The 72,089-nt window shown below is 41.1% G+C and overlaps 1 long non-coding RNA gene and 1 other non-coding gene across 2 annotated transcripts; one reads left to right on the plus strand and one right to left on the minus strand.

The window, feature by feature from the left end:
• Positions 1 to 18,769: 18,769 nt before the first annotated feature.
• LOC115357064 (uncharacterized) lies at positions 18,770 to 40,235 on the plus strand. The gene is made up of 4 exons (XR_003928068.1): positions 18,770 to 18,914; positions 21,779 to 21,786; positions 23,470 to 23,473; positions 40,225 to 40,235. It is a non-coding gene; the product is annotated as an uncharacterized LOC115357064 (long non-coding RNA).
• On the minus strand, positions 35,981 to 36,052 carry trnag-gcc (transfer RNA glycine (anticodon GCC)). Its single transcript has one exon. It is a non-coding gene; the product is annotated as a tRNA-Gly (tRNA).
• Positions 40,236 to 72,089: the final 31,854 nt, after the last annotated feature.

The raw sequence follows: 72,089 nt of genomic DNA on the forward strand, positions 1-72,089 counted from the left end.
AAAAAAAAAAAAAAAAGTGCATAAAATAGACAAGAAGGAGCTGTTAGTTCTTTTCCTACATGAGTGATCATCTGAAAAATACTGAACATGAGTGTTGAGTTTAAGTTTTTGTTTCGCCTCAGAGATGTTTGGTTTGTGCTCTCGGCAAAACATTTCTTTTTCCAAACATTATTCATTCATAAACTGCCGTTTTTGTCATTTGACATTTTAACACGGGGAACAGAAGATCCCAAACTGAAATTCGATGTAGCTCATAGATAATTAATGTGTAAGACTATTCGCTAAGCGGCAAGAACCGGGAAGCCGTTCACCTCAAGTTTCCTCTCTCAAGTTCCTGCCTGGTGCATCACAGACGGACGGTTAAAATTTGATAGATGCTGCTTTTGGACTTCCTGTTCATATTTCCCAAAAACACTGATTGATTGTTAAGGGGATGGTAAATAAAGTTTTTCATTGTAATCACTGGGTGCAGAAAACATCATCAAACTCCTAAATTAAAAGATTACAAGATCCTTTCACGCGTAAGAGTGGGGTTAGGGTTAGGATTAGGATTAGGGTTAGCCTTAACAACCCGTAGTGACAGTAACACTACATGGACAAAAGTATTGGCCCACCTCCACACTCCACCTCCAGGAGCTTTTCTGACCTCCCATTCTAAATCCAGAGGCGTTAATCTGGAGTTGGTCCCTTTGCAGCAGAACAGCTTCCACTCTTCTGGGAGGCTTTCTGCCAGATGTTGGAGTGTCTGTGGGAGTTTCAACCAGATGTTGGAGTGTCTGTGGGAGTTTCTGCCCGTTCATCCAGAAGAGCATTTGTGAGCTCAGACTCTGATGTTGGACCAGAGGGCCCGGCTCCCAGTCTCCGTTCTAGTTGATCCCAAAGGTGTTGGATGGGGTTGAGGTCGGGGCTCTGTGCGGGCCGCTCAAGTTCTTCCACACCAAACTCAGCCGGCCACGCCTTTATGGAGCTGCTCTGTGCACTGGGGCTCAGTCATGCTGGGACAGGAAAGGGCCTTCCTTCCCCAAACTGGTCCCACAAAGCTGGAAGCAGAGAATTGTCCAAAATGTCTCAGTGAGCTGAAGCGTTCAGATTTCCCTTCACTGGAGCTGAGGGGCCGAGGCCGAGCCCAGAAACACCAGCCCACAGTGTGACCCCTCCTCCAGCAAACTGCACAGTCGGCACAATGCAGTCAGGCAGGGAACGTTCTGCTGGCGTTCCCCAAACCCAGACTCGTCCATCAGACCACTACATGGAGAAGCCTGATTGGTCGTAGTGCTGGGCGGTATACCGGTTCATACCGGTGTTATTTATTTTTTTTTTATGATATGAATTTTTCAGATACCCCAATACCGGTGTGTGTGTGTTTGTGTGTGTAGCGCACATAACATTGGGAACAGCACGCGGAATGTAGTGCCGCGGGACATCGTTGGAGGGGGGACTGTTTTTGCAGTTGCACTCACTAAGCAGTGGGGACTCAGAAAATGAAGCTGAAGAACTTTTACCAAAAAGAGGAGCTGTGTCGGCTGTTTGGAAGTTCTTCGGCTTCAAAAAATCCGTCTGGCAAAGGCAAAGAAACTTTCCAGGCTACAGCAGCGCATTGACATAGATTGTGTTACAAAGCGAAGAGTTGCCACTCCGGTCTATTGTCACTGGCTAACAGCAGCACACTGGCTTAGCTTGTCTATTCAAAGAAGAGGTATCACTTCTATGTTATCTATGTTATCACATGCATACTACTGCTCAATCATTGGTAGCTGAATTGTTAGGTCTATTTGATAAGTAATTCACATTTTTAAAATAATAATGATATTTTAACATATTGTTAAATCAGTCAAATCAGTCTGCATATTAATGCAAGTGGCCTTAAATTTGCATAATAAAAAGGTTCTGTATTTTGACTGCAACTGTCATGCATTCTGATTCCTTCACTTCATTAGAATCATGAGTGCCACCTCTTTGCATCATTTTGTGTTGCCATGTAAACCTGTATTAATACTAGGGTGGACAACTTGGACATTAATGCCCAGTTGTCTGGACATTAATGTCCAGTATTCATTCCTCATGACAGTAAAATAGGTCATTCTAAGTTAATTCACTGCAGTGATTCTTCTAAATCTTCTAAATCATTAGAAAATGTGGTTAACACCCAGTCGTGCATGAAAAAAGAAAATACCGTCATATACCGTGAAACCATTATAATTTTGAAAAATACCGTGATATACATTTTTGGTCATATTGCCCAGCACTAATTGGTCGCTCCACAGAACACGTTCCCACCATTCCAGAGTCCCATCACCAGAGTTGCCAACTTTTCAAAAATCCTTGGAGTGAGATTTCATGGAGCGGTTTGTGGGAGGGGGGGGGGGGCGCAGCGGGCGAACGTGGATACAACGTAAATCATGAAACTTTCCTCCTGCCTCCGCAAAATCGATTAATGCGCAGCGCGATTACCGGCGAATGGCCGCGTCGCGCAATCAATAATCAACCATGTTGTCTGTGTCGCTGTCCATGGTGCTGCTGCAACTGCGTATGAACAAAAGTTGATTTATGATGAAAGGTATATATGGCAGTCTGTGTGCGTCAGGTATGCACTTGATACCGGCCGGTGCCGACCGAGGCACCGGCCGGTATCAGGTGGGCCGGCCGGTGTGCGCCGCCACCTGGTTGAATGTGGCAGCCAGCTGACATGCCGCTCCGGCTGTCAGTTGGACGCTCTCTGAAGTTACCTCCGAAACTGTCAAGGTAAATAAACATCCCTTAACCCTGGCCATGAGTGCAATGTGAGACGGTGGCGGTCTCAGACAGAAGAGCTAAAAAATGCCCACAGCCAGAGAAGAGCTTTTCGTGGTCCACAAACTGGTCAATTCAACGAGACTGACAGGAGGGTGTGCGATTTTGTGAATGAGAAACGTAGTGAAGGACTGCCTGTTACGAGGGCTGTGATGCAGCAGAAAGCACTTGAAGCTGCCACAGAGCTCAAAATACCCCGCACTGAGTTCAAAGCTAGCATGGGCTGGTGTTGCAGAATGCAGTGGCAGATTTAAGAAATTTGGGGCCCAAGGCAAAGGCAGGCATGGGGCCCTCTGAGATGAGAGGACAACACACAAAACAGGGGCCCCGAGACACACATAATACGATAAGCATTCTGCTGACATTTTAGCAAAAGTATTTTAATCAAAAACATAATTAATGTGTGCAAATAAGTAATAACTGTATTAACCATAAGTGTATGAGGAGTTTTATGGGGCCCTCAGGAACTTGGGGCCCTAGGCAACCGCCTAGTTTTGCCTAATGGTAAGTCCGCTCCTGGCAGAATGTCCATATAAAAAGTATTTTTCCAAAAAAGGGTCTTGAAAAAGAGGGGTCGTCTTAAAATCAGGGTCGTCTTTTATTCGGGTCAATACGGTAATCTATGGACCACCAAAGTAACGTTTGACTGTTTAATTAAATCAACTTAACCACGGTTGGGGGGGTGTGCTCCAGTACAGTACGGGCGCTCATGGTACGGGCGCTCATGCACGAGCACATGCACAGTCATGCACGCAGCGTGCGAACGTGGATACAACGTAAATCATGCCGTCCTCCTGCTTCCGCAAAATAGTTTAATGCGCGCAGCGCGATTAACTGTGAGTCGCGGCATTGCACAATCAATAATCAACTAATAATAATAATCAACCAGATCCAGCACACCTGACCGGATGGAGTGGAAAAATTTACAATAGAAAACAAGTCAGATTTGGCGTGAGATTTCTCTCTCGAGCGTGAGAGCGTGAGATTGAGGCTGAATGCGTGACTGTCACGGCCAATGCGTGAGAGTTGGCAACCCTGCATCACATTACATCCTATTACATTACTATTACAGCAGCACGCTGGAACTCAGTGAGCTCTTTAGAACGAGACGTTCTTTCACTGATGATGATAAAGGCAGACTGCATGGCTAGCTGCTGGAGGTTACACACCTGTGGCAAAGGGACTGAATGAAAAACCTGAACTCACTGATTAAGAGCCAAATAATTTTGTCCATATAGTGCATCTCCAGAAGGGAACATCATAGCAACAGGAGACCAAGACCGGCATGTACAGCATCCTCAAATACCCCCACAGGCATAGCCTCCTCTTTCTGCATGAAAATAGTTTTAGCTACTTGAAAAGTTGTTATTTTATGTTTGCAACATATTCTACAGATACAGATATTAGTGAAAGGTATCAGTTATGTAATTATGCTCATATGCTGTCAATACGTCTATCAGCTGGTCACTTTTCCTGTCTGTTTTTGCTGTTTTTGACGAGTGCCCGTCTCCCTCTGAGAAAATAGGCTCTACGCCGAACCTCCAGCTGACGTGCCACTTCAGCACACTGCTCACACACAGGCTGTGTGTCTGCTCTGATCTGTTAATACGGAAGGCAAAATGAAAATCAGTCAGGTAGACAGTGTGGCCCGGGCGTAACATCATATCAGAAGAGGTGAGGGCGAGCAAAGCACTTCAATCTGATGTGGAGCTAATGGCATCTGTTGTGGACTTCCTCACATCAACTCTAATAGCAACTACAAACCTCCAAAGTGGAAGTTTTTACGGGAGTGAGCTCTACAGCAGTGTGAGCTATGAATAAATTGCTAAAATGTCATTTCAGGACGAGTAGCTAAGACCTGCAGTTATCTCAATTCCGCTTTTTTCCTCATTGCTGGACAGATGAGCTGCAACAATATGGTGACCCTACAAGGGGAACTAACGCCCACCCCGCTGTGCTCTTATTACTGATAGTGACTTTTAGGAACTCTCAAATCTTGTTGGCCGGGGGGCGCTCACCTGACAGAGCACTTACCGCATATCAAGTCCATACCGCAGCGGCTCCGGTTTGATTCAAGCCAAGCCATTTGCTGCATGTCATCCACTCCCTCTCCCCTGCCTCTCCTGGGAAAGGCAAATCACTGACATCCAAAAAGCCCCTTTACAGTCCATGCAATTACCCTGACCCACTCTCAGCCAATCTTCGTCTTTTAACATCCCAGATTTAGCACTCCGTTCGGGTAGCGTGAGGTATTTTCAATTATCGGCCATTTCTCAAATCATGATTCCTGAAGTTCAGCTGTGTGCCTTTTTGGAGAGGCAGAAGTAGCTGTTTCTTACTTCGCTGAATGTTGCTGTTAAGTGTTTTCAGTCAAGGTTTAGCTTTGGTGTTGGGTAAGATATTTAATTATGTTGCATTCAGCGGTTTAATAATGCTTTGCCTTGAGAAGAATCAAAGAGAAAAGCCATTAGTTGGTGAGGGAAAACGGAGCGATCAGGCTCGGAGGCACCTTTATTTCACGGGTAAAGGTCACGCCTGAGGAGAGTTATTGATTTGTCAACATAAGCAGTGTCCTAATCTGACATTTAGACGCTTTATAAAGGCTGGCGTGGGACTGCTGATGCTGAAGGATGCCTTTAAAATTGAGAGTCGCCTTACACCTTAATAGACAGAATGTGAATCGAGACTAGTCAGTCGTGTTATGGTTTTTCTTTGCTGGATTCATCACATATTTCACTCAAATATCTGTCCAGACTCGGTCGTGGAATTTCATGTCTTACGCGGTTCACTGCCCGGCTCAATACCCCCCCACCGCTCCCCCTTCAGCTCAGTTTTATGTGTTAAAAATATTGCTCAGATTATTTTATTAAAACTATTAAACTCCTCTATGATTCACTCAGTATAGCAGGCCTATCCTAAATCTTAACCACAAAAGTATAATCAAACGCTTGTCTAGTTCGCCCTGTCTTTCACACACACACAGTGGCAGCCGGTCAGATGTTGTTATGTACACAGAAAGGTGCTCGTCTGTTTACTACATTGTTTTATGACGATGGCAACCTTCATCAAATGTGAGGATAACGAGCAAGTTGTAATATGACGCAGATTACAACAAGAAAAGTGCACACAAAGTGTTTGGGTGGGTTTGACCCTGAATAATTGCTGGAGAAACTATTGGCCGCGACAGGGCTCCTATCAGAGAGCAGTGAGTCATCAGAAGTTTGACTGCTTTAATGTAGTCAATGTGGAATATTACAGGCGGTTACAATGATGAATGAGCTAGAAGTTTCTGAAATAAAACACAAAGGGGTATAACATAAATATAACAGCGCTTAAAATACCACATAATCAATAAATTAACTGTTAATCACAAATAATTCAATAAATGAATTACTGAAATGAAATGCAATCTGAATGTGCGTTAAAAATGTCCCACACTGTGTAAACATAAGCACTCTCCAGCTTAATTAGCAGAGGTTCCCACAATATAATCTCAATCTCAATCTCAATCACAATATAATTCTCACATCTCACTTCCTTAGGTTAGCCCTTATTGTATATTTTTAGTTTTAGCCTTTATAGTTTTTATTGTATATTTTTAGCCTTTATTCTGACTGACTGACCTTAATTTCTTAAAGTAATGATGGCCACTCGTTTTTTCTTTAGTTAGCTGATTGGTTCTTGCCATAATATGAATTTTAACAGTTGTCCAATAGGGCTGTCGGCTGTGTAGTAACCTGACTTCTGCACAACACAACTGATGGTCCCAACCCCATTGATAAAGCAAGAAATTCCACTAATTAACCCTGATAAGGCACACCTGTGAAGTGAAAACCATTTCAGGTGACTACCTCTTGAAGCTCATGGAGAGAATGCCAAGAGTGTGCAAAGCAGTAATCAGAGCAAAGGGTGGCTATTTTGAAGAAACTAGAATATAAAACATGTTTTCAGTTATTTCACCTTTTTTTGTTAAGTACATAACTCCACGTGTTCATTCATAGTTTTGATTCCTTCAGTGAGAATCTACAATGTAAATAGTCATGAAAATAAAGAAAACGCATTGAATGAGAAGGTGTGTCCAAACTTTTGGCCTGTACTGTATCTAATAACACTCTACACACACCAGCCATCAACAGCAGTCACCACAAACAGCATGATAGCAGCTTAGCAGCTAACGTTAGCCTGGCTGGCTGTACAGAACTGGATTAGCATCCAACAACAGCAGCATCCCTCTGAGCCAAATTAACAGGTAATACAGTAAAACACACAGCTCGTATCTTTACAGACACACAACAGCTGAAGACATGCATAACAGGCTTCAATAACAACTTAAAACACAGAGTCCAAACTTGGTGTGTCTCAAATCGCGCACTTCCGTTAGTGCACTGTCTGTAAGTACACTTAGCTGACAGTACACTTACCGGCACAGTGCGAGAATTTCGACAGTGAAGGGTGTCTCAATTATGCACTTACCGGAAATGACGATCGCCAGAGTCAGCATCAGGCGAGCCAGGGTTGCCAAGTCCGCATTTTTTCCGCCAAATTGGGCTACTTTTTAAGTGTAGCCGCAGGTAACAAATTTTGTCCGCGGGTTGGGCTTGGGCAGACATGAATAAAGATTCATATTTTGAATGACCAATGTTTATACCCAAATCCTGTCAAACTGACTCCGGGCCAGATCAGCATATAAACTATCCACATATGTCACCTGCTCTACAGACAAACAATATGCCAATGCTGTGTGAAGCCACTCAGCACATGACCAATCACATCATCAGCACCACTCAGCTGAAGTAAGGTATCCCATATTATATTTTAAGTTCTGATATACTGTAAATTAAATAGGTGAAAGAACTGTTTCGGGAGAGAGTTCAGCTCATTAAATTCAGGTAACCAGCTGCTCGTGATCGATTAGCGTTACGGGATAAAATGGAGACGGATGCCTAAATTTAATGTGCAAATTGGCCCACTGCCACAGGCTGTACTGGGACTCGTTTTTAATAAAAAAAAAAAAAAAAATTGCCTTTAATGTTTATGGTGTTATTTTATAGATATTATAGTGCATTTTGCAATTATAGCAATGCTGTTGGACTTTAAAAGCAACATATATGGATTTTTATGGGCATATTTTGAGTTCTGGTATTGGGCTGATTTTTGGGCCTTTTTTATACCAGGTTGGGCGGGTTTTGGGCTGCTTTTGAGTTGCTGTTTGGCTGCTTTTGTCTCACAGACCTGGCAACCCTGAGACGAGCCGACCGCGGCACCAGCCGCTCACCTGTCAGATCCGGCAGACCTGACCGGGTGGTGGTACCGGCCGGAGCCGCGGCTGGTCCGCCTGATGTCGACCGGAGCCGCGGCCGGCTTTGGTTTTCGTGGTAAAGTTATCCAGAAGTAGACGTGTACACATCCTATCTTCAAAATAAAAGCATCACCACTGCTTCTAAGGTATTAGAGTTTTATTTTTGTAAACAACCGGAAGTGACTGTACATTGCACAATCGCTAGCTTGAGAGTTATCCGAAAATGTCGAAGCAATTTTCAAAACAGACATTATTTGGACAACCTGACCACATATTTGGAATCTACGTAGTTACTTTCTCGCCTGAAAAATAATTATAACTTAATAAAGTGACACATTAACAGTCGTAAAACGAAAAGTAAACTCAGCTTTTTCAGGTAGCTCCCTCCGGTCAGCGGTGCCGTGAGGGTGAGAAGTGTCCATTGTTCCACACTCAACTTTTTGACCGTTTTGAGTGTACATCCGGGTATTTGCACTGCACTGCATTTTGTTAGTATTTTCAGTGTGAACGCACTTATGCACTCAAAATACTAAGTGTAATTGCAGAAGTGCACGATTTGAGACACTTCTGCACAGGCAACCGCCGTAATAAACCAACTTAACTCACCGTGCCGCCTCCCGGAGGTCTTATGTAACTGGCGTACGTTATCTACATAGCTTTAACCATAGTTAGTTAGTTAGTTAATTTTATTGACAACAATATAAAATATTTGCGTCCATTAAAATATCAATTTTTGATCACAATTTTTGATCATACACAGGGCAAACTGTTCAGTCTCTGCATAAATGTGAGGAATTCACAACACAAAGTGAAGATCTCCACCTGGCGTATCTCCCCTTCTCCAGTCCACAGACTTTGACTGGAAAAGGTGAAAATACAGAGTTATTGCCTGAATAACTCCCATTCTCAGGTGCTCAGACTTCGGTGAAAATCCAGCAGAGGAATTAGCGCTCAGTTGCAGTATAAAACAAGTTTTTCAAATGTTTAGGATCACCGCAACCACGACGCGGTGTCTGCAGACTCAGACTTAGGTGAAAAAAAAAAAAAAAAACTCGCCTACCAGGAAAAGGGAAAACACGGAGGCACCGTCTGCACATCTCCCCTTCTCCACTGTTCGCTTTCTAAAGATGTCGAATCAATGTCAATGTCAATGTCAATGTCAGCTTTATTTGTATAGCACATTTAAAACAGCCAGTGGCCTACCAAAGTGCTTTACAGTAGAGAAACAGAAGCAACAAAAGGCAATAGCAAGCAATAATAGAAAAAAAACAAAACAAAAGACATGTAACATATGAAAGACATAAAAACAACATAAAAAGTATGAGGAATACAAGCCCCAAAAAGTCCTTATACTCTGCCAAAAGCTAAGGTGAACAAGTGCGTCTTCAGTTGGGCTCACCATAACCATGACTGTGTTTATCCCGGTTTTGATCGGGTTTTTTAAGTATCCCGTTTTTGTGTTTGTGCATGTAAACTCCATATCCCTGATAAAAGGGAAAAGCTGGGATAAGCCTCAAAACCAGGATACTAAAGACCATGTAAACACAGTCCATGAGAGGCACAGCCATAACTGTATGCAAATATTATAGGCCGATGGGCCCGGTAGTATGCAAGATTAGTTGTGGACAGATACACACACACACACACACACAACCCCACACACTGAAGGACACACACGACTAAACAACCATTTTGGTCGAGAAGAAATAATGTCTAATTTTAATCATATACAAGTCTGGCATGACAACAGCACCTTGAGGAATTGAGAAATGTCCCTTAATATATCTTTTACTATGAGTTTGACCTTGATTCAGCCTCATATTTGACATTTATCGCCCCATTTATGTCGGAAGTGGCAAGTAATTCTGTAACTAACAGCTATGAATCCCTCCAGAGAATGTCAAGTTGGTGCTTCTTGATGTGATATCTGACTTTAAGCACTCTAAACGCTGATATTTATTTGTGCATTGTACTGTTGTTCTCAGTAACTACACTCTTGTTTGTTGGTTGTTAGGTTACTAAGTTAATAACATTCATACAACTGGCCAAAAGGGTTTGAAATGTGTTTTTGGCATATTGCTGTGTTTTAATTTAATGCATGATGTGCCTGGCTCCACTCGTGGCTGTGCCTGCACTCTTCATTCTTGGTTTTGAAGGGGCGTTAATTAAAGGGTAATTTTTATCACTAGTAACTAAGGAATTACAACAAAAAAAATTAGGTCTCTGGCAGAGCTTGCAGTGCGGTGGCCAGGCGGCAAACTCCAGCGCTGAAAAGTTCAACCAGTGCAGAAACTTCAGGCACTCGATGCTGTAAAAAGAAGCTTCACAGATTAATTAATCCAGGGTTAAAATGCCAAACCTTAGAGCCAAAATACACATATTGACAGTGTATTGATGTGTGGTTTGACTGTGTGGCCGTTATCACTGGCTATAACCTGTGTGCTGATTATTATATTATCTGACACATCCCTGATTGCATGCCTAGCTAATTTACCCTTTACCTGACTGAAGTCTGCGCAAAATCAATAGTAAAATATCAGCAGCTTATATTTGCCAGGGCACTCTTTGTATTTAAATTTTTTTTTCTGTCTCTGCTCCGCCCTTCTGTCCTTGTTCATCTTGGAAAAACGGAACATGGTGTGTTATTAAACCCTGTTGCAGAGTTTGTGAGAAACCGGTGTTCAGTTGGGATTTACGTTTAAAGTGACCTCGGGCGGCGTCTTTCCGACTTCCTCTCTCCCCCGGGAGAAAATAGCAGTATCTCCAAAATAAAAGTCTGATTGTATTATTGGAACTGGTTCTCCCGGTGGGCCTGGACTGGACTGGCCAAGCAGGCAATCTGGATTAATCCCCCTTGAGAACAGGAAATGGGAAAAATCATCAATTTTTTTTTTTTAGGTTATAGTTGAGGCAGAGAGGAGGCTCCATGCCAAGAGTCGCACACTGTTTATCCCACGATTAAGTCCTCGAAGAGCTCTGCTGTTGTGTAGATCTATAGTGAAATATATACTGTGTTTGCAAAGTGTAAAGACGTATTTCTTTTTTTTTTTCTTTTTTTTTTTCTTTTTGCCACCACAAAGCAATCGATTCTGCTTAGGGCACCCACATGGTCAGCAGCGGCCCTGAAACCGCAGCATCACACATTCACACAGCGAGAGAGTTCAGCTCATTAAATTCAGGTAACCAGCTGCTCGTGATTGATTAGCGTTACGGGATAAAATGGAGACGGATGCCTAAATTTACTGTGCAAATTGGCCCACTGCCACAGGCTGTACTGGGACTCGTTTTTAATTAAAAAAAAAAGAAAAAAAAAACTATAACAATAAAATATTACAATTAAAAACTTATCCAAGTAAATGAATTTTCCAGTAACGTCACCAAGACTTAGACTACGCACCACAAATCTACAATAATGATAATAACAGACCTTATTTTTAAGCATTTTATTGTTAACTTATATGAAAATTGTGATAAAGTTAAGTAACTGTAGTGCACAAATAAAGTAATTAAAACAACACTGGAGCAACTGTTTTTTCCACACCAATTTTTCTACAAATATATCTTGGTAATAACCTGTTTGACATTAAGCAGCTTGTTTTATTACTTGCATTAAAAGAAATAAGCCGTAGGTACCCTAACAGTTATATTTGTTCACTTATTTATTTGTGTGTTTACAGGAGCAGGTGGTGCCCGAAAAGACACAGACTCCCAACAAATTGTCTCATCTTCCCTCTGTGATGTGCATCTCTGCAGATAACAAAAAGTATATTTGAAAGTACCACAGATCATTAAAAGTTTGACCACAATGTTTAGACAGTGTGATAAATGATGGCACCAAGTTATATCACTATCAGTCAGAGATAAAAGTGACACATCTTGTTGTATATTTCGAGCGCATGGATATTTTTGAAGTTGTGCAAAGCAGCAGCATTTAGTGGAAATTGTATTAACAAAGTTAAATCCTCACTCTGAAGGACTTGTTAGTCTGTAACCTCAGAACAGAAAAAACACCCTGCACATCTATTTGATGAGACAGGTGCGTGGGAGAAGGGAGATCAAAAGTTTACGCAAAAAAAAAAAAAAAAAAAAAAACTCCCTCATGCCGTCTAACTTGCAGTAATACATTTATTGTGAAGTTCACCAAACCATTCATCAGGCAAAAACTGTTTTTGTCATTTTTTGCCTGATGAGGGTCTGGTAGCAAAAAAAGAAAAAAAAAATGAATCACTGCAAGTTAGACTGTGTGCAGGAGTTTTTTTTTTGTTTGTTTTTTTTTTTGCAACTTGTATGTGTGTATCCCTGGAATCTGTTAACTGTTTTCTGTGCAATGTTAAAATAAAATGGATCAGAGTAAATATCCACTCAGTGTCCACTTTATCAGCTCCACCTGTCCAGTCTAATGCAGATCAGGTCAGCAGCTCTGCCATAAATTCTACCTTTTAACAAAGTTTATAATGTTTGCACAATGTCAGTTTGTGTTGACATTGTGCATTACTGAGGTTGTGGTTTGCAGAGGTCTTGTACTGGACTACATTATACTGAGAGGTGTTTCTGATTTTTTGTCCTCCCCATTTAATATACATAAGGGGGACAGAATAGTGGAAACAGCTCTCAATTAAATGCAGTTGGATTGGATTGTACAGGTGGACCTAATAAAGTGGCCACTGGGTGTGTATCTTTTAAAAACTTGTCATCCATCATTGTGAACATGCTGAGAATGTTCATATGTGGAGGGATGGTAATCTGGCACAGATATAAATTTAAATACAAATGTTATCTATGTACTGGTTTTGTCTGAGTGTTTTTTTTTTTTTTTCCAAGGGGAAATGCAACACCTTCCATTGCAACCTGACTTTCTAGTAAAAAACGATGATTCATACTTTTTAGCTGATATCGTAGAAATGACTCACTCTTTCCGCTGATGTTCAGGTTAAAATATGTAATAGTGATATTTGTCAGTGGTAAACGCTTCTGTGAGTCAGGACGGGGGACATGATCGTCATGCCGAGACGCTGCAGGTGATGCAGGTGTTGCTCATCACTGTGAAGATCTGCTGCAGTGAATGAGGAAGACCTCCAGCGCTGCTCTTCCTCACAGGGAGTGAGAGGAAGAGGAGAAAACCAGCACACCGGCGCGGGTCTCTCTGGGTGTCACGCCATGCTTACGTGAGAGAGAAATTATACATGTTACATGACAGAGGTTATAGAAAATGTCAGATTAATAATTAAGAGTGTGCCGTTGTTTTATGTTTACAATAATCTTATGCTGCAGATGTGATAAAACAAGGTAATAAAAGGGGCAACAACACATTCAGATGATAATCCTGAATTATACTTTAATGAATTCCTTTGAGCAGAGGCGCTGTAATATCCTTTGCGAAGACTGGGACTCTCTTGGTGCAAATGTGATTAAATTAAATGTGATTAAGCACAGCAAGATGGAAACAACAATATCACATAACCTCAGTCAACGTTTATTAGTAAAAGTAGCTGACGGCCAAACTAAGCCCTTGGAAATATTATTGCCGTGGCTCCTTGGCTCCACCTCTTTGACCATATTTGGAGCCAGGCACTGCCAAGATGGTGACCAGGATGTGCGAACAAACGTCACAGAGGCCACGCCCACTTCTTTTATACAGCCCGTGATGGTGGCCTGTTAATTAACGGATATTAATTCATAATGTCACAGTACAGTCAAGTAATTTAGCCAATTAGAGTAGAGAGGTATGAAAGGAAATGCTATAATCACATCACTGCTGATACTGTATATTCTGATGATTTTGTGCGATTTGCACCTTTAATCCAACTACTCATGTTAACCATGTGGACTGAAGTCAAAAAACCACCAAACCTCAAAGCTATCATCTGTGGATGAAGCAAGTATTGTTCTTATAATTAAAATAACAATAATAATATAATAATATGAAATAAAATTAACACACAAGGGGTTTTTTCAGTTTTTTTCTTTTCTTTTTTTGGTAGTGTTTCTGTGTTGTTGTTTTTTCCATTTAATTCCCTCATGAACCCTGCTCTCACCTCTTGATCAAAATGGGGCCACACTCATTTATAACCACAGATTGTCTTTTATACAGTCTATAACTGGCTGCGACTCGTGTTCCTCATATTTACATACATTACCCAGCTCTGGGCACCCAGAGGCCCAGGGCCCCCGATTAGCGGGGCCAACCTGATTCTCCACTTCTTGCCAGTTTTTACAGAAAGAAGCTGTTTTACATAACTTCAGTCCTCTGGATATTATTCCCACTAAATTCCTCAAAGACATAGGAACTGCAGGCTTTACCTCACCACTTATTGTGAATAGCTCTCTATCTCTCTCTCCACTAATTAGCTTCCTGACTATTTCGAGATGGCAAACATTTAGAAAAAAAAAAAAAAACAACTCTCACAAAAAAAGAGGAAAAAAACAAAAACACTGATCCGTCAAGCTTTAATAACCGTAGGCCTATTTTTGTGTCAGTCTCGGTATTTTGGGAGCCCGAGGTGAGAACAGGAGACACCCGCCGCAAAATGTCCTTCAGGACGATTTAGAAGTGCATCGGAGTTTTTACTCCCAGATGTCATTATTTCAGGAATACCTGCTAGCAACAACAGAAATCTACAGCAGATAGACCTAATTAACAGCAAAACTAATTAAGCAATAATACACAAGAGGGAGCGGTGTAGAGCGCGGCACTGACGCCGCGGCCCGAGCCAGAAACACAACCAGGCGGCTGGGTCGCCTGATAATACGCTCCTTATACTGTCCTGCCCACCTGATGCTGTGCATGGTAACACCTGAAATATTGAAATGACTCATAGGCCGTCATCAGTGCTTTAATAAATAAAATCAAGCCTTTCTACACTGGGCTACAGCTGTTTATATAGCAGTGTTTTTTTGTCAAGTGGACAGATAGACGGATGAATGTTTACGGTCATATAGACTCTAAAATAACAGGTACATTAAAATCCTCCATAATGTATTTAGATTTATATGTGATGATGTGTAGTAACCTGACTTCTGCACAACACAACTGATGGTCCCAACCCCATTGATAAAGCAAGAAATTCCACTAATTAACCCTGATAAGGCACACCTGTGAAGTGAAAACCATTTCAGGTGACTACCTCTTGAAGCTCATCCAGAGAATGCCAAGAGTGTGCAAAGCAGTAATCAGAGCAAAGGGTGGCTATTTTGAAGAAACTAGAATATAAAACATGTTTTCAGTTATTTCACCTTTTTTTGTTAAGTACATAACTCCACATGTGTTCATTCATAGTTTTGATTCCTTCAGTTAGAATCTACAATGTAAATAGTCATGAAAATAAAGAAAACGCATTGAATGAGAAGGTGTGTCCAAACTTTTGGCCGGTACTGTATATTTAAACATACATGATCTATGACTTTCCAATTATATGGGAACATGTATTGGAAATATCTCTCTCTCTCTCTCTCTCTCTCTCTCTCTCTCTCCCTCCCTACACTCTTAGAAATAAAAGTGCTAACTAGAACCATATAAGGTTCTTTGGCTCGTCCCCATAGGAGAACCCTTTTTGGTGCCAGATAGAACCTTTTATAAAGGTTACATCTGGAACCCTTTTGGAGGGTTATACCTAGAACCGTCTGTGAAAGGTTCCACCCAGAACCCCCCCATGAGAGGTTCTACAAAGAACCCTTACTGGAGGTTCCATCCAGAACCATTCCACCTTCATAGGGTTTCATCTAGAACCCATCCAGGGAGTTTCACCAAGAACCCTTTCATATTTCAAGGGTTTCACCAATAACCATTTTCTGAGGGTTCTATGAAGAACCATACTGTATTCTACAGATCAGGCAAAACAATTATTTCATTACTTATACTATATTGTGGTTGTTTATAATGTTGAGATTGAGGACACATTCAAACAATTTTAATGAGAATTTTTCTTTTATTTAAAAAACTTGGAACAATGTTGGATAAGGAGGGGAGACTCTCTGAGGACAGTCCAACAGAAGAAGAGAGGCTTTGTAGGTCCGAGGGGAAAACAAGTCAAAAGTGAGCATAGGTCCTGTGGAATCAGCAACATGATGATAGGACTCAGGCCAGACACATCATATTGTGATTATGCATCATAATCACATCATGTAATCTCCAGCAATGGTGACATGGCAGAGAGAGAAGATAAAAGCATCAATCCAAGGTAGACTTACACTGCACCAGATGAAGCAGTTAACTATCTACAAACTATAAAATAATGCATGGTCCAATGAGAGCAATCAGCATATGGGCACATACAGCACTAATGGTGAGAGTGGAATAGAATCAGATGAAAGTGAGGGAACACCACAAAGTTTCCACATTAACCCTCCTGTTATGTTCAAATTTACTAACATCTTTTAGGGGTCAGTTTGACCCCAAACATAAACTAAAATTGTTACCAAAGTGTACTTTAAGCATCTCTGTAGACATATTTTGGATATGAGCTTGAATGGTCCTTTCATCCTCTCCAAAGTCTCCATCTTCCTGAGCCTATGATGCATGAAAAATGACACAACAATATGGTAAGAGGTAACCACTAAGATAAGGTGTACATGATCATTTTTTAAAAAGTATGCTTAAGTTATATGTTGTTTCCAAAGACTTACAGCGGGCCTGGTTATGTAGAAAAGCTGGCTTGGTTGACCCGGAGTATGGCGCTTCTTTCCAGATCCTGCCACAGAAAAGTTTGGACACATTTGTTGCACCATTGAGTCACCAATAAGGGGTCGCCTTTCCTTTTTGAACTTGTTAGAGACTCACGTAAATCATCCTACAACCAAGAGAGGAATTGTTTACTTAAGGGGATAGTGCAGTCGAAAATGAGATGATTGTTGACCTCAGTATTGTCCAGATTTGTCAACATCAAGCCATTTTGTAAAATACACCTATACAGGAAAAGATAGACACACTCATTTTTGGCAAATGTGAACATCAGGTGAATGCATTTTCTGTTTATTATATATTGAGATACAGTATGTACAGTAGCTATATCTATATAATTAAGATATGCAAACATACATTAACAGACTCATTTTGTGCTTACTCACATGTCCTGAACCAATTTTCTCCCGCATGAAGGGACATCTGCGTATGAACAGGCTTAAAATCTCTGTATATTGTTTGGCTGAGGGATACCTTGGTTGGGGAGAGAAATAATAGAATAAGTTGAACATGTTGTCTTAAAGTGCCATTATATGGAGTATAATCTCAATTTAAAGCTACAATGTGCAGTAGTTTTCCATAATAATGATAAAAGTAACCTACATTGTTTGGCTGCTGAGGATGTCATACAGTGACAGATCATTTCTCCGAGGGGACAAAAGTTCTGGGTCCTTTGCCTCAAGTGTATCTTTTAATGCTTTGAGGAAAGCAAACTGACCCAGTGAAGCAGGTCCAGCTGTTTGCTCATCATGAGGTCTTTGTAATATGGAAAAATGCAAGAATATGTTAGACCGAGCTGTGTGAAATAGTAATGAACAGACTGTAACTAGTAGAGAAATAAAGTTTCCCCCACAAATGACCAGAATTACAGTATCTTGACAGCATTTTACCTGTTCCAATTCAGAGGTCGCGCCAGACTTTTTTGTTGTCTGTCATTTTGACTGACAGGGTCATAAAAATCCTGTCATAATCTATTTTTACCTGTCACTTTAATTTTTTAAATGATAAGAAGGACATATTCAATAGCATTTCTTTTTCATTCATTTTTAATTAATATTCAGTCCAGAGTTAGCTGAACAGAAAATCCAAACCGTATCCATTCAAAGAAACTTCAGACACTCAACTGCCGTGACATTTTGTATGCGGCAAATATCATCATATAACATATATACATTATTTGAAATATTAACTATCTTGTAACTATCTATTGCTACATTGCCCATTCTGCTCTATCCAAGCTCATCGCCATTTATTCTTAAAAAGTCTGCAATTAAACTAAAACCGCCTTGATTTATTTTGCTTTTTATGGTTGTAGAATTGTCAGAATTGTGTAATGACTGAGTGCTTTTGCACACCATCGGAAAGCTCCGGTTCTCTGCTCTCAGAAACTGGCGGATTTTTCTTTGATTGCACCATTGGTTCAGGAGTTACGGTATGAGAAGCTCATATTACAAACAAGTGACACACTGGGGACTCTTCTGTGATTGGACGGTCGAAGTGTCAGTAGTCCTACGGAGTTACCGTAATGGTACTGTATATAGGTGCAAAGCTCCGTTTCTCCAGTTCCCGACATTTTTTTTTAAAGTTTCTGTATGTCATAAACGGTCTAGGAGATATCGATATGTAAAGTACGCATGCTGAATACTGTCGGCGCCGACATCATCGGTGTAAGAGACGTCTTTGCTGTCTTCCCCGGGCTTCATGAACCTGCGGTCCATCCTGTGGGTTGCAGTGCGTCACATAGACATACCGGTATATCTCTATGTGCGTCACTGAAGGCTAACGAGGCTCACTTTCGACGGCACATGGAGCGCCTGATTGTAAACAACCAAGTCCCGCCCCAGCCCTACTTCTGATTGGCTAGTAGGCCTATTGTTAGTGTGGCTGAGAACGAAAGCTGTGCTTCTATTGGATCCAGAGAAATGTCTGTTAGATAAAGCTGGCTGAACCCTCTTTTTTTTTTCCGCACTCACACCGGTACGCCAGAGATCTGGCACGGCGCCGGACTGCTATCAGCCCTGTCATTGCCACCAAGTGGTCAGGGGTGTGAATTGCAATCTGTCAAAATGACAGATGGCCTTCAGATTTTTCCGTCACCGTTTAAAAAAACCCGTCAATGACGGAAAATATTCGGTTAACGCGACCTCTGTTCCAATTGCTTGTTGTTGTTGACAATGATGATGATGGCGATGATGATGATGACTTCAACTGCTCGAGATACTTGAGGAATTGTGCTTGTTTTTTTATTGATGGGATTAATCTCTCTGACATCCTCTCAGAGAGAATTTCGAGGGTTGCTCCATCAATATCATTCTCTTCAAAACAAAAAGGAATACAAGTTCTTAAGTTATAACCCTCTTGCTCAAGCCAGTGGCACACTTCAGTTGTTGTTCAAGCTGTGTAACTCATTCTACAAAAAAAAAAAAAAAAAAAAAATCAAAACAAGAAACAAATGCATGCATTAAAATAGTCCACCTTTCACCATAAAAAGTCCTTAGCTAGAGTCAAGCTTGCTGAAATAAGAAATCATATTTAGCTTACCTTAATCCTCTGAAGTTTTTGATCTTCTGTCACTTCAGTCTGGCCTCTAACCACAGTAATCACTATTTTTGTGTCACACCTGTTTTGCTGAGAAGGGCAGACCATGTGACGCAATCCACATTAAAACCAGCTATTAGCTCCCACATGGCCATTGGCAGGGTAGCCAGCTCCCTGGCCTGACACACTGAACCTCAGCCTTTCCTCTGGGAGATCGGGGTTCAAGTCCCGACATTATCATCCCACCAGCGCCTGCACTATCCATACTCAAGGAAAAATAGATGATAGAGGATGGTTAACTACCCACAGTCCAAAAAGAAAATACCATTTTCTTTTTTCTTATTTTTGTTTTGATGGCTCATGAGCTCCTCCCTCCAGAGGTTGTAGTTGCATAACATAACAATATAGCATGCTGGCTCAGTAGGTAACAGCATAGCAGTGCTATTTTGAAGATTGAGGGTTCAAGACAGGATAGAGGTCTATTCAACATGTATTGTTTAATTACATAGCAGTGGTGGATGAGTGGTATCACATTTATCTTTTACATGGGAGAGCAGGGTTCAAGACTCAGTGCTGGTTCCCTGTTTAAGTGTCTTTTCAACAGCAAAATTCTCCCTGGGATGATTATATTTGTTTATTTGCCTCTTTATTGAGCAAGTTTAATTACATTAATGTAGGATGTAGGGTGAGGATCTTATACCCATGCTTTCAACAATACTTGAAGAACTCTTTCCTCCACAAAGGGTTCTCTGGATCAAAACGGTTCTTACCAGAACCTTTAGTATTACAAAGAACCCTTGAAAAACCCTTTCTTCAAAAAAGGGTTCTTCAGAAGCAAATGGTTCTGGGTAGAACCTGAGCCCCTCATGAAGAACCCTTTTGGAACCCTTATTTCTAAGAGTGTATACATATATATATATATATATATATATATATATATATATATATATATATGCCATGCATGGTCCATGCATATGTCATGGTTGTTTATTGGAAAATATGCAATGTTAAAAAAACATCCCAATATATTTTTATATATGTTGCGATATCTATATCTATATCTATCTATCTATCTATCTATCTATCTATATCTATATATATAGATATAGATAGATAGATAGATAGATAGATATACATATATGGAATATGCATATATTGCAGTATATTGGAAAATATAAAGACAAACTACTACATGTAAAAATATAGTGCTGTTTTTGGCCTTGATTGCAATATATTTTTTTATATGTATCAATATATTGACATGTATGGTCTATGAATATATTTCAGTATACTGGAAAAAAGACTAGTTTCCATATATGGAAATGTGTTATCCAGTAGATCACATGATATTTTCCAGTATACTGCAATATATTTTTGTTTCGTAAGGGAGAGTGACTTGCATATGCCCTAATCATAGAAATTGATCAGGTAGAACAGGTGTGGGCCTTCAGTTCACGGCAAATCAGAGTATATCCTGGTGGTTCCTGTTGCCAAGGCGACAGCTGTGGCGTTCACGGATGTCATCGTGTCGGCAGAGGAGTTTGTTTGAGTAACTTTATTGGAGCTTCCATGGTGACAAAACAAGTGCCACGTTGTTGGGTGGATCTCTGTCTCGGTGTCGCAGCTCGCAGCAGCAACGAGAGAGGAAGTTAAAGTTAACACATGAAATTAATTAATTAAAATCCTCAGTGTGGTGTTGAAGTTATTTCAAAATTACAGGGAGCTAATTCAAAGCCTAGTAATAATATCAGCTCATTAGATGTGAGCTAATTAGTTGTTAATAAAGTTATTGAGTAGCCACCAACAGCCTACTGGGCAGGACTCAACTCCTCCCAAAACATTTTTTACTTCTACTTTTCATTAAATTATTATTTTTTTAATCAAAATGATGAGCCACAAGGTTATTTTCCCAACTCCTTTAATCATTTTCTTGTGAAAACAGAACTAATGTCTCCATTAGCTGTGCATCAGCTCTCCCAAACCAAACGACAAACTCCTCTGCCGACGCCGTGACAACAGCTCAACGTTTACAGCTGTTGCCGTGACAACATGAACCACCGCGAGCCAAAGGTCCACGCTGGCTCTGCCCATTCAGTTTCTATGTCTGTAATATATGAAAGAGCATATGAGAAAGAGCACCCTGCTGTTTAATCTGAGGCCAGGTGCCACCTTGAGTGTGTTGTTCTTTCTATACAGCAAATATAAATTATGTAGCAAGAAAACACAATAAATCACATGTTTTTATTATTTTTTCTACATGGCCAGCAAAATGTTTGATGCTGTTCAACATCACAAGAGTGGACACCATCCCTGTGTCGCTTCAGCTCGATGATAAACAACTATGAAAATGATAAAAACGTACAGAAAGCTGTGTGAAGACGTGCAGTGTGTGAGTGTGTGTGTGTGTGTTCTTCAGGAAGCGAGCGGCTCGTTGGCGGCGGCACATGCGGCCCGGCGGCTCCTCGGGGCTCCAGGTTTTGAAGTGGGAGTCCGTTGCCGAGCTGGAAGTGTTATTAGTGTCAGAGCCGGACGGAGGGACTCCACTTTCTGCCGGTGCTCTGACGGCGTCCAGGAGCTCTTCAAAGAGATGTGCGGCCCGCGCCCACTCACCGCCATGACTGCTGCCTAATTTGCCTCTGGTCCAGCAGCAGGACGGCTGAGGATTGTGCATCGGTTTGGCGGGAGTAAGCTTTTTTTTCTTTCTTTCTTTCTTTTTTTTTTTTTTTGAAGTTTTCTCTAATCCTTCTCAAACAGCAAACAACAAACAACTTGCTGACCTCTCCGACATGGACCGTCCCCTGTCTGCTGGGTCACCTTCTCAAGGATTTGCTGTGGTGTTTTTGTTTGCTTGTTTGTTTGTGATTAGATCGTTTTCTCTGCTCAGTCTGGTCTCCTTCCCTCCCTGGTGAAAAAAAACAAGCCCTCCAACTCGTACGACCACAAAGGTCATTAGTTCCTACCCGCTAATAAAGAGAGAGCACATCTCATCTGACCCCCAAGATGTTTTGGAGGAAAAAAACACAGACATATTTTTAAATCAAAATATTTTTTTCATTGAAATATCTGCATCCAGTTATTATCAGCTATGTGTAATAAGCAAAATAATCTATGATAAATTGATACAGTAATGGTTAAAAGGGGTGATTAAAGGAAAAACCACAAGGCTAGTTTCAGCATTCTGTTAATATTAGCAAACCTGCTGTGAAAAAAGCGAAAGACTGCCATGGAAGGTAGATTTTTTTCAAAAAAGATGTAAATAGCAGGTATTTTCTTCTGGGAGGTAGGGGAGACTGGGGTAAGTTGAGGCAAAGGGTAAGTTGAGCCACCCCTGTTGCTAGGAAACGGTAAAAAACATTGATCATTTGACCAAATATTTAAGAGGAAGGCATCATTTCATGGAGTCTGTGAAGGTAAGAACCACATGGGTGAAGTGATTAGACATTTATTTCCCAAAAAACATTTTTTACTCTTGAAAGTGAATTCAGTCTATCATCAGTTTCATGAGAATTGTGTTAAGACCAAAACAGATAATTTTAAATTTGTTTTATACATCAGTTGTGGTATCTATGAGCTACAACATGAGGTCATAAACCTAGCATAAGAGTGCACCATTTTAGCTGTGGGGACTAAAAAAGTCAAAATGGTAGCTCTGGGGTAAGTTGAGCCATTTGGCCAGGGGTAAGTTGAGCCGCCCCAGGAACAGCTGGAGAAGAAGTGTAGAGGCAGAAATGTTGGAGAGTGGGCTCAGCTGGGGGGAGCTTGAGCAAAAAGCTACGAACAGAGTGAAATGGAGGATATTTGTCAGTGGCCTATGCACCCAAGAGGAGCAAAGGGCTTAAGTCAAGTAAGTCAAGTTGAGCCAGAGCCCCATACACTTAATAAGTGTATTTTGGCTGTAGCCTAAATGTCTTAAATATTAAAAAAATATTGATTGAATGAATGAATGAATGAATGAATAAAGGAATAAATAAATAAATAAAATAATAAATATTAATTACTTATTAAGTGTATGGGGTAAGTGTATTTTGGTTCAGTGTTCAAATGTGTTACATTCATATGTTCATAACTGACCTTACTGTCAGCAAGGACACCAAGAAACTAGTGTTTTAGTGTTTTCTTTCCAAAAACACAGCTGTTAATGTTCTCTTCCCAAGTGCACTTTAAGGCATGTTAGAACAGCTGTTTATTGTACCTGTTGAATTGTGTTTAATAAATTAAAATACACATGAATGTGAAGAAGTGACTGTTATTTAGGGAGGGAGAAGGTGAGGGAGGGGTGGGATGGAGGTGGGGAGGAAGGTGTGGGGGGGGGCTAGGGATATGGCTCAACTTACCCCGCTCCTATGCTCAACTTACCCCATACACGGGGTAAGTTGTGCCACGAGACCACTTTTTTTGGACATGCTATATTATGGAAACAGTTATGTTTACACTCATTCTGTTTGTTTGAAGAGATGCACAACATTCTGAAATATATGCAGATATATTAGTTAGTGACAAAACTATGATTGCCTTGATGTAGTGATCCTAAATATGAAAAATGGCTCATCTTACCCCAGTCTCCCCTAAATGGTAAAATAGTCTGCTGCATATTTGTTGCATTGATGTTAATAAAAAATACTGCAGAACCTACGAGGGTCTCATTTGAATGAATAGAGCTAACAAACTGAGGCTGACAGCCCTGCTCTAATGTGACCCACAGGAGCGTTTCCTAAATGAGCGCCCCCTACTGACGGCAGGAGATGTGCCACAAGCCGTGGAGCAGATGCCTCAGAGCGGTCGCAGTTTGGTGAAGTTTAGGCAACAAAAACACTTGGTTAAGGTTAAGGTAAGGGTGTTGTTAAGGTTAGAGGACCTTTGTTGTCATGGTGACTGTCAGGTCTCCATGGAGACAGTTGCCCCGGGGCACTTGACATCCTCCTCATCACATTCTTTATGTAACTTATAAATCCATGCTAATTTAGTTTCCCTGGTTCAGTGTTTTCTGTCACTTGTGTTCTGTATAAACAACATCCTCCGCACGTCTGTCCGTCCTGAGGGAGGGAGCCCTCCTCTGCTGCTCTCCCTGAGCTTTCCTCCTATTTTGTCTCACCATTAAAGTTCTTTTTTTTTTTTTTTTCTTTTAGGGAGTTGTCCCTTGTCTGGTTCCTTGTCTGTGAGGGTCTGAGGAGAGGGGACATGTTGGGGATGTGTTGCTGTACCAAACCCTCAATACAATCATACAATAAACTTCCAATTTGTATGAGAAAATAAAGCTCATCACTGTACCTTTACGAGTCCAGCAGCCTGTCACTGCGGCCTCTCAGGTGCGGCTTTTGAAGCCTTGACACTGGGTTTTGATTTGTGGCTTATAGAGAGCAGCCTTATTGTTCTTATATTGTAATACTGACTGGGTAATTATATAACCAGTACTCGAGTTGAGGGGGGATGAGGGTGAAATAAAAACAGTCAAAATCATCCCCTCTGTAAAACTGTCATCCTCAGTGAAAAAAAAATGACCATCCCCCCTGAATTTTTTTTTTACAACTCGACTACTGTATATAACCTATTTTTGATATCCACAAATCTACAAAACTTGTTTCATTTCAAGACTGCTCGACCACGGCCTACACTGCAAAAACGCAAAATCTTACCAAGATTATTTGTCTTATTTCAAGTAAAAAATGTCTTATTACTAGTCAAAATATCTCATTACACTTAAAATAAGACATGATCACCTCAGAAGTAACTTGTTTTTAGACAACTGTCTCTTGTTTCAAGTGAAAATTTGCTTGAAACAAGTGAAAATTTGCTTGTTTCATTGGCAAAATTTGTTTCTTGTTTGTAGCTAATTTTCACTTATTTCAAGTGAATTTTCACTTTTTCCACTGGCAAATTTTGCCAATGAAACAAGCAAATTTTCACTTGTTTCAAGTGAATTTTCACTTGAAACAAGTGAAAATTGTCTAAAAACAAGTTACTTCTGAGGTGATCATGTCTTATTTTAAGTGTAATGAGATATTTTGACTAGAAATAAGACATTTTTGACTTGAAATAAGACAAATAATCTTGGTAAGACTTTGCGTTTTTGCAGTGTACAAGTTGAAATCAACCTTAAAATAATATTTTACTTCATTTATTTATTTAATCACTCATTACTTCATTAATTCATATATTTCACCCAACAAACACTGTCTTCAGATATTTTACCTTAACATTTAGAGGAAACAGCACACACATATATATATATATATATATATATACATATATATATATATATATATATATATATATATACCTTTCGCTGCTTGGAAACATATATGTACCTTTTTGGCTCTGAAAAAAAAAAAAAGGTTTACATAATTACCTTCAGGTCCAATAATCGGCCCTGTAGGGGGTCATTTGTGCAGCTTGTTGACAGATTGGGATTGTTGTAGCTCGGGGGACAGAAATGGACTCCCGCTGCACCCCTGTGTCTGACAGTGTGTTGTCGTGGTGTTTGTTGGTGAAAACAAAGGTAAGGAGAGAGCAGGTGTAATGATGTAGCCTCCTGAATTAATAAATCAGCTGTTTCAGCAGAGCCAGGATTCACGGCTCAAACTGATATCGAGTCTCCCCGCGTCGCCCGGTGCCATCGCTGGGTGCCACACGGTTTGTTTATCCCCCTCCTTTCTTATCCTCTTTTCCTCTCCCATGAAAACACGGACGGTGGAGGTGAACTCTGACTCCTCCACGGGGCACGGCGGTCGGCTGAATCTCTTAAGCCGCGCCTGCAGCCCGGAAAAAGCCTCCGACGGAATCCCGGCCCACCCTCCGTTCCTCGCTGACCTGCAAAAGCGACGCGGCGTGTTTTTTTTTTTTTTTTTTTCAAAAGTCCTCGAGTCCACCTGAACGGACTTGAGCATCATCCAGGTCATGAAATCTCACACCACCGGGGCCGTTTGTTTCACTGTGTGTGTTTCATCTCTGAAACCTGCAGGCCGTGGGTCAGAATCAGCTTCATAGCATCCTTTATTTAGCCGCTTTCTCAAGGTCACAGAATAAAAAAAAAGTTCAAAAGTTCCAGTGTCAAATCCATTTTACAGTGTTTCTTTCAGATTGAGGGGAAAATGGATTGTGTTGCTAGGCTACGAATTTCTCAAATCTCCGACAGAATATAAACAAATAGACTCGTTATTTTACCGTGAGCTGTTGCTAGGTTACGGGGTGCCATTGTCGTGGAGATTTTGGCGGCGTAGCGGAGTGCCTCTCAGCCAATCACATCGCTCACTCGGAACTAACTGTTGTATAAATGCCCATCACCGTTAAATTGAACTTCACTACCTGGAGCCTTGGCCCATTTTGTCTCCTAAAATGAAATACAAAATGGCATTTACTTTTTTTTTTTTTTTTTTTTTTTTTCCCTGCTGCTGCTGCTGCTGCGGTGCCTGGGCAGTGAATATTCTCTCATTGGTGGGTGAAGCCTCATGGCATATTGTGAGCTGAACTTATTATAGCACAAAAATCTTCCTCTTTGCCTTCACCCACTGGAAAAAAAAAAAAAAAACTCTCCATTGACCACTTCTGACCTATTTCAAAGTATTTTTTTTTTTTTAATCTCAGCAAATGGTGAAGGTTATGGTGTCAGTGCGGTTCGCAGAGCGGTGGGAAGCAGAATTCAGTCTGGGTTTGACAGCGCAGACGTCAGAACTGAATCAGCCGTTTGCAAAGTCACTGATGAAGGACGACGGCGACGTGGTTTACACCTCAAACCCGGCGTCTGCAGAATGCACTGATGATTGTTTTGCTCTGCTTCACTGGTGTTACTGTAAATCTGTTAGGACAAACAATCCCAGTAAATTGATGGTATTATAGGTGACTGTCAAGGACTGTTTTTCACCCAACACCTGCAACACCTTCCTCTTGGTCCTTGGATTCAGTTCTCTCAGTAAAGAACTCTGAAAATAATTTACTCAGCTCTGTGTCACAGTCCCCTGATTTCTGTTTTGCCTGTGAGCTCAGTGTGTCCCTCTCCAGCTCCTGTACTTCCAACTTGTCGTCTTTTTCCCACAAAACTTCTCACAAAAAGTCTCAAGTCGAGGTAGGCATCGCTCCTCAGCTGCTTCGTCGTCGGAGCCGGTTCTAATTGGACGGATCCTTCGAGGACACCTGAGAAATGCAGCCTTCATCCGGTGGATTTTGAAGAACAGGTAAAGGATTTCCTTCCCGGCCGTATGTGTGTTCTTAGGAAGCAGGTGTCCATTCAAAAAAAAAAAAAAAAAAAAAAAAAAAAAAAAAAGGCATGAAATGATGGCACATGTGCAGCAGCTCGGGCAGAATTCATCATTAAATCTAAGTAAAAATGGGAGTCTGGGGATGTTGGTGGCCGCAGGCTGGTCCCGTACGGGTTGGTAGGGGCCTGAGGTTTTATATAAATTTAAAGACATTTAAATTCCATTTACAACCGCATTAAAGAGAGCAAACAGATCATCACACACACCTCGACCGAGGGTGCAAACAAACTCCAGTCGCTGCTTTTAACTTCTTGAAGACCGTGGACGCACTATGGCAAAAATAAAATACATTTGCAAAATAGTGAGCGTAATGCTGTATTGTGAAACATGGCTCGTCTCCTGAAGGGCCGACTACAACAAACAGCCAGCAGAGGTCTGGGCGTCAAAGTGTTTGACGGCTCTAACGGATATTTACATGCATGATGAGGCATTTGTATAATCTGGAAACTCTAATAAAAGTATGCATGAATATGATAAGAAAACTGTTTTTAGCTACCTAAGCCTAATCCTGTCAATAAGTACAGATCATCTGCTCCAAGCCCCCAAACACGAGCGGACAGAGGAGCGTCTCGTCCACGCTGGCCATCGCTCACTGCATCTGATCAGGGACTGTGTGTGTGTGTGTGTGTGTGTGTGTGTGTGTGTGTCCATCCAGAGCCTTTTACCAGATAATAAGATAAATATTCTGCCTCTGATAGGGTCATATGTCTGTCTGTGTTTGCTTTGATTTGCCTGACATGGCACAACAGCTGGAGCCAAATGTCTGTCACCTTCAGTCACACATCTTCTTTAATTATAAAAGTCTGAAATTTCTACATTTTATAGAACATCATGAATAGAAATAGAATCATTTTACTAACATTTTTCATAACATCTTACATAGCCAGGCAATGTCTGACAGCAGAGGCGCAAATTTCCCTTATACATTGGGGGGGGGGACACATTTAGCGGGAGGTCAGGGGGTCAAGAGGGGTGCCAAAGTAATTTATACCATGGTCTGGGTGAATACTCGATTCTGATTGGCTGCAGGGTGTCCGTTAAAATGTGCTATAGGACACCTGTAAAAAAAAGATCCGGTCAAATAGCCTGATTGTTCTAAATGAATGCGCTGGCTCAAACGCCAGTTGGTAACCTTGGCAACAGAAACTCAGAACATACGTTAACATACGTTATTTTACAGTTTATTTATCACAACGGCAAGACAGTAGACAAAACATGAGTGATTTTGTAGTTTCCTTCAACCGATTTGGTGAATTTGATAATTTTGAAGACTGGGATGCAGCAGAAGAGAAAGAGAGAAGAGAAAATAAGAAGGAGATGCGACAGACTGATATTAAATAGTCCACTCAGCCACTTCTTGTGAAAAAACTTATTATTTTAACAGTAAAAAACAACATTAACGTATTAATAATTGATTTAATATTTATTTCTTTCGTAAGTGACCATGGTATAAGCAGGATAATGCCCTTCGAGGTGTCCATTATCAGAAATTAATGGACTTCGCGGAAGCAACCGGTTCACGCCTCCGCGTCGTCCATTAATTTCTGATAATGGACACCTCGTCGGGCATTATCCCTTACATATATTATAATTTATAAATATTGGGGGGGACTTGTCCCCCCTGACCCCCCTTAAATTTGCGCCCATGTCTGACAGACAGTTTTGGAAAAGTCTGGTCAAAACTTTAGATCCTTTTCTAGAAATGAAAAATACAGCATATTTAACATTGGCCAACTTAAAAAATATTGAAGGCACACTCTTCTGTTGAAAAAATATTTTTAAAATGTTTATTATGATATGGTATGATTTAATTATGATTTTAAAACCTGGCTAAATCATACTTAGCCATGTCGTAGCAAAGGTTTTTTCACATTTTTTTCAACAAAACAGTGCCTTTTTTGAGTGTGCCGGTCATATCCTACTAATATCCTGCTAATAAAGTAAACCTTTAAAGTAATCTGTTTTTTAAAGACAGTACCTGCATTCAATTTAAACTGTAACAGAATAAAGTTACTCATATTTTGTATTTTAAATACATATTCCGTTGTTGTCCATTACAACCCAACCCTGCTTGATTTAAATTATATGGATATAAATAAAAAGAAAAAATTTAAGCCACTGATGTCTTCAGAGCCCTAGCAACGCTTCTGGTTACCATAGCAACCACTCATCATCACATTGTTTTCCCATATGAGTCAAGTGACCGCACAGTTCAAAGGACGTTCTCTGGTCTAGCTCTGACCCACCACACACACACACACACACACACACACACACCTTGTCACACACCTGTCTTTCTCTCGTCCCCCTCCTGTCTCTGTCCCCGTCCCTCCACCAGCTGCTTCCTGTTAGTCACCGGTCCTCTGAGTATTTATACCCGGTGGTTGTTTGTTGTGGCTCCATGTTTGCAGCCTCACAGCTGATCTCACTTCCTGCTGCTTCCTCTCGCCTCACCTGCAGGTTCTGTTGGTCCGTCTTCACGTTTGACTCAGTTGGTTTAGTCTTCAGTCGCCAGCCTGTCAGCCGCTCACACCTCTGCTGTTCCTGTAGCTCCTACAGGGACGTTTTTGTTGTTGTTGTTGTAGTTATTGTTTTAGCCTAATCCTTGCCTCTGTTTGCATCTGCACCACTTGTGACCCCTTTTTTGCAGCTGCACTGTTTACATGGAGGCTGAATAAAGTGACCTGATAAGATGTGTGTTTGCCTGTCACAAAGCTTTTCATCAGAATAAAACTTTTTTGACCTGCACAAAGATCTTCCTCCTGCTGGGAAACATCTAATCTGCTGGAAATATAAATATAATCTCCAGGTTAAGTCATGTTGTCCAGTGGCGGCGCCCCCATCAGACTGTAAAAATGAAACCTGGCTGCTCGTTTGGACTTTTATTCTTGTAACAGGCAGCCTTCAAACATCTCCAGTAGCCTTGTGATTTGCTCGATGGTTCAGTGGATTCAGGCTTTGTTCTTCTTTTCAGATTCTTGTTCGAATGACTCGTGGTTCGCAGCCTTTCCATCACAGAGGCGTCCAACAATCCTTTAAAAGTTTAATCTTTTACACCAAAAACGTCATCAGCCGCAGCCGAGTCGTGTTTTGTTGCCACCGTGTTTCTGTCACTTGATGTTCCCCCCCACGTGGAGCAAACATGAGCAGAAAGAACCGATTTATTCCAACCTGAGAGAAACCAGCAGAGTCATTGTTCACATGGTTATTAGGTGCTAATATTTTCCTATTGAACAGATTATCAAAGGTTTACAGCAGCAACTCGATTGAAAATTCCTTCTGCTCGAGCCAAATCGGGCCCGTCTCCTCTGACTGAATGGTTACGTGGGGCATTTTTATTCAAATTGGGCTGCTACTCTGATTATTAGTGGAATATTAGAGTCCATGTAAATGCAGCTGTTGTTAACAACCACTGGTTAGCAAATTAACACATTTTCTGAACAACCTCACAAACATCTGGCGTCATTATCTTCACACTGATATGGACCGATGCGTCTGAAATGAAAGTAAATTGAATTGTCTGGCCCCACATCAGGGTCTCAGTCGGTGCCGTCTAATTCCATTATCCAGACTCTTTACAGGCTAAAGTCGCCATCATGGTTGGATAATAATTTTGCTCCAAACTTCAGTCTTGACTCAAGCTGACACCCTCATGGAGGTGTTTCCTGTTGTTTTCATCAAATCAAATCAAATCAAACTTTATTTATATAGCACCTTTCATAAATAAAACAAATGCAACGCAAAGTGCTTTACATTAAAATACATACAACCCTAATCCCCCACCCCTCATACTCACTCACACACGCACACACACACAAGTACAACATATTTCACACATGCATACACTCCAGGCATACACCCCACCACACCCCAGCCCACCCCAACCCCACCCAAAGATAAAATGAAACATGGCTGAGCACTAAGGGACCAGATGAGGAAACACCATTCATTCTTTTTTAATGACGCAAAGCAGCATTTAGATTTTCACATGTAGCTCATTTACATCAATTAACTAGACAAAAATGTAAGGTAACAAGTAAAATCCAACAGGTTATATATATACAGGGTGACACAAAAAAACGGGAACGTTTTAACAATCCAATAAAACCAAGAGTGATGGAAGAAAAATATTTTATTCATAGTAATTGAAACCTGAAAACATGCCATTTAAGAAACAATGATGGAATTTTCATTTTTTAAAAATTGTGCTGCCACTTGCTCATGTCTGCCAATACGCACTTCAGAAATTCCCGTTTTTTTGGGTCACCCTGTATTTCAGCCAGAAAACTTCATGTGTGAAAGATCTGGGATGAATTGCATTATGTATGTATGTTGGTGTGTGACATCGAGGCTCTGACCTCGTCTCTCCCAGCAGACACACTTTAACCTCTTCACCTCTGCAGCTCCCATGGGAAGCTTTGGTGTTCGTTCATCAAACTTTATTTTAAATTCCAGCTGAGATCCCGAGGTTTCCAAAGAGCCCAAACATGAGCTGCTGTATTCCAGGGCAATGTGTCTAAAATGATGCAGAAGACATGGAGATCTTTTCTATTTGCTGTGACGCTGCAGCCATAAAACAACAGTGTCTTGCCTGTGAATATTTCACTCAGTATCAGCGTGATGGAGCTGCAACCAGCAGAGACACAACATGGATGTGGCCCGGTCATATAGTACAACATGTACTATAAAAAAAAAAAAAAAAAAAAATGTTTTCCAACTTTGATGCTGCTAAAAGGGGGGATGTAAGGGGACATTTGAGATTAATGGGGGAGCCACTGGTCATTTATATCTCGACCGCACTCCTTTTCTTCCTCAAGCTGCAGCGCGGCTTCAAGATTACGCTGAAATCTGCCTCCAGCGTATCGATGAAGACTGAGGGTTCCTCATCATATCGCTGCTGTTCTCATTTCTCTGCAGCTTCGGTGAGGTAAGCAGTTTATACTCGACAGGGAGGGCAAACCTTTGGGGTTCAAACGGACGCGCAGATTCGGCCGGGGTTTTTTTTTTTGGAGCTGCAGTCCACATGTTTGATTTCCAGTTTTCCTGCGGGGGGAGATTGCGGTCCGGCACAACTGGACCAGAAGCACGCGGAAGATTAAAGTTCGAGATCTGAAGAACACTTTCATCACCTCAATCACACACACACACACTCACACACACTCCCTCTCTTCTGTATGATGAGACTGAAAATAGCCTGTTAGTTGCTGTGGTGACAGCAAAGTTTTCCTGCACACATCTGGTGTTATGTGCACCTGCTGGGCTGCTAATTGGCTGCCTATTCATTCATTCTCATAAATAGCACGTGTGCCACTTTGACATTCACCTGGAGATTATAATGTAATTGCATATTGTTTTATTTGTATTTACCTGCAGGATTGTTGCGCATTTACGCGATTTATTACGTTAACGGTAACTTACACCAAACCAATCCTCTGTGGAATCTGTTTTAACGTTTTGATATAATTATTTGACCTTCCCTGGTCCTAATATTTCAATTTCCTGTCCTGTGTGTTTTTTGCATTATTACTCTCCGTTGTGGAATGCGCTACTGCTAATTTACATTTTGTAATAATTGCAAATTATAGACTCAGGACCCATGTAATGAACAAAACTGATTGGGGCATTGTCCAAGTAACTCAGTACACAAATTATCACTCCCACTCCGCGGCAGGCGCTTTACTCTCTCTCTCTCTCTTCTACACACACACACACATGCGCGCGTGCACATGCATCATCCCGCCCATGAGGGCCCTTTTAATTTATTTTTATTTCCCTTGCCATTTTCTTTTTTGCATCTTCTGGTTTTGTTTCCCACCGTGTTGTTCCTGTTACCCACCGTGGTTGTACCTTACTCTCACTTTAATTAGCTGTGTAACAAGGAGTGTCAGTAATTGCGATAATCACCATATCAAACACTGAAAATTACATGATATTAAGGATTATTATTACTGAGGAATAGCAAGTAAAGAAGAGAAGATACTTTTTTCTTCCAGAGTAGCTATAGCACAGTATTGGGGGCTATTTACTTTCTATTGTGCAAGTTGTTTATTGTTGCTGCGTATCGAGGCTGCCGACGATTCGAGGGCACTTTAGGAGGCAATGGCAGTCAGAATAAGCAAATCAAATTACAACAGCTGAATGAAATGTAGATGTGGAGCTGAAATCCCCGGCTATTAGAGCTTTTAGGACAAATTATCATATGAATAACCGCCTGCTTTCCATTGTTCTGATGACAGATCCCAAACAAGTACAACATGTTTTCTCTTTTTTCTTCTTTTTTTTTTTTTTTTTGCATATGCAAGAGGAACGGCTAGAAACAGGATGAAAGAGGCTTTTGCTGTATTCTCTCCCATCATCACTGCAGGATTGTCCGGGCGGGCGTGAAGAGAGGCACCGGCGACACACTTGCACTTTTGAGATGAAAAGTCACTTTGGCTCCGTCCGAGGCCTGTTGGGCAGAAGAAGCCCAAGTATTCGACTGGCAGAGTGGAACGCAGCCTGAATGTCTGTCTGAAGTGGGGCGAGGAGGACGGGGAAAAAATGCATGATATTTCACTTTTCCAAGTTGAAGTTTCTGGCACAAGTCGGCCTTATTTTATTTTATTTATTTATTTTTTTTACACGCTGTCAGCTTCTGATTTCACAGGACAAAGCAGATCGACGCAGCCCTCCCGCGCTGCAAACGGAGATCCTCCAGGTTAAAGGCGACGCTGGCTCCCAGATGTTTTTGATCGGGTGTTGAAGTGTGTGTGATGCTCCCGCGGCACACACACTCCGCCCCCCCCACGCGTCTCGTCATTCTGCCAGAGAGTCTTCTAAACCCATTATGAGTGGCAAATAGACCTCCTGCAATCTGGAGAGCAGACTCACTCCACCGGCAGGTAGAGGAGACGCATCGTGAACGAATAATCACAGCTCGTTTTGGCTCGGAGAGGCGACCGGAGATCGTGATTGAATTATCGGAGATGCAGACTATACGTTTACAGCTACAGTGAAATGTATAATCCTTTTGTAGCGGAACACATCAGCGTGATCGCGAGCCGTGGTTCTCAAACTTTTTCTGGCTTCAGTTCCTCCTTTTCTCAGATTTCTTTGAGTCAAAGTGCCGCCTTTTACCCGACTACAACGTTTTACTCAGAAAACGAGCAGCTATCTCACTCTGCACAAAATAACAGCCTCTTTAGTTATTTCCACTAGTTTGTCATCTTTAACTTAATGCACCGTGATTCGTCTGGAATATCAAACTCAACTGCTGAGGTTTCCGATTTTGAACTTAAAATCATTCATCGTCTCGACCCTGTGAGAAGTTTGTGTTCATTCAACTCAGGCTTGGGAGTTTAGTTTCACAGGTTTTTTCCCTTCTTCTCCTTTTGTTTCTCAGCATGTGTATTGTTTATCATGTACTCTTTGTGTTGAGTTATGAAGTTTAAGGATGGTTTTACTTTATTTGTGCACCGTGACTCATGCTGTCTGTTCTTTTGGTGGAGCTCCATCCACTGTGCATTTGGCTGCGGGATATCTGGGTTAATGCTGCTTCAAAATAATAACACTGGATATTGAAGACAGCCAAAGCAGTCAATCAAGCCCAGATTCTGGAAATAGGCTATTATATGAATCATTCAAAGACAAACTTTTCGAAAACTATTGGAAGGATAATTCCTTCATCAGAAAGCCGTTACTCATGTCTTGCCAAATATGGATTGGGATTCAGGTGCGTCCCCACAAAGCATTGACATTTCTTATGAGAGATGTGAAAGCTTCCTTTCTTTTAAGTCAGAGAGGAGAGAGGAGTTGAGTTAACAAATAATCATTAGTTACTTTTGCTCTCTGAGACCTTCATCAGAGCAGACAGGAAACAATAATGGACAAGCGGCTAATGAGAGGACGTTCCCATACAAGTCATCAGCAGCACCTTCATCAGCAGCACAGTGGAGCACAGTGAATAAAGAAAAACAAAAAGCAATCACAAAGCACCTTCTAGTATTATACACATCATCAATAATCAGTAAATATAGAAATACAGACATTTTAAAGAATCGCCAAATGAACCAAGAGCTCTGGGAGGACATGAGGCTCGGCCCTTCATGAGCCACAGATCCAAGGTTTCATTACAGAACCACCCATTTTTTCCAGATATACACATTTTAAAATAGAGCAAAAATGGCCACTTTCAAATATGTTACATATATTTTTTCCAGATATACACATATATGGCAAATATATTTCTATTGCATAAATGTTTATATATGATTTAGTCATATACAGTTAATCATATTAAGGATCCAAATCATACTAGCCAACACTGGGTTGTGAAAAATAGAGAATTTTTTTTTTTTTTTCTTTAAATGTGCTTGCCACCCTTGTGACCTTGTGGTAACCCAGCAGCCCCTATGCTGTTTGTGGGTTGTGTAGTGTTGTGGCTCTTGCCCAGGCGGGGAATTGAACCCTGGTCTCCTGCATGGCAGGCAGAGACACTATCCACTGTGCCACCGGGGCTTGTGTGTGCTGAACCAGAAATGAGGTTCTATAAATAAAGCACACAGCATGAGTGACAGTGGTGCTTGGGAAAGAGTCGCCTAAAGGTAGTGGTCAAACAAATGCTTTTATCTCAATGACAGTACGTCCAAGCAGAAAATATAAGATATCATGAGAAAGGTAAGGCTTTGGGCTTTCAAACTGTGTCAAATTATTTTCAAACTCCCAAAAATCCCTGAGATCCGGTGAGTTAAAAAGTGTGTGTTTCTGCTTCTCTCCTCAGATTCTGGGTTCCAGATATAATGGGAGTCTATGGGGGAGAGAGCTGGCACTCCTGGCTCGTTAAGTGTCAGCGTTTAAAAAGTTGAAGCTACTTTGCTTTTGTATTTACATTTTTCAAAGCACAACTAGTTTTCCTACTACTTTATCCTAAATTTATGTGTGTGGAGTGAAAATTGTCTCTTTCTCTATCCACCTTGTCTGTCTGAACGCTGAACTGAGCGGAAGACAGAAACCCCGCCGGCAGTATCAACGCGACGAGCTAGCGAGTGACTGAGTGACTCAGGCAGGCCAGGGTTGCCAGATACTGCGACAAATACTCCCCACAATCTGACTTGTTTCCTTCACTGTAAAATCGGGAGATTAGCAGGAGAAATTACTGACCTGAAGCACTGCGGGAGATAGGGTTAAAAATCGGGAGTCTCCCGCGTGAATCGGAAGAGTTGGCAAGTATGATCCAAATATACAATGCATGTATGTATAAATAAATGCATCATATATGTGCAAAACAAATACATCTGCCACATATTCACACTTAAAGTTCTTAATATATGTGGAAAATAAATAATGCAATCCAGTAGGGATGAGCCGGATACTCAGCTGAAACAATTATCCGGTACGGATATAGCACTTTTGCCGAGTACGAGTATGATCCGAGTAATATGAGTCAATATCCGTGCTCGTGATGAATGAAAATCTTCATTAGGTAGCTGACTGTGTCCACGTTGTGTGATAGGCCAGTCACACACAGCGCCCCTACCCTACATACACACAGTACAGTGGTGCGCCGCTCACACACATCACACACAGCGACCCTCCCCTATGTCGTGTGCCCCGCTCACACACACACACAGGGACAACCTCAGCTGTCACTCACTCAGGTGTCAGTCGTGTCTCTCTTCAGTAGCACTCAGGGTTTTTCCAGCTTCCCTCGGTCTGTAGTCACTGATAGTCAGTAGAGTTTCTGCTAAACTTGGTTGGTAACAGACGCGCTGCTTTTGAGCAGAGTTAGGGTTAGGGGTTAGGCTTAGGGGTTGGGGCTGAATGCGACTGGCGTCGCGTCTCTCACTGCCGACACAGCGTTTTTTTTTTTTTTTTTTTTTTTTTCTTTACCGTCTGCTCCCTCTTACCGGCTGGTTTCTGATATAAAGTTAGTTGGAAAACTTTGCTCGTACCGGACGCGGTACAGAGTCACAGTCTTAACACACACACACCACTTACACACATACATTAGCTCAACACACAAAGTATATTATTATTTTGATTTTATTTTGGCCGCATGCACTGAGAGTCTGACACTTTCTCACTGTAGTTCATAAAAAATAAATATAGTAGTAGTATAAATATTACAAATTAAGCTATCTATATATCGATCTCTATCTATCTATCTATATATATAAATACATATACATATATATATATATATATATATATATATATATATATATGTATATATACACTACTCACAAAAAGTTAGGGATATTTGGCTTACGGGTGAAATTTATTGAAAATGTAAAAAGTTCACGCTACAGTAATATTATATCATGAAAGTAGGGCATTTAAGTAGAAGCATGCACTGGTGATTTCCTCATCTCAAACAATTTCTTGAAAAAAAAAAGCCAACAACAGTGGTGGATATACCACAACAAAAAATGTCAATGTCTCAATAACTTGTCATGTGCCCTTGAGCATCAATTACAGCTTGACCACGACGTCTCATGCTGTTCACAAGTCGACTTATTGTCTCCTGAGGCATGGCATCCCACTCTTCTTGAAGGGCGGCCCTCAGGACATTGAGGTTCTGGGGTACAGAGCTCCGAGCCTCTACACGGCGACTCAGCTGATCCCATAGGTTTTCTATGGGATTCAGGTCTGGAGAAAGTGCAGGCCACTCCATTTGAGGTACCCCAGTCTCCAGCAGCCATTCCCTAATGATACAACCACGATGAGCTGGAGCATTGTCGTCCATGAGGATGAAATTAGGCCTGTGTTGTTCATGCAGGGGCACAATGACTGGATTAATGATGTTATTCAGGTAGTATGGGCTTGTCACTGTACCATTAGGGCAGTTCTGTACTGACTAGACACACCTGCCCACACAGTAACACCACCACCACCAAAGGCTCGTCTGGTGACAACAGTGGCTGATCCATAGTGCTCTCCTTGACGTCTCCAACATCGTTGGCGGCCATCATTTCTGCTCAACATGAATTGGCTTTCATCAGAGAACAGCACTGAGGCCCACTGGTCCCTCGTCCAGCGTAAATGCTGCCTGGCCCATGCAAGACAATGACACCTGTGCCTGGTGGTGTGGTCAGGTACCCTTGCAGGTCGTCTAGCACGCAGACCATGCTGATGTTAATGGTTTCGAATGGTCTGACGTGACACTTGGGTGCCTCTCACCTCCCTTAAATGTGCCTGGAGTTGAGTGGCATTCATCATCCGGTTCCGCAGGGCACTGTTCACAATGAAGCGGTCATCAGTGTGGGATGTGGCCAAAGGACGTCCACTTCTATGCCTTTCTGTGACTCTTCCAGTCTCTCTGTATCTCTGTTGCAACCTGCTGATGACACTCTGTGACACTCTAAGCTCAGTGGCCACTTCCGTCTGAGGACATCCTGTTTGAAGCCTCGCAATGGCGAGGTGCTGCTGATCAATTGTTAGGTGTCGTCTTGGTCTGATGATGTCAAAATGTGAACAGCATGATGAGGAGGACTGTTTAAATACCAATTCTAATTGAACCAGGAAATTTATTGGGCGATTCATGGATCAAACACCTGTTGTGAATTTTGCCGTTAAGCTCCTTGTTAGAGAACAGCAACTTGTGCAAAAAGTACTGAAACACTGAACAGTTGGACATGTGCATTCAAAAGTTTACAGAAGGTCACATTAAGTTCACCTGTAAAGGTTAGAATGCATTTTAGGTTCATCCTGAAATTTCACCCGAAAGCCGAATATCCCTAACTTTTTGTGAGTAGTGTATATATATATATACACTCTCTAGTACTTCATAATTGCCTAATGCATGTGTTGTATTCATTGATGCACTTAAGAATATTCATGTTCTGTGTTTATAAAAAGCTTGTTCTGTAAATAGTTTGTTTACTGTTGTGGTCAAAAACTTTGATCTGAAGCTTCTGAGGCTGTTCTGTAAATATAATAAACAATAAATATAGCAACTTCTGATCAAACCGTATTAATTTCAGGCTTAAAATAACCTACCGGGAATGCCCCACCCATTTCCGGTCAAACTCAGCCGACTTCCGGGCTAAACCCCGCCCACTTCCGATTTCGGCCCCGCCCACTCCGAGTACAGATACGGATACCGATAATGTAGATGGTTAAACAGATACAGATACAGATACAGATAGTGGTGTACTCGCTCATCCCTACAATCCAGTATATGCACATATATGTTACCTTATGTCAGAGACCAAATATTTACGCCACATATTTGCACACATATCCTGAAATATACAGTACAGGCCAAAAGTTTGGACACACCTTCTCATTCAATGCGTTTTCTTTATTTTCATGACTATTTACATTGTAGATTCTCACTGAAGGAATCAAAACTATGAATGATCACATGTGGAGTTATGTACTTAACAAAAAAAGGTGAAATAACTGAAAACATGTTTTATATTCTAGTTTCTTCAAAATAGCCACCCTTTGCTCTGATTACTGCTTTGCACACTCTTGGCATTCTCTCCATGAGCTTCAAGAGGTAGTCACCTGGTTTTCACTTCACAGGTGTGCCTTATCAGGGTTAATTAGTGGAATTTCTTGCTTTATCAATGGGGTTGGGACCATGCCAAGAGTGTGCAAAGCAGTAATCGGAGCAAAGGGTGGCTATTTTGAAGAAACTAGAATATAAAACATGTTTTCAGTTATTTCACCTTTTTTTTGGTAAGTACATAACTCCACGTGTTCATTCATAGTTTTGATTCCTTCAGTTAGAATCTACAATGTAAATAGTCATGAAAATAAAGAAAACGCATTGAATGAGAAGGTGTGTCCAAACTTTTGGCCTGTACTGTATGTCCAAATATGTGAACTTATATGTCCCATTGTTTAATATATATATTCATATATGGCCATATATCAGATTTGCATATGGGCAAAAACTGAGATATTTTAGAGATCTCTCTTTTCCTCAGACACACACACTCAGATGATTGTAGCTGCTCTTCAGTCTGGACTCCATGCGTTTAATGATCCAGTGTGCAGAGCAGGGGAACAGGAGCTGCACTGACTGCTGCTTCACTGCAAATCAACAAACTCAACTTTCTCTCTTCAGCCGTTGTGGCTCCATTTATTTAGCTGCTTCTCATGTAACACTGCAAAACGCACATGCGGTGATTTTAATCCTGACAGCTGATGATAACACGGCCGTCACACAGCAGCTCAGGGCGGCTCCTCTGCTCCTGCTGCGCTCGCTGTTTTATTTTCTGCAGCTTTATCAGGAAAGTGTGAACATACAGCTCTTCTTCTTTTCTTGATTGGAGTGTTTGAATCACAGTGAGCGCTGTGTAGCTGTGGCCCCGCCCTCATTCAACCAATTCAGCCAATGACAGGGCGGCACTCTGAACTTCGTCATGGAAACAAAGGTTGTTGACGAACATTTTTCGTCATCGTCTTCACTGACGAAATTAACACTGTAAAATACAATTATTACAACTGCAGCAAGTCTTACTCCGGCTAATACACCTAATAATAAAAAGAGGAAGAAGAAGATGAGGAAGAAGAGGAGTAGAAAGAAGAGCAAAAGGTAGAATAAGAGGAGGAGGATGAAGAAGAGGAAGAAGAACAATACATTTTATTTGTATAGCACTTTTCTTCATACTCAGACACTTTACAGTAAAAAAAAAAAAAAAAAAAAAAAAAAAATGAAAGTCCAACATAATAATAACATCATAACAATCCTACTGGAAAATAAAGTCGATAAATTAAAACCAGTAGAGGATTTAACAACAACGACACAGTTTGAACTAAAAATCGAGGCAGGAGGAGTTTCTATTTTTCTCCCACACAGCCCCTGCTGTACTACCACCAGTAACATGTAATATATAGTAATATGTAATATATGTGAGTGCATATGGTGTTTTAGCTGCAAGGGACAGAAGGCAGCTCATCTTGCAGAAAGCTTTTCTAATCAACTTTGTTTTATTGTAGCTATAAATAACAGCCTCTGATTAAATGTGAAGGGTCACTCGCTGCTGCCAGGCGACCCTTCTGCCGGCCATGTCAGCGCATAAATATACGCCGTTGTCTCCTGCGTGGACTGAACACGGGGCTGTTTGTACGAGTGGGCAGTCCACTCTGCTGCAGCAACGCTTTGGGTTTCATAACAGAATACAGCTAAGATCAAGAGAGAGAGAGAGAGAGAGAGAGAGAGAGGAGGCAGACAAAGATGTGACAGCACAGCAGTCAGAAAGCAGGCATTTGTTTGACTCGTGTATGATTTAAGTGTTTCACACTTGATAAGACATGCAATTTGTTAATGATGCAAAAAAGATTACAAATTTCCTCCACGGGCAGCCAGAAAGAGACTAGGAGCCATTACTTTCCTGCTCCCCACCTCTGCTGACACAGACACATGGAAAAACACATCCTTATAAAACCATCTGTGCATGAGCTTTGCTGAATCAGCAAGGAAAACTGGTCATTTTTCTCCCCCCATGTGGAAATTCCTCACGTCTGCGTGTCTCCTCCAGCCTGATTTACCTCGGCCCGGATCCCGTGGAAAACGGTGAGAGACTTCTCTGTTGAAAACGAGATAATTTAGGTGAATTTTTCATTAAAGCATGGATAGATTTAATACTCCTGTGTCCCCTAGTGCTTATTAAATCAGGCCAGTTTGAGATAATGGATCTTTAAAATTCTACAAGCAGCTCTAGTAATCTCTTCCCGCTCTCTTCCCTCTCCTCCCGCCGGACTCTGTTCCCTCACACCATATTTATTATAGGATGATACAAGTTTGGGGAAAAGGGGGAGTGAGAGAGAGAGAGAGAAAGAGAGAGAGAGAGAGAGCGTGTGAAAGAGATTTCCAATAGATAACGTGTTTACAATATTAACTAAGCGCCCTGTAGCCGAAGAAAAGGAGCTGCAGGTAGAGCAGAAGTGCTGATGATTTCAAAAAGCAGCCGAGAGAGAGAGAGCGAGAGCGAGAGAAGAGACGAGAAGAGAAGAGAAGATTAGGGAAAGAATAGAAAATTCCAGCTCACACTTCCTCCAACACAGTCAATAGCGCCTTACCGGGGTGAAGGACTCAGAGAGGAAAGTAAGGTAACTATACTGAAGTCAACTTTTTTTTTTTTTTTTTCTTTGAGATCCAGGCGAACTTGTTAAATCTATAGCTGTCACATTCGATGTCGGTATTGATTCACGAGGTTGGCACGCAGAAAAGGCTGGCAGCTTCGAGGGATCGCGCTGTTTAGCTATGCAAAGCTTGCTTTTAATCCCACGGCAGGTTTAGGCGCTTCCTGCTTTGTGTGCAGTCCTGGCTCGGCGCGGCGGAGGAGCATAATGTGTAATGATTGGAATATTGAACTACGCATGACTAGAAATAACAAGAAAGATAGTCTCTTTAAAGAAGCTATCGACTCGCATTCATTTTTTTTTTTTTTTTTTTTTTTTGGTTCCATGTGGAGGGTAATGAAACAAATTTCAACGAGAAGCAAATCAGACCCGAATTTGTCGTCCAAATGGGTCGCCTTTTGCTTTTTGAAGCTTAATGGAAAAGGAAATAAAGGTGGTAGCTGCAAGCGACAATTAAGATTTTTTTTTTTTTTAGGAACTGCAGGGCTCGGTGACACCATAATGACGCCCCCGGAAAATAAGATAAAATCCAAATTTCACCATTAAGAGTTTCAAAGTCACTTTTCCCCCACCCCGTGACATATTGTCCCACACACTGCGACTCGTCTCTCAAACAGCCACAAGCTATTTTTTCTCTTTTCTTTTTTTCTTTTTTTTTTTCTGATGTGCTTCCATTAATGCATCTCCCTCGTCTGTGATGGCCTTATCACAATTTTAGCATCTGCCCTCGACGCCGCTTTCCCCTCACCCGTCACTCTAAACCTTTAGGCCTGCGAGTGAAAAGCTCAATCATGGGAGAGACGGGGCTACAGGCCAGCATTATGTGCAGCAGTGTGTGATGTAAACACCCACCTCTAGCCAGCAGCATGATTTTAACTTTAAAAACACACACACACACACACACACACACACACACACTGTTGCTGTCTGTTTTGCCTCAAATAATTAATACTTTTTGTCCTGAACAGACCATTTTCCACCCTCTTATGGTTTTAATAGGATCCAATGAGCTCAGATGGACATGCTGGCATCCGTGATGATGATGGCTCCTGTGCCGGCTGGATGGTCACCACCGGCACATTACAAACACACTCTCTGAGCCTCTCATCTGAGCGCTCCGTAAACAAAACTCAATAAATAATGGGCTGGAAATTTCTGTGTCAACAAATAACTTGAGCCGCGCCGCTTACCTCAGGCCACCCCGGTGAGGTAAAGCCGAATACGTAAAATATTCCACAGGAAATGGAAAATGTATTCGTCACATCACTCAGACTCAGCGGGGTAGCCTGATTACAGTGGTGTCCCAATTCAGGGTCTGCATCCTTCGAAGTCGGCATTTGAAGGTCGGTTACGTCACAACACTGCGCGAAGGCCTGTCCCAATTCATCCAAAGTCGAAGGATCCTTCAAATTCACACTTCAAATGCGTCCTCCTCTTCAGCCGTTGGTAGCCGATTCAGAGGATGCACCGCTACTATCCTTCTCGGGCTCCCGTATCCCAAGATGCTTTGCGTGCTGCTGCTCAGTCTAAAAAAAGTTAACTGAAATGGCGACGGCGGCATCTAAATTCAGATTTCACGATTATAAAATATTCGGTTTTTACTCATTTGAACATCCAACGCCATATATGTGAAACCAAAACCCCCTTTCTTTACTGTTCTGTCTTGTCTGACGGAAAGAAATGTTATCTTTCTGTCTCCGGAGTTTGTTGTCATGGTAACGGCGGTTACCTAACCAGGAAATATTCCGAAGGCTAGACCGTCCCATTTGGTTGACGGGGAGGACGCTTCGGCTGAAGTCCGGGTCCTCCGAAGGCCGCGGACTTCGGAGGACCCGGACTTCGAAGGATGCAGACCCTGAATTGGGACACAGCTTATATTCGACTGTTATCACGCCTCTGATTGGATGTTATCATATAAACATATCCTGATTTCAGAAACATGGATAAGCCCTCATCCCGGTTCCGAGAAACCCAATCTTGCTCGCTGGTGGACTCTGAAACGAGCCGAGGAACACACCGTTACACACCTCGATATCCTCAGGCAGAGGGTCTTTTTTTTTTTTTTTTTTTTTTTTTTTGCTCCTGCGGCCCGGCTGAAAACCCAACAGGACGGAGCGTTTGCAGTCCGGACCCCGAGGCTCTGGAACGATCCGCCCGAGGAAATCCGGTCGGCCGAGTCACTGAGTCCCTTTAAGCCCCTTCTGAAAACCTCAGAGAGCCTTTTCTGATTTTACTGTTTTCTTTTTTCACTGTCTTTTATTGTTTTTATACTCACTGTTTTATAAAACCTGCTGATTTTATGATCCACAACGAGATGTTGGCGTTTAACAGCGCTAAGGCGGCCATAAACCTAAAAAGTGCTCTCATTTTCAGCGGCCGCGGTCACATTAATTTAAAGTTAACAGTCGCAGAGGAACATGAGATTTATGTTGTAAACATCAGTCAGTCATCAGTAACCAGCACTGACCATATAACTCTGTGCTGCATGTAAATGTCACGTCTTCATCATTTGTGTATTTTGCATTTCAGTTCAGCGTTTCCTGTTTTATTTTGTCCGACTCTCCTCTTGTTTTGATTGTGATTACCTGCCCCATCCTAATGTGTTGCGCCTGTGTCTCACTGTCCTCCCTCTGCCAGTAGCCAGGTTTCCATCCACCTATTTCTATTCCCATTTTCAGAAATTGCGGAAAAAAAAACAAAAAAAAAAAAAACTTGGATGGAAACGCCAGGAATTCGAAAAACAGCCGAAAATTCGCAAAAACGTTTTTACGCTTGGAGGGGGTGGATTTCTCAGCGTATCGATAAAAGAAAATGCGACTTTTTGCTGTGGAAACAGGTTTTGTGAATAAACGATGACTGGACCGGATACCACGTCACACTTCTACGCTACAGTCTTATTATTAGTTATTATTATTATTATTATTATTAGTCTCTTATTCCTTATTTAGGATGGTTCGGTATGAAGTCAGCGCTGCCAAAGTAGTAAGCAGACTTCTCCCAAGAGCCGACAAGTTCAGCAGGAATCTGTCCCTGATCAGCTGTTGAGTGTCAGCTGAGTGTTTGTTGTTGTTCAGTCGACACACAGACGCTATCTGATGACATCATCTCACAGCGCACTCTCCTCTCAATAATTGCAAAACAAAACTAATGGAAACAGGCATAAATTCACATTTTCTTTTGCGCATTTTGACAAAATTTGCTCAAAAATTTCGATATATTTGGATGGAAACCAACCTACTGTCTTTAGTCTGTGTGCTCCCTGCTTCCTGTGCCAGTTCGTCTTTGTCTTGTGCCAAGCGATCCAGCATTCATATTCTCGCGTTTGATTCCCAGTGGTTTTGACTTTTGATTGATTTTTGGATTTTGCCTCTGCCTTGCACCTTTTGACTTGTTTGCCTTCTCTGCCTGACCTCCGTGTACCGAACCTCTGCTTGTGGATTAAAGACTGATTTCTCACAATTGTGTGTGAGTCGTGCGTGTGGGTCTTTATCTTGAACCCTCGTCTGTAAAGAGGTGTGGTGGCGGTCCAATCAGGTGCATCATTGAGGTAAATCTTAATATTATCAGCATCAGAAATACTTTGTTGATCCCTGAGGGGAAATTAGGAATATGTAAAAACTGTCCAGGTAATTGAAAATGTTTCCATCACGTCGCTCAAACTCAGCAGTATAACCTGATTACACTGTGATGTCAGTTACTTTCGATCAAAAGTTAAGCATGTTTACTCATCTGGGCGGTTCATTTTAATTATAAAGCATCTAAACATCTAAACTGTGCGGTACAAGCTTTGAAAACAATCAATATTCAAATTTAAAGCGAGGTTTTCGCTATGATTTACGTACCGAAAGTTACTGTAACCCTTCTTCCTTGGTGTCCTCCATCACTTTAGGCGGTGCTTTAATGGGCTGCAGTTGTGTCTTTTTTAATTAATCCAACACGGCAGGACAGGTCACACAACTTCCAGACACACCAGGTAGGAACTAAAATTACTTTGTCCTTAGGCAAAGGGGAGTAACTCACATCATGTTTCACATAAACATATGAAGAAAATAATGCACTGCAAAAAGTCAAAATCTTTGACTTTGACCAAGATTATTTGTAAAATCAAGTAAAAATGTCTTATTTCTAGTCAAAATATCTCATTACACTTAAAATAAGACATGATCAGCTCAGAAATTACTTGTCTTTAGACAATTTTTGACTTGTTTCAAGTGAAAATTTACTTGAAACAAGTGAAAATTAGCTTGAAACAAGTAAAAATTTGCTTTTTCCAAAATTTGTTTCAAGTAAAAATTTGCTTGTTCCATTGGCAAAAAATAGAACAAGCAAAATTGTCTAGAAAATTGAAAATTGTCTAAATACAAGTAATTTCTGAGCTGATCATGATCATGTCTTATTTTAAGTGTAATGAGATATTTTGACTAGAAATCAGACATTTTGACTTGAAATAAGACAAATAATCTTGGTAAGATTTTGACTTTTTGCAGTGTGGATAAAGTGCTGTAACTGATACTGAAATAATAACTAATTTCTGCCACAACAATATTATGAAATCATTCCCACTGTAAAGCTTAATAGCAACATAAATTAGGATGGTAAACGTCAACTGAAAAATCCCAAAATGCCATGTGCACATTAAGTAAGGTTACATCACTGTGTCATCAGAAAATTGCATTCTCTCCCATTTGTTCAAACATGATTCTGAGTGTTTGCTACACATTTCCATGTTGCTATAAATACTTGTAATCTGATCTTGGTGTTGGACAGGGGCTGTAACACAATATCGGGTTTGGTAACAGCACATGCACTGTGTTTCTCTGCAGGCCTGTCTTCCCGCCACACTCGCACCATAGATCATAACAAAGCTGCACACCGGCCCGCAGTATGACACACACCTCTCCCATTCCACTTCTCCTGTGCAGCGTTTTTCATTAGCAGCGATGCTATTTGCACATATACATACATATACATACATATTGTCGTCGTCTAAACCTGCTGAGGCTGCTGAAAGACTCCAGCCTCATTTTCACCGTGCCCTTGTTGCAGTGTGCACGTGTGAAACGCCTGTGCTACTAACCTACATAGGCCGGCTGACGCCAGGTAATTTGCTGCTCCTGATGTGGGCATTTTTCACCGCAGCTGCAGCGGGAGATTGTTGTTTCTCTCACGTCTCTCGACAATTCAGATTGCCTGTGACAGTGTCTCGCGGGCCGGCGCGGTATATGACCAATTTCAAGTTCGCTGGTTTCCTGATAAAATATGTCATTTCATTTTACGAATGTGACACGGTACAACGTCGGTATGTGACAAGGCCATCCAAACCCAACCCTTTACCAGCAAAATAAAAGGCGTGTAAGCCTCACACACTGTACATTAAGAGCAGGGGACATGTATTCCCTTCATGATCAGGGCGCTGCCTGGGGAACCTGCACGCTGGTGAACATTTGGCTTTCAGGACCCAGAAAACATGAAGCACAGCTCATGTCTGCTAACCTGGTCAGTCTGTGATGCTTCACACTGAACGACAACAAGCTCAGCTGTTATATTTTGTCCCAAGATTTTCTTTGTAATTGCTTATTAGTGCAAAAGCGTCCATATCTGATACCAGAATCTCATTTTGGCAGCAAACATCATGGATGACGGGACGCTCTTCTGTGTTGCAGCCCAACATTGAGATTCAGGCCACACTGATGCACATTTTTATTTTTTACTTTTATTCTGTACAACATGCAACTTTAAATGCTTAAAGGAGCATTTTTGAAAATCTCTTTGTTCACACCAGAATGCAAAAACACACACATCTCTGTGATCTGAGGATGTGCAAAGAAGCTGAGGAGTGACTGCAGCCGTTTGCAGAGTTAACTGCAAACAAGAGCAAATGTGGTTTAAAAAAAAAAAAAATGTCTTAACAACGTCCAAAACTGCAGAGAAAAGCAGGTGGAATGATAAAAACAAGGCTGGGTGGTTTTATATGGAGGAGGAGGTTGAGCTCCTACGAAAACTCACAAATGAATACAAGTTGTTGAAAATAACTGCAGGTCAGTGTTACCATGATACGACAAGAGGAATGCACTGATTTAAAAAAACTTTTCAAAGGTGTACAGTGACAAAAATACAGTTTTCAAAGGGCCAAAAAAAAGAAAGAAATGTTTTCTAAAAAAAAAAAAAAAAAAATTGTCTCTGTGTGGATGTAGCCTTGATTGGGCTTGATAAAATGAGAGTATTTATTCCTAAAAAAAAATATTGCCTTGTGCAGCTTTAAATGTTGCTGTGGAAAAATCCTGCAAACAGACTTAAAGCAAAACAGGCTTCCATAACTATTGTCTTTTTATTAATAACACAAACGGGAACATTGCGAGGTTGCATAAGAGCTGGTGGACTGGGAGGCATTTCAACACAATATCAGCAGGTGGCATCGTCAAGGTGAGTTACTTACCGCCGAGAAATTCATCAAACCTGTAAGCAATCAGCAGGACGGATAACACACATTCACGCTACAGCCGAGAGAAACCGTGACATTACGGTGATTATGATGATCGCAGGGTTATCGCTCGCCATGACTCACGCAGGAAAAAAAGAGGGCCTCTCCTCTCTCGTGGCACTATCCCTCCACTCAGGGCAAAGAAAAGAATAAAAATAACATCACTCCCTATGATGAAATTAGACTAATTCATTTGATTCACGGGTCAGTTTATACAGTGCACCCAGAGCACTTATAACTGCATAATTACAATTACATCACGCCATAACAATAAAAGGCAACGTCCAACAGCCCATAGATATTAGAGAGCGACTATTAAAACAGTAAAACACCTCGGTAAAAAGGTACAAGACGAGCCAAACCCTCTCTGCCTGACCTCCGTGTCAGGCAGAGAGGGGGCTCCGGATGCTGGAGGGGTGACGGGAAAAATGGTGAGTAATCTGTACAGGAAAGTTTTAAGAGGCAGATGCATTACATTGGTGAGTAAAGCTCTCCTTACCTGCATGAAGCGTGGGCTTGTGTTCGGCTGAGTCAGAGACACTTGTGGGGGGAAAGAACGAGAATTCGTGATCATTATTTCAGTGATTTGAAGTATTACCTCAGTCAGCAGCAGTGATGGGAAAGAGTACCACAAACTACTCCTCCAGGAGAAGTACTGCAACTCTGCTGGTATGTGACTGCAGTAGAAGTAGAAGTACTGTTCCTCTGCTGGTATGTGACTGCAGTAGAAGTAGAAGTACTGTTCCTCTGCTGGTATGTGACTGCAGTAGAAGTAGAAGTACTGTTCCTCTGCTGGTATGTGACTGCAGTAGAAGTAGAAGTACTGTTCCTCTGCTGGTATGTGACTGCAGTAGAAGTAGAAGTACTGTTCCTCTGCTGGTATGTGACTGCAGTAAAGTAGAAGTACTGTTCCTCTGCTGGTATGTGACTGCAGTAGAAGTAGAAGTACTGTTCCTCTGCTGGTATGTGACTGCAGTAGAAGTAGAAGTAGTGCAGTAAAAATGTCCTGCAGTAAAAGTCCAAAGTGTCTCATTTCAAATGTCCTGGCAGTAAAAGTGACTGAGCTCCTTTTTCCAAACAGTAACTGTGTTAGCTGGGATCTTTTCCATGCAGTTAGAAAAGGAGGAGAGAACACGCTGCACGCTGCATGCTTTTAAAGGGGCATTACACTCAGCTGAAGTGAGGACCCTGGAGACTCAACTGACAAATATGAAAGTAAGCACATCATATCATGGTTGAGTCTAAATCATCCTCATTTCCATAAACCATCTGCAGTTTTTCATGGTGCAGCTTTTATTGTGAAATTTGGAAAATGACGAAAAGTAGAACCAACAAAGTAGAAGCAGGTTCCTCTTCTCACCTTTGCTGACTGAGCTTTTATTGTGAAAGGTTCCACAGTCTGTCACTGATCATCTGTTCTCTGTAAACAGTGAAGGACAAAACTCATGTGAAAATGCACTGAAGTTAAAGTCAAATTACTGACTTAAAAAGTACAAGAACACAAAAAAAGCCGCTCAGTAAAGTGAGTAAATGTAATGAGCTGCGTCCTCCTCGGGTCGCAGGACGGCGGACTCTCTCACACACACAGGTGTCGGGCTGAAGACGTGCCGGTGAGAAACTGTGTGTGTGTGAGTGTGTGTGTGTGTGTGTGTGTGTACGTGGTGCAGGCTTTGCTGTGTGTCAGGCTATAGCATAAACCACAAGAGCCTGGTCTCCTGAAATTTTGTGAAACGAGCACAGCGTCTTAAAATGCAAATGCACGCTCTGTGCAGGAAACGTGAGAGAAATACGTTTCCCCACCACAAAAGGATTTTGTGAGACAGACACGACTGGAAACAGGCAGTAGTTTGACATTGAAACAGTGCAGAGGAAAGTAAGGACACTTTTTTTTTTTTTTTTTTTTGGTGGCTGATAGTGTGAATGTATTTACCTTCAACTTTGCCAGCCACAGATCTCTCACTGCCAAGAGTTTTTCTTCTGTAATTAAAGTTTTTTTTCTTATTTAACTAGAAGTGAAAACTTTACCCAAACATTTAAGCTGCTTATATTGAACCCAAACCATAAACAAAGTTGTTTGAGTGGCTCAACCTTAACTTCTCACTGAGCAAAAGCCCCAAGAATCATTACCCAAATATTCCAAGATATGATCCAAATATGAAGATGTCCATAGTGATACTCTCTGAATATGACCACCACATACAGCTATGCCACAGACACACTCAGTATCCTAGAAACATACTGAGCTTGGATATTTCCAGACATGACATAAGGTCATATTTGCAACACATACATGACAAAAAATAAGATATATCTGGTATCTTAATGTAATACAGGTCCTAACAATGTTTATTCAGTCCACATTTGACCAGATATGACGCATACCGCGTCTCAGCATATCCGTCAGAAACGGTCCTTATACTCCACAGAAGAGAGGAGATATCCTGCTGAATATTCTTGCACAGTGATCTTACATCTTGAATGATCTTGAATGCTGCCCATTTTAATTATTAACACCTTTTCCAATCACGTGCAAAAGGTTCAAATTGATTCCAAGTCTGGATCAGGTCATGCGAGCACCAAAAGCACCCAATAATAAAGTGTGGACGGGTTTATGAAAGGAAAGGTATTAGTGAAGGTTCCCAATCATCTGGGTCATGGTGTATCTGCTCGCTGTGTGTCAAAGGTAGCTGGATTTTCTGTTTCCTTGTTCCTGAGGAAGCATCTCGGGTGAAAAGCGAAATGTCTCGAAGATTATACAGAAAGTCCAGCTGCCTTTTGACTCGCTGCTACTAGATAAAAGGAAAAGGTCATTTTATCTCAAAGATCCACCAATCTATTTCACCCATGATCACAGTACTCACCCAAGGGTGAAGGAGGACATATTTACTTCTTTTTTTGGCATTTCACTTTATTTGATAGTGACAGCGGAGAGAGAGACTGACAGGAAAGGTGGAGGAGAGAAAAGGGCAGGGATTGAACCCTGGCTGCTGCTGTAAGGACTCGGTAGGCACTCCACCAGGTGAACCACCAGAGCACCACATACGTATTATTAATATGAGCACCTTTAAACCTTTTACACCATTTAAAATGAAGTTATATTACTCAAAGATAACCGTTCATAAGGTAGTCACCTGGTGAATTCTTGTGCTCTTGTGTTGATCGTTGACTCTGAAATGCAGATTTTAGTGCCCAAAATCACAGAAATTTACAAGTGGACCACATCCACAGGAAATGCTGGGAAAAATCCACTAACAAACTATTTTAAGCTTTAAACTGATAATGATGGTGCAGTTTTATATGGCTTTGAACAGTATTATCTGTGTTAGGGGTGCAGAGGAAATTTCTGCCAAATGCATGCCAAACTCTGCCAGGATTCAGATTTGATACTCTGTTAAAAGTCTTCCCTTATGTTCCTTAGACAGTTAAAAAAAACAAAACAAAAAAAAAAAAAAAACAGTGCTAATCATAAACTCTTATTGCTGTGCCGAGGTGTGACTTGTCACAGGATTCACATGTTTTAGTTTTTCCTGGACGATTTAATAAGCTGATATTTTAGTAAAGATAACACTGGAGAAATGGCTTTTTATAGTATTCACAAGTTGTACCATGCTAATCACCGACTGAAAAAATAAAATAAAATAAAAAAAAAGGAAGAAAATGTTTGATGGCCGGCCTGGAGGAAAAATAATAAATAAAAGGATGTAGTTCCAGCAACATGAAAGTACTGGAACAACTGGAACATTAAATTGTTTGAGTTAGATTTTGACTTTGGTTTTGCTGGAGCTAAAAAAAAAATGTTTCTAATTATAAACTCATATGTTGAAGATTGAATTTTTTTTCTCCTGTGGGACGGTTTATTACACCAATATTTTAGTAAAGATAACACTGGAGAAATGCCTTTTCATATTAGTCACAAGTCGGGCTCTGCTAATCACCTACGGGAAAAAAAAAAACATGTTCGATGACTGGCCTGAAGGAAAAAATAAATGAATAAAAGGATGTAGTTGTAGCAACATGAAAGTGCTTGCAGGAGCAGCTGCAACATTAAACAGTCAGAGTGAGATTGTGACTTTGCTTTAGCTGGAGCTCATGTGGAGGCATGTTTTCTCCAGCCGTGATGCCGTGCAGATGTAGAGGCAAAGTCGATGAAAGCCATGCAAGAAGGGGAAAGCCTCCTCCACGCTCCTCTGTGGCGTGCTTATGGTTTTTACGCGTGATGCTTTCACTGGTTGTGCGTCGCTCTTCGCTGAGCCCACATGAAGCGTCGCGGGGGCCCCGTGGCCTGCGCCTCATTCCTCTCCTTCAGGGACCGGGTGTTCTATTAATTACTTTTACTCGGTACATTTGGTGCAATGCATAGCGATGGGGGATCCATCATCACGCCCAACAAACTGGAGATGGAGTGTGAAAGGAGCAAAAAAAAAAAAAGAAATGTCACACCTCAATATTGTTCCAGTTTAGAAAGCATTTGCCACACGATAGGGAACACTGCGCCCGTCTGGTGGAGCTCCGGCGTGTTTTCAGTGAATTCCAGTTTGCTGTACGTCGTCCTGTCGCTTAAATCCTTTCACACTGGAGGCCCAGATGATGGTTAGCAGCGGGACAAACAACATTTGCTGTGTTTTCTCTCTGAACTGTGGTGTCTCTTCATGTTTATCTCGGCAAAACCAAATTCCGTGCCCCCGGTTGCTATGGAAATAAAGAACTAAAAAAAAATTTGAATCCTGAGATAGCATTTACAATCCAGTGGGAATAGATTCAGTCTTGACAGCAAAGTCTACCCCTGGCCGGGTGAGCGGAGCACACCCAGAGCTGGCTGCAGATTTAGAATGGGAGTGTGTGTTTTTCTTGCTATGCTGGTGTGCAGAACAGGCACAGGAGATGCAGGCCTCCCTGCTCCTCTGAGGGAAACAAACAGGATGAAAATGCAGCTTAGTCATAGGGCAGCAACACACGGGAAATGCCTGGAACCTGAGCAACGGCGGCGTGACTACGAGCGCTGCACCGAGGCCCAGGACTCCGAGGGGCCCGGCGGCCTTCCACGGGCCCTGCGGTGGGCCCTCGTGTCCCACTGATGGGCCTCCAGCCGGCCAGTGGAGTCGGTGGTGGCCTCGGCACATTCATGTCAGGGATGCAAATGTCCACAGACAGCATTTACAGTGTGGCCGAGGTGGTTTTATTCAGTGTTTCTGTTACTTACCTCCGTAAATAACCATAAATAAATAAATAAATACAATGCAATTTCTATTTATTACAAATAAATAAATACACATCAACAGTTTAGTCCATTCGTGTTAGAATCATATTAGGTAGTGGGCCGCATTCATTTAAATGAGACCTTCACACTCACATATGGCCCACGTCGACTTCAGGCTACTTTCTCATTTATTACTATAAATCAATCAATTCGTAGCCGACCAATCAGTGATAAACTGCATGTTGGCTCATTAAATTAAAACATAATATAGAATTACATAAAGCAGAGGAGAGAAATGCCACAAACACACAGCAGACAGGTTTGCTATTTACCTCTCAGAAGAAAATAACACCTAGCCTGCTGGTTTTTCCTGTAGTTCCCCCCAGTGGATAGTTTGTAATGAAGGTCCACGTGAATGTCTAATTAATTCATCATAAATTAACATTAATGACTAATTTATTAATTTATCATAGAAACCTCCTACTTTGCTCTTTACACGTAGTTGATAATAACTGGATGCAAGTGTTTCAATTTGTGTCTTCAGTTTCTAAAGTTAGTGCCAGCAAAGCCATCATAACAAATGCTGACAGGGTGATCGAAGCGAGAGTCATTTCCTGTGTACTAGCACTAGTAGTAGTAGTTAATATTAAAAATATAGACATTTTATGGCTCATTTCTGTGTAAAAGGGCCACACACACTTTGATTATAGTGGAGGCATAGAGCTGCAGTATCCATTACATGAACGGTCCACATATGTTAGGTGTTCAATGTAGCCAAGGTGTTAGACCGGCAGAAACAACAAAACTGATGACATGCACATCCTAAAAAAAGTAAAATAAAAATAAAATTAAAAAATAAAAAACAGACCCACACACCACAGTTTCCATTTGGACTTACTTCACCAAGAGTGACGGTTCAAACATCCACTCCGTTCCTCAGACTTCACTCTTAGCCCGGCAGGAAAAATCTGGTGATTGGAGTTAAATCGATGGTGATCTCACTTGCCTAAATACCCACGGCTGAAGTGCCTGTGAGCAAGGCCCTGAACCCCCAGCCGCTCCAGTGTTAGTCTGTGTTTGTACTGGGCAGCTCCCAGGTGTGAATGTGTGTGTGTGTGTGTATAACGGCGTGAGTGTGAAGTAGGGCATGGCTAAAAAGAGCATCTAGGCTCAGCAGAGCTACCCTGAGTAAATAAAGGAATAAGAAGAAGCATCACCTGGACTGCAGGTGTATTTAACCTCTGCAGCTCTGCTGGTCCCGTCAGCGGGTTGATCATCGCTGCACAGCCGAGCTCTGTTCAAACACACACAACCTTAATTTGAATTCTACTGGGGATCCCAAAGTTTCCAAAGATACCAAATACGTCATGGGGAATTGCAGGGAAATGGATAAAAATTGATAAAATGATGCACAAGACATTGAGATATTTTCTAGTTGATGTAATAGTGCAGCAATAAAACAATGCTGGCTTGGGTTTGAAAGTGTCACTCAGTATAAGTGTGATGTAGCTTCATTGAAGAGCTGCAACCAGCAGGTACAGAATATGATTTTTTCACTTGTCATGTGCCCTTGAGCACATGACAAGTGCTTTCATGAAATATGGTGGAAAAAATGTCTCATTTTGTGTGTGTGTTTTTTTCTAACTTTAATAATAATAATAATAATAAACTTTATTTATATAGCACTTTTCATACAGAATGCAGCTCAAAGTGCTTCACATAAAAAGAATAAAAATAAGATATGTATACATATATATACACATACATACACACTGATAGATAAAAACAACAAATAACAAATAAATAAATAATTGAGAACATCAACAGCAGGAATAAAAGGGGATAAACGAGAAAAATAAGAGGTAGTGTGTTACATTAAAACATAGGAAACACAGCTAAAAATCTGAAGTAAAAAAAAAAAAGAAAAAAAAATCAGACATGAATAAGAATACAAATGCCTTAAAATGGATTAAAACTTTGAAGCTATTAAAGAGCAAATGTATGGGAAAATGAGAGTTTAAGTGGTTAAATTATTTAATTGCTCTTTTGTCTTAACTTCAATCAGGAAACTGAGCTCTTGCCACAATAATAATGAAAAAAAAAAGTTCACTTTATACATTCATTGATGGGCAGAGACATGAAAAGACAGATAACAAACTCACCAAGTTGAGGATCAAAAGGCTGCCATCGTTCCTTCATTTCAAACTGGAATTTGGATGAAAAGAAGAGATCATATAGCCTAACAGGCCCATATTGATTACCTACACCTTTTATTGTACAGATACACCCACAAATCAAAGCAGAGTGTTTTCACGCCTCACAGACTCACAGAAAATATCAAGTGGCTCCCGTCCACTGAAGCAACACTGAATAAAATGCATCTATACTGGCTCCGACACACAGAAAGCAAACCAAGAACGTGTCAGGTGGACATCAGCCAATCATCACCCCAGCCACACAGATTAACAGGCCCTAGATATATCCTTTTATTCTCCATATGTGTAAAACATGTTGCAAACAATAATTATGTTTCTGTTGTAGTCAGCCATCCTTTTTTTTTTTTTTTTTTTTTTTTTGGCCTTTGTTCATTGTTAAAGCTGAAGGCTGTATGATGTAGAGATTAGGTAATTAGCAGGCCGTCCCAAAGCTATGCCACTTTTAATCTCTTTAAGGGGAAAACAGGATTCATGAACATGCGGTGTAGAGGTTCTGACATTCAGAAAGGAAAACAAAGGAAAGAAAAAAGAGGACTAGATGAAACATGTAGAGCGAGAACAGGACCAATGAAGTGCTGCTGCTGGTCTGACACACTGCATGGACAAAAGTATTGGCCCGCCTCCACATTAAACCTCCAGGAGCTTCTCTGACCTCCCATTCTAAATCCAGAGGCGTTAATCTGGAGTTGGTCCCTTTGCAGCAGAACAGCTTCCACTCTTCTGGGAGGCTTTCTGCCAGATGTTGGAGTGTCTGTGGGAGTTTCTGCCCGTTCATCCAGAAGAGCATTTGTGAGCTCAGACTCTGATGTTGGACCAGAGGGCCCGGCTCACAGTCTCCGTTCTAGTTGATCCCAAAGGTGTTGGATGGGGTTGAGGTCGGGGCTCTGTGTGGGCCGCTCAAGTTCTTCCACACCAAACTCAGCCGGCCACGCCTTTATGGAGCTGCTCTGTGCACTGGGGCTCAGTCATGCTGGGACAGGAAAGGGCCTTCCTTCCCCAAACTGGTCCCACAGAGCTGGAAGCAGAGAATTGTCCAAAATGTCTCGGTGAGCTGAAGCGTTCAGATTTCCCTCCACTGGAACTGAGGGGCCGAGGCCGAGCCCAGAAACACCAGCCCACAGCGTGACCCCTCCTCCAGCAAATGAGCCATTCTTTCACTAATGTTTGTAAAGGCAGACTGCATGGCTAGCTGCTGGATTTTACACATCTGTGGCAATGGGACTGAATGAAACACCTGAATTCAATGAATTAGAGGCGTGGCCCAGGACTTTTGTCCACACAGTGCATGTTCGAATTGTCTCCTGCAGCTTTAAGAGCCTCCACATATGAAGGAAATCCCCCTGAGCCTCTAGACACTGGTGGTGGTGAGGAGTGGAGAGATGGGACGTCATCATGTGAGGGAAACTTCTAATCGGAGGGTTTATTGGAGAGGAACCAGGCGTCCACAGTTGAGGGGGTGACGGGGTGGAGGAGGGTCACAAAACAGCCACAGTGCTGAGATTACAGCTGTATGACAGTACTGAGAGGGAACACTTATAAAGTTTGACAGCTTAAAAGTGATTGGCTAAAGGCGAGCGTGTCAGGTTGTAATTGGATTAAGACAGGAATGCGATGGTGGAAATTAGGAAAAAAAAGGCGTGCGCAAGGAGATCGTCTTCCTGAGTGGCCTTTCGCTCAGCTTCATCTGTCACTGCGCACGCTTCAGCTTCTGGCGCGAGTCTTCATGATTAGAAATCTCAGCCTTCGTCCTCCCAGGAGACAGACGATGTAGATGATGAGTTCACCCCGTCTGCACTCTGTGAAACACAGGACAGATTGTTGTGTAGTTTGAGATTTTGGGAGTTCTGAAGTCTTGCAGTCTGAGGGGGTCGATAATGATTGGAACTGGTAAAGACTGGCAGCTATCAAGTCGTCAATATGTTTGTACTTGTCACAAGTAAATATTTCCAACGCTATCTTATCTCTCAGAATGAAGGATATAGCAAGAGTCCATTTATGTCCCCAATGGTACAATCTACACAAATGTCCCCCCCTAAAGGGCTAATTATTGGACCTCAAGGTAATTATGTGAACCTGATGATGAGCCCAAAAGGTTCATATATGGTATATATACACTACTCACAAAAAGTTAGGGATATTTGGCTTTCGGGTGAAATTTCAGGATGAACCTAAAATGCATTCTAACCTTTCCAGGTGAACTTAATGTGCCCTTCTGTAAACTTTTGAATGCACATGTCCAACTGTTCAATGTTTCAGTACTTTTTGCACAAGTTGCTGTTCTCTAACAAGGAGTTTAACGGCAAAATTCACATCAGGTGTTTGATGCTCCAGCTCATCGAGGTCGTATCATCAGGGAACGGCTGCTGGAGACTGGGGTACCTCAGATGGAGTGGCCTGCACTTTCTCCAGACCTGCATCCCATAGAAAACCTATGGGATCAGCTGAGTCGCCGTGTAGAGGCTCGGAGCTCTGTACCCCAGAACCTCAATGTCCTGAGGGCCGCCCTTCAAGAAGAGTGGGATGCCATGCCTCAGCAGACAATAAGTCGACTTGTGAACAGCATGAGACGTCGTTGTCAAGCTGTAATTGATGCTCAAGGGCACATGACAAGTTATTGACACTGACATTTTTTGTTGTGGTATATCCACCACTGTTGTTGGCTTTTGTTTCAAGAAATTGTTTGAGATGAGGAAATCACCAGTGTATGCTTCTACTTAAATGCCCTACTTTCATGATATAATATCACTGTAGCATGAACATTTTACATTTTACATAAATTCCCCCAAAAGCCAAATATCCCTAACTTTTTGTGAGTAGTGTATGTGCTGTTTCCTCTAAATGTTAAGGTACAATATCAAGAGACAGAGTTTGTTGGGCCAAATACAATGAATTAATCAATACGTTCCCAGTGTCACGGGTACAAAAGCTGCACCTCACAGGGTCCTGCCCCACTGACAAGCCGCTGTACCCCTAAAGGTACACTGATGTGCTTGTCTGAGAGTGTACAGTGTGAGTGTTGGCATTCAAAATGGTTTTAATTTAGTTGAGCAGCTCAGACGCATGTAAATAATTCACTGCAGTTAGCTGTGGTGTGTCATGTGATCTCATCCGATGCAAAGAAGAACTGAACATCCGCACAGACAGAAATATCCCACAACTTTTTATACAAATGCATTCAGCCTCCTCCGTCGTCAGTCTGAAGCCCCTTAAAAGCCACTTCCTCGCCTCTGTTTTTGTCTCAGAGGCGTGAATACAGAGGAAAGAGCAGAAAACAAGGTGCAATCGGTTTGATGACAGCGCCAGGCACTTGAAAACGAGTACCATCCTCTGCATTGCGGGCTCCAAATAACTGAGTGTCCTCAGTGCACTGGGCTGTGGCAGATTTTAATCAGCTCCTCGCCTCAGCCACAGCGTGATCTGCACCACGGGAGCGGGGGGACCCACAGACACGAGACACCGGCACTGAGCAGCTCTTAATGGCACAGAAAGGAAGTAATAATGCACAACATCAATTATCAATGGAGGCACGAGGTGATCTCTGATGGTAAACTGTGAATGGCACATCAAAAAAAAAAAAAACAGAGCGCAAAGTAAAAGTAAAAAAAAACGTGGCTGGTGAGCGTGTGTGTGTGTGTGTGTGTGTGTGTGTGTGTGTGTGTGTTTGTGTTTTTGCAGTCATACAGAAAGAACAGCACATCCCCATGACGTTAGTGATTAAAAAACAATTATTGATTAGAGGCTTTTATGTTCGTTATAAATAACAGAAATGGTACCTGAAATATGTTGATGCTATCATTATTATCATTATTATTATTATTATTATTACTATTATTATTATTATTATAGTTACTATTATACATAATATTATTGCTATATATTATTAGTCGTATTAATTCCTTATGAACTAATTGGGTATTTTATGAATGTTTGATATGTTGCTGCGTGTTATTATTGCACTTTTGACAACTTTATACTTTTGTGTAACTTTTTCCCTTCCCTCTCTATGATCATTTTTCTTTTGCTTTAAGTGTTTTTAATTATTTTTTCTTTCTGTGAAGCACTTTGTAACTTTGTTAAGAAAAGTGCTATATCAATAATGTTAAACACAGCTAAATATAAATACAGGGATGTTGTTAGTATTAATAAATTATAACAGAGATTATTAAAGGTTAGCTCAGGTATGAACATTGTTAATTCTTGATCATTTGATAATTAGTTTGTGCCTCAACTCATCAGGATTCACACATCACAGTATCAGTGTGCTGTCACCATAACAGTGACCCAGTCAGGGATTTATTTTTATTTCAGTCCATTTTTTTGCTTGAGTTTTCTCCTTCATTACATTTTAAATCAGATCCATTACAGAGAGCAGGTGATCAGTGACAGATTGTGGAACCTTTCACAATAAAAGCTCAGTCAGCAAAGGTGACAAGAGGAACCTGCTTCTATTTTGTTGGTTCTGCTTTTTGTCATTTTCCAAATTTCACTTTAAAAGCTGCACCATAAAAAACTTCAGCGAGGACCATTTAGACTCAACAGGCAAAAATGTGGAATAAGTGTGGATGATGAGAACCATGTGGACTCAATCTAAACAAACTTCTAACTGCATGGAAAAGATCCCAGCTAACACAGTTACTGTTTGGAAAAAGGAGCTCAGTCACTTTTACTACCAGGACATTTGACATGAGACACTTTGGACTTTTACTGCAGGACATTTTTACTGCACTACTTCTACTTCTACTGCAGTCAGATACCGGCAGAGGAACAGTACTTCTACTTCTACTGCAGTCACATACCAGCAGAGGAACAGTACTTCTACTTCTACTGCAGTCACATACCAGCAGAGGAACAGTACTTGTACTTCTACTGCAGTCACATACCAGCAGAGGAACAGTACTTGTACTTCTACTGCAGTCACATCTTGTACTTCTACTGCAGTCACATACCAGCAGAGGAACAGTACTTGTACTTCTACTGCAGTCACATCTTGTACTTCTACTGCAGTCACATACCAGCAGAGGAACAGTACTTCTACTTCTACTGCAGTCAGATACCAGCAGAGGAACAGTACTTCTACTGGAGGAGCAGCTTGCAGTACTCTTTCCACCAATACAATTACCAACAATTACCTTTTTCTTTTGAACGAGTCACATGACCACAGCAAACAGTTCAATCTCTGTTCTACTCCCTTTCAGTTTCTGTGGTATATGGTACTGGTTATGCTTAAAGGAATAGTCCAATATTTTAAGGAAAACAGCCGTTTTCCAACTTACCCAGACAGAGACAAGACGTTCGATACCATTTTCTCCTCTGTACGTCCTGTGATTCAGTTCCTGTGGGCAGCATTTCCTGTTAGCTTAGCATAAAGACTTCAAGTCTATGGGAGTCATTAGCCTGGCGCCATCCAAGTGAAAAAATAAACCTCACAGCGACTCTGAAGATGATTTATTTACACAGTGTATCATGTGTTTGAAACGCACTAACTGGCTAATGACTCCCATAGATTTTGCCCAAAACATTGGATTATTCCCTTAATTCATGCACCATCACTGTAAAGTGTTACCATTAATCTCATCTTTGAAATTCATCAGAAACATCAGGAGCATTAATTAGCAGCCGCTAACAGAAAAAGCTGCACGTGCACATGCGGCCGCAGTCGGAGCCATCCGTCTCAGTAGCTGCTGCTGTGGCTTTGCAATCTGGCTTTTACCTGCAGAGAGTGTGTGTGTGTGTGTGTGTGTGCGTGCAGGCCTCCCCAGCACAAGATGTGCTTTCAACTCACCATTACCAACCATTATTGTTTGGGTGCTTCAAGTTTCACTGAGTGCTCTCTGTGATCCAGTAAATGGTGGTGGGCTGCAGGCTGTTACAGACATTTCCACCTTCGCCGTCTAATCCGATATCAGTGAGCAAATCGCAAGGCATTAGCGCTATGGGCAAATGGCTGAAAGCATGCTTTTAATACTTAAATGTATAAGAAAAATGGCATGAAGTCACAGACCCTGATCACAGCTCGCTGAAACAGAAAAACATATTGGTGGTGGTGTGAAAAGTGTGTAGGTCCAGCATTCTGACGTAAGATGTCGGGGTGTTTTTGCTTCAAATGAGCAATAACTCAATAATAATTCATATAGTATTTTTCTACATTCCTTGTTTATAATGTTTATATTGCTCTTTGGTACTTATTATCTGTATATACTGTTTATAGTGTAAATTATGCTTCATATCTTGCTATCCACTTTGGCTGCTGTAATACGTGAAATTTCCCCACCGTGGGACTAATAAAGGAATATCTTATCTTATCTTATCTTATCTTATCTTAATAACCCACCTTCGCCGCCTCTGACGGCTTGATGTTGTGAATCCTGCGACCAACTAAGTTACACCCACCAAAGTTCCCTCCTCATATTGCTCCTGCAGAGTTTCATTGTGCACATTTTCACTGCATCCTCACATGCTCGGTAACAGACATGTCCGCCTTCCACAAGACTGTGAAATTTTTCATACTCACAAATAGAAAGCATCAAAAGAGAGAAGCTGTGATTCTTTTCCCAGAAGATTCACACAAGCAGTAGCTTGGCTGGACACATAATGGGATCTGGCTCAGGAAGACAGTCTCCGCGTGAATCTGAGTATTGTTGGAAATTGTTGCAGCACTCAGCAACAGCACTTGTGTGTCGTTCAGTGAATCTTTGCACCTTTTTTAATGACTGAAATCCACGGCTGATTGCTCTGGTGTAAACCCAGGCATCCTGTTGGATGATAATGGCTTTAATGAACTCAGATGCGGCGGTACATAGCCTGCATCTTAAAAGTCTGGCATATGGTGTGAGATTTCCGTGCCTCCTCAACATTTGCTGACCTTGATTTGGATCTGCCTGCCTTCCATATATAATTAGCACCTGTTAATTTCTGCATTCTGCCGCGGTCTTCTTGAGGTGGGCGCTAAGTGAGAGGTGGCGAGCGCTTAAAACCAGCCTTTTCCCTGTTTTCACAAAGCGAGCGGTGGAGGGATACAGTCGACTGCCCACTTGCTGACCGGCTAGCTGGCTGGTGGCGGTCCCGCTGACTCACTTAGCTGATCGATAGCTAATTCCCTTAAATAATCAAGGTACCTCTGCAACGGGAATGCGGTGGGAGGTGTGATAATTGATTACTTTTGCTCTACATTTTCCCCAGTGAGTTCTCTCTGTACGATACCCCGCCACATTTTTCATTGAGCTGTTTCGTGAGATGCTGAGCTATGCGCCTTCCGCCCATCACATTTGGTTAGGGCCAATACGAGGATATAATTCTCTTCTTTTGGTGGAAATTTATTTTCGTGCTAATCTGCTGGCCCGACTCCTAGGTCCTGTCTGAAAGGAACTACATGTCTGTTAATTTGCACATCAAGCAGCCTGGAAGCAGCCTAATGCTGGTTTCTTTGAAAATTCAGGATCAGGACTGCATTACTCACCCTGAGTCGGGCCACCAATTCAGCACTTATACTCTCTGCACTGCATTTGGAGAGTCCATCATGCATCCCAAAAATAAATTAAAGACACCTCTCTGAATCAGAGCGACCACTTTGATATGACACATAAAAAACGGTGTAAACATATTTCCAGTGATATGCTGCCCGGAGAACGCCACTCTTCAAGCCCCTCGAGGGTTTTTAGGCTGTCCTCCCTCACATCTCCCTGCTAATTTGATTTTATATCTTTATAAAGTTTCCTATACGTGCAAATAAACAATCCAAACCATACCAAGCTACTTTGAATGGAAGGAACCTGATGACTCCGTTTAGCCCAAAGTGAAACAACAATATCTGTCGGTGTTGTTTTTATTTTTTTACTCACAAATATTTTCTGTTGTTTGAATTTTATTTTTGAATTATATTGTAGTGCAAAAAATGTGCTGAAAGTTTCTGTGAGATTTAGGGAGGAAAAAAAAAAAAAAAACAGCTTTTCTCCGAGTGCTCAGATGTTTTCCAGGACCCAGCTGTGGAGCCGAGGAGAGGGAGGAAGATGAAGAGGACTAGAGGCGAGTTTTCTGCCTGGCTTGCACTTCTCATGCTTCAGATCTTGTGTGTGTGTGTCGGTGTGCATGAGTGTGTGTGTGTGTGTGTGTGTCCATGGTAAGAGGGTATAACAGGAATACTGGAGAAATAACATTTTACTACGGGACAGACACCGAGACTGACACAAACCATCTGTTGTTATATCTCTATTCTCCTCCTTGTTTATCTGCCAAAACCACAGCCCTGTCAGGAAAAAAAAAAAAAAAAAAAAAAAAAACATAAAAGCACAGCAGAATAAAGCCAGCAGCGAGTCAACACCAGTGACAATTAATATCTCTTGACTGAACTCTCATTGATTGTTGTTTCAAACCACTCGGGCTGGTAAAAGCAGTAAAATTAAATGGCGTGGGGCTGTTTTTTTTTTTTTTTTTTTGTCTTTTTTTTTTTCCCGGCGCCCCACACGCGATCACATGCTCTTCCATCATCGCCTGCCTGCGTGTTTTTGGCCTTCACTGCCGCTTTTATCATGTCATCGTCGGTTCATGTCACTAATCCTCGGCTCGCCGTCGTATCGCTGCTGTTGATTTGCATCGATCCGCCTCGGGCTGACATGAAGCTGTTTGCAGAAGGCATGGCAAAACAAGCAGTCGTTATCTGGAAGGCGAGGGGAGGTGTTTTTGCTTTTTTTTTTTTTTTTTTTTTGCTTTTTTCTTCACTGGAAATCAATTTTAAAATCAGTTTTTAGTGCCAGCTGCAATTCAGACAGCGACACGTGACAGTACGGCTCAGTGGTTTGCTTGGCCAGAGGTTAAGCTTGAGCTCACCGTGTGTTTGCATGATTGTTATTGAAGTATTGCTATTTTTACAGTAATTGTAACATTAAGCCAAGCATTATACCACTTAGTCACTAAATTAGAAGGAGCAGGGGTGTAAAACTCGACTTTTGCCTTTGCAAGAATATTTGTTGATTTCACATTGCTGTCCCAAATCTCTGAATGACAAAAAAAAAACAATGCAAAAAAAGACAAAATACAGAGAACATTGGGATTTTTTTTCCCTTTAATGTACAAAGCAAACTGAAGCAAAACTGAAATCATGACCTAAAGATGCCAGTGCAAGATTTTCCACTAAAAAGGACCAGAAAGTGAGATGATACCCTTTGGAACAGCCTCGATGTGGTGATAAAAATGTGCAATAACATAAAAAAAATTCAAATGCGGCTTCAAACAATTATTAATGGACAAGTATAAAACAGAGGAGCTCGAAAAGTAGGAAAAAAAATGTGTGAATATGTATTTTTCCCCCTCTGTTTTTGTTGTCTCCAGTATTTATGTTATATATATTAGCTGACAGTTTTTATTTTAGTTCTTATTTTATTTTCATCTATCTCGAGTGGTTTGATATTGTAAGGAAGAGGCAGGACCAGATCAGCTTTTCGCTTATTGATGTCGACTGTTTGGAGTTTTGTTTAGTCTCACATGTGGTGATCTATTTGTTGGAACAGTTCGAGAAAAAAGATCAAATCAAGTCACGGCAAGGTTTCAGTAATCAATCAAAGATTAATTAATATACAGATAGTCACAACAGCTGAAAAATCTTATGTAAAATCTGTTGATGTTATACAAGTGTTTTCTTCTATTCAGACAAATGAAGAGAATGAGCTGTTCATACCTGCTTGACAGTTTCGACTGTGGCTCCAGTCTTCCTCAGAAGCATCATCCGACGTATTGCTGACGTGTCATTTATCAGCTGATCTTGTATATCGCAATAGAAGACAAAATGAACTTAATCAGTTGGATCTGTTGATGTTGGCGGGTCGGTGCCACGTGACGGACAGCCGGCATGAACGTAACAAATCCACACAAGAAGCAATGAATGGCCTAAAGGAATCTTATTATTGGATTGTTGTGTATGTTTAAGAGTTTAAGATTAAAGACATTGTGTTTTTTTGTTGGATGTGTTATTGTAAATTGGGTTTTCAAATTTCCTTTTTTTTTTTTTTTTTTTTTTTTTTTAAGGCTGTGTTTGTTCCAGTCGAAACACGTCGACGAGGTCTTGTTTGGCTCTGCTAAGATCCGTCCAGTCAGGCCGGTTTGCAGCGTTTCATGTGGAAAGCCTCCGCTCGACCTCTGACTCCTCACATTCACTCCATTTCAACTTTCAGATGATTTGTAAAAGATGATTTTAGTGACACATCTGAACACCCAAACATCCCAGCGAGGCGGCACCTGACGTTAGCTGCCCGTTTCTTCATTAAACACTGACTAAATGCCTAATTATTCATCAGCTCTGTAATTACCCAGAATACAGCAAAAATCCTGACACAGTATCTATATTGGTATGTTTTAATTATCAACGAGGCATGGTCACTTAACGAGTTAATGCTAAGTGCTAGTTTAATTAATGACCTGGAAACATTTTTAGTGATTTATTAAACTTGCAGCAGTCAAAAATAAATTCATTAGTGATGAGTGTTGCTGCTTAGTTCACACTCACCGAATGTTTCTCGCTGGAAATAACTTCCTTGACCCAGACTGATTTTTTTTTTTTTTTTTTTTCTGTTAAAGGATTGAAGTTGTGGAGTTTGCGGTCTGACATGAGATGAGCTGCAGACTTCACTTTTTTTCCCCTTGTATACGGTTTTGTCCTTTCTTTATTTTCAGTGGCTAAGTTATCACTAAATGTATGATTCACTGTGTTTTATTATTCCTATTATGTAATTTATTTTTGTTTTCTCGGTTTTATATTGGGTTTTTTTTTTGTTTTTATTTTGTGTTTTTTTTTTGTTGTATTTTTATTATTTTATTTAATATATTGATTTTTTGTGTTGTGTTGTTTTTGTTGTATTTTTATTATTTTATTTTATTTAATATATTGATTTTTTTAGTTGTGCTGTCTTTTGTTGTTTTTTATTATTTGATTCCATTTTATATATTATTAATATATATTATTTATTATTTTTTAAATATAGTTTACAGTTTTACCATCATAAAAGCCTTATCAATTATCCAGAAATAAATAGCCTAAATACATAAATAATGATAAATGATGGATTTTCTTTTTTTCTGTCTTTCTTCTTTTTTTGTGAACTATTCCTTTAGTCAGATCCCAGTAAGCTGCTGTGGCTCAGGTATATAACGTTCATGGCTCAGTTTGCCGGCGGCCTTGAATTTTCACCGCCTGTTCTTCCAAATATCATTTTTTCCCACTCCATCTATACAGGCTCTGAAGCTGCTCAGTTATTTATTTATTTTTTTTTTCCTTTCTTTTTTTTTTTTTTTTTTTTTTTTTTTTTACTGTACTTTACTTTATAAGAGAACACTGACACTCAGATCCACACCAGTGACCGACCAGCAGCAGCAGTTGTGGGAGGATCACACACACACACACACACACACACACACACACACACACACACACACACAGATGCAGGATCGGTTACATCACAGCCCAGAGTGTTAAGCTGCTGTTTGTCCTCGGCAGCTTTTAAAACCCCAGAGCCTTTGTAATGGAGCAGCAGCCGAAGTGTAGGCGTGCTTTTTAGGATGTGGAATCACACACACACACACACACACACACACACATCACAGCGCAGAGCCAGTGTTGGTTTCTCATCTCTCTCTCTCTCTCTCTCTTTGGTGAAAATTTCCTTAATTGATTGATAATTGTGCGTCTCTCATCAGGATCAGCCTTCACCTAAACCCACACAACAAACTGCACCAAAATCTGTTTCATTAAGGAAAGCATCATTTTCCTCTAAATTATGTTTCCTATCAATTAACATAAAAGCCAGTCAACATTAGCATTTGGGTAATTTTGCTTTACTTTAATATTATCATTATTTTTGGCTGCAGACTGTGTGAGCCTGTTTCGTTTTAGAATTTTTTTATTATTATTATTTTTTTTTTTTTTTTTTTCCCAAGCTATTGAGCCAGCCACCGAGCCACCATTTGCCGTAATTAATAACTAACCATGCAGCGGGGCTGCTGGTGACAGAAACTAATTGGTGAAACTAAGCCTGAAAGTACAAGTTCAAAGTGAAAGGCTGAGAACCACAAGGAATTGTGGGTACTGCAAGAAGGTTGTGGACATGGCAAACAGCAGACAATGTCGAAGAAAAATAGCAGCTTTGTAGAAAATGTAAATGTAAATTTTTTTATTTGATATTTTTCATGTAATGGCCGAGCCCCGGGCGGCGCTGGCCCGGCAGCCAGAAAAATATAAATACTTGTGACGGCTGAGTCTCCTTCCCTCTGAGTTTTATTTTTAATTTATTTTATTTATTTTTATGCATATATTTATTTATTTATTTTTATGATGGGCATGTTTCAGGCTGTGTGGGCTGTGCCGTGTTGCCTTCAACATGTAAAGCACCATTTTTATTTATTTATTTATTTATTTTTTTTTTTTTTTTGGCAAGTTCCAACCAGATTTCAGCCACACATTTTAAACATTTATCTTTGAATTGCAGCTTTTCTTTATTATGACTGTGAGCATTTTTAGCTTTCCCACAAAACCAGAAATCAGTAGAAACCAAAATATTATAAATTATATAATTCTAAATGTTCACAGAGGCTGATAAGGCCTATGTTGTTTTATTATAAAGATTCATTCATTATAAATCATAGCAGCAATAATTCTCTCATTTTTAAGAGTTACTTCACATAAATAGGTTATAAGTACATTCATATTTTCTCCCTGGTTGAGAAATGGCTGTCATGGTGTAATTTTATTCATGACTTTGGAAAGAAAAGCAATAAGACAAAAATAAATAAATAAATAAATAACTACTGTAAAGATTATGTCAAAATGTCACATGTTTTGCTTGGCTTCATCGTGTTTTGCATTTTTACACACGGACAACAAAACTGGATCTTAGGCTTCAGTTCAGTTATTAAGTGTTGCTTCTTCACTATGACTGTAAATAACCTGCATGCCATCTGTGTGTGTGTGTGTGTGTGTGTGTGTGTGTGTGTGCGTGTTTCCATTGGTGCCTCCCTCCAAGAACTGCTGAAGGGAAGTTTTTCTGTCACTCGTCCCCCCCTGGAATATCCGTCCTTGTCCTGATGTGATTATATTTGATATGTGATTGTTTTAATGAGTGATGTCAGCGTGTAGTGTGACCTGATTGGTCCGTGTGTGTTGTATTAAATATCTTTCCGTTCACCACAGCCACCATGCTGACAGGAGACTTTCCAGGAGTTTGAAGGTCATTCAAAGAGATTTTTTCTTTGATGGAGATTTGAGATTTTTTCTGACCTGGGCGTTTGAAGTTTCACCGTTTTCACCTTGAATGCAGGATATGACTCCACGTCAGAGTGATGTGTACCGAGCGGCTCTGTGCCGGGCGCTCCGTCGATGACGAAACAAACAGCAGTGACGCAAAAAGAGCTGAAGTTAGACTGTTTCCAGTTAAACACCAGGGCATATATTATATTAATAACTATACATTATGAGTACACATCTATTCTATATATACATAGTCTATTCTATAGATATTTTGCAGATGTGTATCATTATACATATAGTCTGTGCAGAGGTTCAAGGTGAAAGGTCTGTAGATATACACTACTCACAAAAAGTTAGGGATATTTGGCTTTTGGGTGAAATTTATGGAAAATATAAAAAGTTCACGCTACAGTGATATTATATCATGAAAGTAGGGCATTTAAGTAGAAGCATACACTGGTGATTTCCTCATCTCAAACAATTTCTTGAAACAAAAGCCAACAACAGTGGTGGATATACCACAACAAAAAATGTCAGTGTCAATAACTTGTCATGTGCCCTTGAGCATCAATTACAGCTTGACAACGACGTCTCATGCTGTTCACAAGTCGACTTATTGTCTGCTGAGGCATGGCATCCCACTCTTCTTGAAGGGCGGCCCTCAGGACATTGAGGTTCTGGGGTACAGAGCTCCGGGCCTCTACACGGCGACTCAGCTGATCCCATAGGTTTTCTGTGGGATTCAGGTCTGGAGAAAGTGCAGGCCACTCCATTTGAGGTACCCCAGTCTCCAGCAGCCGTTCCCTAATGATACGACCTCGATGAGCTGGAGCATCAAACACCTGATGTGAATTTTGCCGTTAAACTCCTTGTTAGAGAACAGCAACTTGTGCAAAAAGTACTGAAACATTGAACAGTTGGACATGTGCATTCAAAAGTTTACAGAAGGTCACATTAAGTTCACCTGTAAAGGTTATAATGCATTTTAGGTTCATCCTGAAATTTCACCCGAAAGCCGAATATCCCTAACTTTTTGTGAGTAGTGCATTTTAATATATTTTTTTATTACTCTTATAGGCTATCCGCAAAGTTTTTTCTTTTTTTTCTTGTATTCTTTGTATTCAGCTACTTATTTTGTTATTTGTTGTATTATATATTTTTCTATATATATTTTCTATATATTTCTCACTTCTAATGTTGACAGGTAGATTTTCTGTGGTCAGCTGTTGTTCCTGTGCAATGTCTTGACAGCCAAGAATTTCCCAACTTTGGAGAACTTCTGTCTATCTATCTATCTACCTATCTATCTATCTATCTATCTATCTACCTATCTATCTATCTATCTATCTATCTATCTATCCTTCTATCTATCTGTCTGTCTGGTTAGATATCTACATCTATTACATGTATTATCATTATTATTATATTATTATTATTATTATTATTGTTATTGTTATTGTTATTATTATCATCATCATCATTGCTGCTGTTGTTGTTATTTTTCCCGTACTGGCACCAGTGAGTCTGTTTTCTGTGTGGCTGCAGGGAGGCGGTGGCAGTGTGAATGAACAAACATGACCCTTCAGTGACATTTTAAAAATGTAGTTGCAACATTTTTTACATTTTTCCCCAAAATTTTTGACTTGTTGTTTCCTGCCGGCGCCACGAGTAACCCGGCCATACTTATAAAAAAAAACCTGTTGTGGTTCTGTTGTTTGTGTTTTCCCGTTCAGCTAGCCAGGTCATCATCACCTTAACCACGCCCCCCGCCGCTCACAGGATGCTGATTGGTCAACCTGTTCTCTGGCTTCCAGTCTGGCTCTTTGGTTGGATGGTGGTCACACGGTCAAAAAAAAAAAAAAAAAAAAAAAAAAAAAACTTTGTAGTGATTGTAATGAGAAATTAGTGATTTTTACCTGCAGGCTATTTGTCTGCGTACAGGCTTATGTTGATTTTTACAGGGTTATTATCACATTTTAATCCTGTAATTCTTGACTCTTATTGTTACAACCTATTTTTCCATCGTCACAGTCCACAGATAAGGTGTGCATTTCTAATTTGTACTGGGTATTTATCACACTGAGCCGCTGGATGCCTACATTTCCTCCAGGATCAATGAAGTATCTATCTCTCTGAAAATGATATTCATCAGTAGTTTCCTGAACGTACCTGTCCAGGCGTCACGGCCATGTCGTCGGCTGGACGTGTGACAGCGGCTGCACAACCCGCCGCCGTGTGCACCCACCTCCCATCATCCCTCAGTCATTAAGTAAAACTGGGGGATCTGAGGCCCATTAGGACCGACACGTGATTTATTCTTAATAACGACATGCTTT

The sequence above is a fragment of the Myripristis murdjan genome, chromosome 3, assembly GCF_902150065.1.
Source record: "Myripristis murdjan chromosome 3, fMyrMur1.1, whole genome shotgun sequence".
NCBI lineage: Eukaryota > Metazoa > Chordata > Actinopteri > Holocentriformes > Holocentridae > Myripristis > Myripristis murdjan.